Source organism: Zingiber officinale, chromosome 3A (genome assembly GCF_018446385.1).
Source record: "Zingiber officinale cultivar Zhangliang chromosome 3A, Zo_v1.1, whole genome shotgun sequence".
Taxonomy (NCBI): Eukaryota; Viridiplantae; Streptophyta; class Magnoliopsida; order Zingiberales; family Zingiberaceae; genus Zingiber; species Zingiber officinale.
The window spans coordinates 65,805,954-65,878,042 of record NC_055990.1 but is presented as its reverse complement, the minus strand read 5'-3'; the positions used below and the strand labels follow the sequence as shown (position 1 = coordinate 65,878,042).

At 40.2% G+C, this 72,089-nt stretch overlaps 1 long non-coding RNA gene and 1 other non-coding gene across 2 annotated transcripts; both read left to right on the top strand.

Moving 5' to 3' along the window:
* The first annotated feature begins 35,919 nt into the window (after positions 1-35,919).
* On the top strand, positions 35,920-36,025 carry LOC122054487. The gene has a single exon (XR_006132790.1). It is a non-coding gene; the product is annotated as a small nucleolar RNA R71 (small nucleolar RNA).
* Positions 36,026-59,346: 23,321 nt separating this feature from the next.
* LOC122053804 lies at positions 59,347-60,714 on the top strand. The gene is made up of 3 exons (XR_006132370.1): positions 59,347-59,425; positions 59,566-59,667; positions 60,680-60,714. It is a non-coding gene; the product is annotated as an uncharacterized LOC122053804 (long non-coding RNA).
* The last annotated feature ends 11,375 nt before the right edge of the window (positions 60,715-72,089 follow it).

The window sequence follows — 72,089 nt, the reverse complement described above, 5'->3', positions numbered from 1 at the left end:
TTGGTTTTGGTCTCCCGATAAAATTAAGCATCCCGTGTTCGCCCCGAACACACAACTTAATTTTGTCAATAATAATTCATTTCACTAGAGAACTATTATTGAACTACCGCACCAATCCCAAATTACATTTTGGGCTCCTTCTTATTATGAGTGTGTTAGTCTCCCTGTGTTTAAGATGTCAAATATCCACTAATTATGTGAGTTACTGATAACTCATTTAATTAATATCATAGTCCAAGAGTAGTACCACTCAACCTTATCGTCATGTCGGACTAAGTCCACCTGCAGGGTTTAACATGACAATCCTTATGAGCTCCTCTTGGGGACATTATCAACCTAGATCACTAGGACACAGTTTCTTTCTATAATCAACAACACACACTATAAGTGATATCATTTCCCAACTTATCGGGCTTATTGATTTATCGAACTAAATCTCACCCATTGAAAAATTAAAGAAATAAATATCAAATATATGTGTGTAACGCCCGCCCTCCCTGCTAACCCTAAGGGACGGGGGTACGATACTCCATGTACAAATTTTTCTTTTTAAAACAGCGGAAGACTTAAAATAATTTTCTTAGTTTTATAAAAACTTTTCTTTTGTTTTTCTTTTCATCAAATCTGAACTACACTATCATGGAATCAATAACATGATATTAAAATTAGTAGAAACATAACATCAAGTCACACATACGGTACTACAATTCATGATACCAAAGCATAGTTCTTTAAAAGTTTTTAAAGCAGGTTCTTATTTGGTTGCCTAGCCACTGCCACACACATCTCCTTGCCTCTCCTGCTGCTCCTTTAGCTCATCCAACTTTTTCCTTTATCTGTGGTACAAGGAAAGTAAGCTATGAGCACTCATGGCTCAGTAAGTTCATTTCCTACTTACTAAAACCGAAAATCATCACATGATCAAAGAATGTCTCAACATAACATGATCTCAACTAGTCATGGCATAACATATCATACTCTTTAAGCATATCATGCAACATAACAAAATCATAACTAGTCATGGCATATCATCTCTTGAAGCATAGCGTGTAACATAACATAATCATATCTAATCATGGCATATCATAGTATCATCATAAGGTGGCATGGCATATCAAGCTCTTAAAGCATATCATGAAACATAACATAATCATATCTAATCATGGCATATCATAAATCATAGCATCATCACAACATGATCATAAGGTATATGCAATATGATTTAAAAACATGTATCCGAAAAACATGTGTATGTCTCATGATCTTTAAAACCATTTCTTCTTACATATATACTTGAACATAATATCAACATAATCAGGGCCCCGGCTTGTACCACACATAGATAAATCATGTAGATATGCGCGCTTCCTAAGTATATCCAAGGTAGCAAGTCTTGAATCATACTAGGAACTAGGTCCGGATCACACAGCCATAGACCTAGGGGCGTACTAAGGAGCCCATCCCTTTGTTTTTACTAGCCTGGATCATATAGCCAAAGGCCTAGGGGCTGATTAGGAGCCCACCCTTGGTACAAGCCTTACAAAGTAAAGTAGCATGTATAAAAATGCATCATTTAGTCACATAGTATATCATTGAAGTATGCATCACTTAGGCATAAGTTATGTCATAAAAGTATGCATCACTTAGGCATACATCATATCATAAATAGTATGCATCACTTAGGCATACATCATGTCATAAAAAGTATGCATCACTTAGGCATACATCATGTCATAAAAAGTATGCATCACTTAGGCATACATCATGTCATAAAAGCATGCATATTTTCACCACATAGCATATCATGAGAGCATGCATATTTCGGGCACATAGCATATCATCAAAACATGCATATTTCTATCCACATAGCATATCATGAAAGCATGCATATTTTAAGCACATAGCATATCATCCAAGCATGCACATTTCTATCCACCTAGCATATCATGAAAGCATGCATATTTTAAGCACATAGCATATCATCAAAGCATGCATATTTCTATCCACATAGCATATCATGAAAGCATGCATATTTTAAGCACATAGCATATCATCCAAGCATGCATATTTCTATCCACATATCATATCATGAAAGCATGCATATTTTAAGCACATAGCATATCATCAAAGCATGCATATTTCTAAGCACATATCATATCATGGAAAGTATAAATCACAAGCATACATGTTTAAGCATAAGGGTGTATCATGTGATTATACTATCATAAGAAACATGGTAACATAGTTAGCTTGGGTTCTAAGCTTCCTAATCCCTTGGGTTCTTATCATGGCCGAACCCCCCCTTAGATCTCAATTTAGGTAAAAACAACCTCCAAGCATGTGGAACCTAAATTATCATCACATCAATTTCATAGGAAGCATTATAAGCATTATTAACTTGGTTTCTAAGTTCTCCAAGTCCCTAAACTTCATGTGGCCGAACCCTATCAGGTGTGAAACAAGGTCCCAAATGTCATGAAAGCATGGAAACCTTACACCATATTTATAGCATTTTTTTCCAAGTAACATAGTAAGCATATTTGAGCTAGTTCCTAAGTTCTTCAAGCCCTTAACATATGTCATGGCCGAAATTTAACAAGTATTCATTAGGGCTAAAAGCAAGCATACAAGCATGTGAACTTGAACTAACATCATGTATAAATTCATAATAAGGCATCATACAATGGGTATGGCCGAAACTTACCCTAGCCTCATTTTAGGTCATTAAACAACATATAGCATGAGAACTTTGGCTTTCTACTTATCATATTTCAGGTAGAGTGACATGAGCATATTTAATTTTTGTTCTAGGGTTTCTAGGGCATCTATCCCTTCATGGACGAAACATACAATGGTCCATTTAGGTCATGGAAAAATTATACAAGCATGTGACTCAATCAACATATTATCCTATTTCCATAAGAAGCATTTTTAACACAATTGGTTTCAATTCTAAGGCCTCTAGGTCATTTAAACCCTACTTGGCCGAGACTCATCAGTGTTTAATTTTGCTTCAAATAGCCTAAAAGCATAGGAAGTCATACAAGTTTCATAGCATGTATAAAGACAAGCATAATAAACATACATGTGAATTGTGTCTTAGGCTTCCTAGGTTTCTTTCCTTTTTCTTTTATTTTTCCTCATGGCCGAAACCTACCAATCTCTAAACTAGGTTTTAAGTGGCCTAAAGCATGGAAAACCTAAGTAAGTTTCATGGCAAAAATTACTAAGAACATCATATACAAATTTGGTTCATAAACAAGCTAGGACCCTTGTGATCTTACATGTCATATATCATGTAACTAAATTCTCTATACCCTAATTAAGCATGAGAGCATTAAACAACTTTCATATCTTAATATCACAGAGGTCTTGAGCATGTTGAAATTTTGTTTAAGCTTTTCTAAGCTATCCATCTTATCATGGCCGAAAATCTTAATGAAGAGTTCATGAATTTCTAGCAATATTCAACATGCAATTCTTTAAGAGAACTCTATATTCTATCATATAAACATGGTTACTTAAATTTAAAGGTCTTCCTAACCCTAAGCTCTTTTCTTGGCCGAAACATATGAGTGGATTTCTTTTGTTTCCAAGTAACTTTTAAGCAAGAAAAACCAACAAAAGACCCTTAGTAATTCATAGAGGGAATCTTGTACTAGTTTGGTTAAACAATGATTTCCCTAACCTCTTTAAAATATTTTTGGCCGAAATTCTAGGGTTAGGTACTCCTCTGACCAAGCATCATATAGATATAAAAACATGAAGGAAAACCTTCTTACATAGCATAGAAAAATATCATGAAATGAGGACTTGTTTAAACCTTCCTAGATTTGAAAACTCTTCTTTGGCCGAATTTTTCTTAAATTCTATTCTAGGTTTTCTAATCCTCATAAAATCTGAAAAGCACATAAAACGCCTTGTACCACAGGTGAGGGGAAGCTTACTTCCTTTTCGCTTGTGGATCTAAGGTGTGGTGATGGAAGAAGTAGCCTCTTCTTCTAGTTCCCTTCCCTTGATTCCTTGCTAAGTCCTCCTTGTATCTTAGGCTTTCTTAGGAGAAAACCTTGGCTTGGGGCCGAAGATGGAGGAGAGGGGACTGAGGGTTCGGTGAGGGAGAGGGAGGATGAGGGAAAATGAGAGAAAAATAGAATTTTCCCTTTACATCATTTTTTTTTTATATTAAGGGGGAAGAGGTAGCAAAATTGGTTTTTGCTTTCCTTCTCCTTTAACCCATTTTCTATTTTCTTTTATTTATTTTATTTTCTAATTTATTCTCATCATTTATGATGAGAACAAGGGGGAATGAATCCCCTTCATTTTCCATTTAATGTCACGGCAAGAGAGGGAAAAGAGAGAGAAAGGGAGGAAGGCAAATTGCCTTTCTCTTGCTCTTTTCTTGCTTTCTCTTCTTAGATCTTTACTCCTATCTTTATCATGCATTCCCTTTCCTTGCTATCAATATCTTCTCTCTATCCCAATTGGTTTCTACTAATTAATTCTATAAATTATAATATAAGAGGTTCAAGGTTCAATCCTTGACCTTCTCTTCTTTTTATTTCATTTTATTTCTTTTTGCTTCAACTCACTTCTTATTATTTTTCTAAGGCAAAATTCATCATTCTCTTATTTATCTTAAAAGTTTAGTGGGTGTTACAATGTGCTTGTTATTATATTAGGATTAAGAGCACACACTTCCATAATAACTGAGGTCTTTGTTCTTTTATAAAGTCAGTATAAAAGAAACGACCTCAAATGGTCCTACTCAATACACTCTAAGTGTACTAGTGTAATTATATAGTTAAGATAAACTAATACCTAATTACAGTACGACCTTCCAATGGTTTGTTCCTTTCCATCTTGGTTGTGAGCTACTATTTATAATTTATAAGGTACTGATAACATGATCCTCTGTGTGTGACACAACACACCATGTTATCTACAATATAAATTAATTGAACAACTACATTTATCATAAATTTAGACATTTGACCAATGTGATTCTTATTTCTAGATAAATGTTTATACCAAAATCTAGGCTTTTGGTATACATCCTAACAGAATGCTCTGGGAATTACACGCCTGTTGTAGTTCTGCTTCATCCTTTGCCCGTACGCCATCAGCCGGATGACTGCTTTAGCTCGTGCTTCGTCAACTAGGTCCAACTCCGACTGTCTCCGCTCGGCGTTGTCCCCATCGTAGTTTTGGATCCGATCGGACTCGACTGGGACGACAGCCTCGCCACCATATACCAAGTGGAACAGTGTTACCCCCGTTCCCTCCTTTAGGGTTGTGCGAATGGCCCATAGCACGCTGGACAGCTCGTCCACCCAGCTTCCTCCCATGTGATCGAACCGAACCCAAAGCATTCGCATGATCTCCCGATTGGCTACTTCGGCTTGACCATTGCTCTGAGAATATGCCACGGAAGTGAAGTGTTGTTCGATGCTGTATCCCTTGCACCATTCTCTGAGCTCCTGACCAACAAATTGCCGCCCGCTATCCGAAATGAGCTGACGAGGAATGCTAAACCGACAAATTATATGCTGTCAGATGAACTTTTTCACCATCTGCTCGGTTATTTTGGCCAGTGGTTTGGCTTCGGCCCACTTTCAGAAATAATCGACCGCCACTAATAAAAACTTCCGTTGCCCGATCGCCATAAGGAAAGGCCCCACTATATCCATACCCCACTGGTCGAACGGGCAGGACACAGTGGACGCCTTCATATTCTCCGTTGTCCTATGGGAGAAGTTGTGGAACTTCTGACAAGAAAGGCAGGTAGCGACGGTCTGAGCGGCGTCTTCCTGTAGAGTTGGCTAGAAGTATCCGGCCAGCAGGATCTTCCTAGCCAACGATCGCCCGCCCGGATGACCTCCGCAAGATCCTTGATGTACCTATTGGAGAATGTACTCTGCGTTCTCCGAGCTGACACACTTCAGCAGCGGGCGGGAGAACGCCTTTTTGTAAAGTTGGTCCCCAATGAGTGTGAACCGACCGGCTCTCCTCCTCAGTAGCTAGGCTTCCTCCCGATCGGACGGCGTGGCCTCCGAACATAAAAATTCTATTATGGTTGTTCTCCAATCGCTCGGGAATGTGAGGCCTTCCATCCGGTCGATGTGCGCCACTAAGGACACCTGTTCAATTGGCTGTTGGATGACGATCGACGATATTGAGCTAGCGAGCTTGGCTAATTCATCCGCTGCCTGGTTCTCAGCTCGGGGGGTCTTCTGTATGACAACCTTGATGAAGTTAGTTCTGAGATTTTCAAAGGCCTCCGCGTAGAGCCGGAGCCTTGCGCTATTTATCTCGAAGGACCCCAAGAGTTGCTGAGCGGCCAATTGGGAGTCAGAGTACAGTATCACTTGGTGGGATCCCACATGCCGAACGGCCTGTAGGCCGGCTATGAGGGCCTCATATTCTGCCTCGTTATTTGTTGCCCGGTAATCTAGCCGGACGGACAGAAGCATCTGTTCTTCTTGAGGAGAGAGCAGCAAGATGCCGATCCCACTCCCGAGCCGAGTGGACGACCCGTCCACAAATACCTTCCACAAAGCTTCGGGTTCAGGATCTTGTACCTCTATTACGAAATCCGCCAAGGACTGCGCCTTGATCGCCGAGTGGGGTTGATATTGGATGTCGAATTCACTGAGCTCCGTTGTCCACTTAATGAGCCGACCGAACGCCTCAGGGTTCAGGAGTACTCTTCCCAGCGGGCTGTTTGTCATAACGATGATAGTATGCGCCAAGAAATAAGGACAGAGCCTCCATGCGGCCAGGACTAGGGCGAACGTGAGCTTCTCGAGACCAGTATAGCGGGACTTAGCGTCTTTAAAGATGTGGCTCAAGAAATACACAGGCTGCTCTTCTCCGCCTCCCCTCACCAGCGCCGAGCCGACAATATGCTTAGTTGATGACAGGTATATACGGACTGGCTCGCCTACATTCGGTTTAGCCAGTACGGGTAATGAATTCAGAAGCGCATTCAGCTCCTCGAACGCCCAGTCGCACTCCTGATCCCATTGGAATTTGGTTGCTCGGCGCAAGATCTTGAAAAATGGCAAGCTCCGGTAGGCTGTCTTAGAGATGAATCTCGACAATGTCGTTATCCGACCGGTGAGGCGTTGCACTTCCCTCAGATTCCTGGGAGGCAGCATGCCTTGCAGTGCTTTCACCTTGCTAGGGTTCGCCTCTATGCCCCGCTCGGTCACGATATATCCCAAGAAGCACCCGCCTTTTGCTCTGAACAAATATTTTTGGGGGTTCAGCTTGACTCCATACCTCCTCAGTGTTCGGAAGGTTTCCTCTATGTCTATACAAAGATCCGCCGCTCGGAGTGACTTGATTAGTATATCATCCACGTAGACTTCTAGGTTGCGCCCGATCTACTCCCGGAACACTTTGTTCATTAGCCATTGGTATGTGGCTTCGGCATTTTTTAATCCGAACGGCATAACGTTGTAACAGTAAGTGCCGTCCGCGGTAACGAAGCTCACTTTGTCTTGATCTTCCCAGGCAAGTGGCACTTGGTGGTAGCCCTGATATGCATCCAGCATGCATATCAGCTCACATCCAGTAGTAGAGTCTACCAGTTGGTCGATCCAGGGTAGAGGGTAAAAATCCTTCGGGCATGCCTTATTTAGATCTCGGAAATCGATGCAGACTCTCTATTTGTTGCCTGGCTTGGAGACCAACACCACATTGGCGAGCCAGCTCGAGAATTGCACCTCCCGTATGTGGCTGGCCTCCAAAAGTTTCCCAATTTCAGCTCGGATGATGACATTCTATTTGGCGTTGAAGTCCCTCTTCCTCTGCTTCACTGGCCGAGCGTCCAGCCGGACGTGGAGTTCTTGCTGCGCTACGCTCGGCGAGACCCCTGGCAGCTCATGGGCCGACCAGGTGAAGACGTCGCAGTTTTGCTGGAGACATCTGATCAGCTTCTCCTTTTGGCTTGGCTCTAGGTCAGATGCAACGAACGTAGTGGCATCCGATCAGACAGGGTGGATCTTTACCTCCTCCTTTTCTTCGTAAACTAAAGAAGGTGGCTTTTCGGTTATAGCATTTACCTCGATGCGTGGTGCCTTCCGGGCGGCCTTGGCTTCGGATCGGACCATCTCTACATAACAGCGCCGGCCTACTAGCTGATCACCTCGGACTTCTCCCACCTGATCTTCCACGGGGAATTTTACCTTTTGGCAAAAGGTGGAGACGACTGCTCGGAACTCGTTGAGAGCCGGTCGCCCCAAGATCACATTGTACGCAGAGGGAGCGTCGACTACAATGAAGTTAGCAGTCTGCGTTCTTCTGAGCGGCTCCTCTCCCAGCGAGATAACCAGATGGACCTGTCCGACCAGCAAAACTTCATTACCGGTGAACCCTTAGAGGAGGGTTGTCATCGGCAGCAACTCGGCTCGGTCGATTTGCAATTGGTCGAATGTCTTTTGGAAGATTATGTTGACAGAGCTGCCTGTATCAATAAAGATGCGGTGAATAGTGTAGTTAGCTATTACCGCTCGGATAATGAGGGCGTCATCATGCGGGACTTCAACTCCCTCGAGGTCCCTAGGCCCAAAGCTGATCTCGGGCCCGTTCACCCGCTCCTGACTGCAGCCCACCGTATGGATCGTAAGCTGCCTTGCATGCGCCTTCCTTGCCCCGTTGGAGTCGCCTTCGGTCGGCCCTCCGGCGATGATGTTGATTTCACCCCTCGACGCATTGCCTCTATTCTCCTCCTCCCAAGCGGATGGTCGGGGTCGTTCATGTGATGCCCGAGGAATGGCCCTATGCTGCTGGTTATGTTGTCGCTCGGGAGATCTCCTTTCTATACGCCGGGCAGGACTTTGGTGTTGATGTCGTCGATTCGACGAAGGTGATCGACAGCGATAGCTCCTTGGTGTAGGATGAGTGATTGGGGGGAGGCTCCGACAGTCGTGAGTGTTGTGAGTTGCTGACTGATGGAGCGAACAAAACATGGGAGTCCATAACTTCCCTTTCAGTTTAGGCAGATCGACCGCTACTTGTTAGATGACGTACGACCTTTGATGAGGACGGGCTACCTCTGCGCGGGGTCCTCTCGGTGGTTGATAATTGGAAGGCGGCTTCCGCTCGGCATGAGCTGGTGGCTCTGATGGTGCTTCCTTTTTCCTTGCCATTTGAGCTTCCTCCACGTTGATGCACTCGTTGGCCTTGTTCAACATGTGGTCGTAGCTATGAGGCGTCTTTTTGATGAGCGAACGGAAGAAATCACCGTCCACAAGCCCCTGTATGAACACGTTCATCATAGTTTCTGAAGTGACCGTCGGGATATCCATGGCCACCTGGTTGAAACGCTGGATGTAGGCTCGGAGCGACTCCTTCGAGCCTTGTTTGATGGCGAACAGACTGACGCTGGTCTCCTGGTAGCGCCTGCTGCTCACGAAGTGATGGAGAAAGGCCGTGCGAAACTCTTTGAAGGTCGTGATGGTTCCGTTTGGTAGCCTCCGGAACCATCATTGCGCCGATCCAGAAAGGGTGGTGAGGAACACCCAACACTTCACACCATCTGTATATTGATGCAAAGTGGCTGTGTTGTCGAACTTACCCAGATGGTCATCTGGGTCGGTGGTCCCGTTGTATTCCCCGATCGCCGGGGGTGCGTAATGCCTTGGTAGTGGGTCGCATAGGATGGCCTCGGAGAACTGCCTATTGATCCGCTCGGGGGACGAGTCTGTCCGAGGTGCCTTGCCCTTCCTTGCGTCGCGGAGGGGCGCCTCATCCGACGAAGAGCCCCGGTCGAGGTTGGCTTGCGTGAACTCCGAGGGCGTTTGAAACAGAGCCCTATGGAAAGGTATCGGGGCGGGCGGGGCTTCAACCTGAGTGCCGATAGGACCTTTGTTCTAGCCCCATATTGAGAGCTGCTCCGGTCGGTCATCTGGTGCCGCTCGACCGCCTTACGCCGACGTTGCCTGTTGCGCTATCCGATTGGCTTGAGCCTTCTACTGTTGCTCGACTATCTTGGCCGCCCGCACTTGGATGAGCGCATCTAGTTCTTCGGGAGAGAGTGTCACCATGAGTTGGCATCCAGCTTCTTCCATCGTCTCTGCTCGGATTCAGGAACGTTCCCACAGACGACGCCAATTTGATCCTGTCTAAGCGCTGAGTCGATGGACGCTGGGGACGTGGCGCTCTCCGCTATCCTCTTATGATGGTGTAGACCTCCGGCGAACCTGCAAATAAGCCGAGCTGGGAGGGGTTTCCTAGCGACGACCCTCCGACGCTCAAGTCAGGCAGTGAAGAAGAAGAGGAGCAAAGTAACGCTACTGTGGCTACAGTGATGGGAATTGCATCCCTCCGTCGAAGTCCGGGGGTCCTTATATAGGACCTAGGGGAGGTGCGGGCACGCTTCTTGATGCGTGCATGCTTCTCGATGCATGCACGCTTCCCTAAACATACCTCAGTAGGGTTGTGTCAGAAAAGCATGCCTGACACCATTCCGCAATCGTCCGAGCATATCCCTGACGTGACGGTGGAAACTTCCACCGTACGATACTCTGTCCGCTCCGACCGCTGACCATGCTGTTTGTCGGCCGCTGGTGTCTTGAGGATGATGTTACCAGCTGTCCCTTTTGTCCCTTTGCGCCTCTTGCCTGTTCTTGGGCCGGGCGGACCGGTCGCTCGGCGCTCATGGCCTCCGGGAATGCGTATGCCTCGGATCGGGCGGGGAAGCCCTGCTCATGTGCTCGGATGGAATTGTGCCTTATTGTCCTGTGGCTCGGTCGAGCGGCCTGTCCGTTCAGCCCAGAGACTCTTTCACCTTGAGCATCGGAAACCCGACCCCTGGTCGGGCTGTCTTTCGTCCGGCCTGGGAGACTCCTGGCCGGATGTTCGGTCTGCCGGATGCTCGGTCGGCCCGCCAATCCACTCGGCATGACCTCTGTCCGCTCGACACAACCTTGGGGTTGACCCTCTTGACCATTGACCTCCACGTGTCGTTGACCTCCCGCCAACGAGGGTCCCCCATCCTTACCACGGGATCAGTTTGGTTTCATTAAGAATGAAGATGAACCTTGTGTCTATAAGAAGGTTAGTGGGAGCACAGTCGTCTTTCTCATATTGTATATAGATGACATACTTCTCATTGGAAATGATATCCCTACTCTTCAATCAGTGAAGACTTGGCTTGGGAATTATTTTTCAATGAAAGACTTAGGTGAAGTAGCCTATATTTTAGGCCTTAAGATCTATAGAGATAGATCTAAAAGATTGCTTGGCCTAAGCCAGAGTACGTACATTGACAAGGTGCTTAAACATTTTGCCATGGAGAATTCCAAGAAGGGATTCATGCCTATGTCACATGGTGTGAGTCTTTCGAAGACTCAATGTCCTTCTTTTAAGGTAGAAAGGGACCGTATGGATCAGATTCCTTATGCATCTGCTATAGGGTCTATCATGTATGTCATGCTTTATACTCTCCCAGACGTCTCGTATGCGTTGAGCATGATGAGCAGATACCAGTCAGATCTAGGTGAAGGTCACTAGATAGCAGTTAAGAATATTCTTAAGTACTTAAGAAGGACTCAAGATTATTTCTTGATCTTTGGAGGCAATGAAGAACTTGCTGTAAAGGGTTAAAACTATTGCTGTAAAGGGTTACAATTGTTGCTGTAAACGGTTATAGTGGTGCAAGCTTCCAAATTGACATGGACGATTCTAGATAGAAGTTAGGACATGTATTTTACTTAAATTGTGGTCTTAGGTATTGGATACTACAATGATTTGAGGGATCATCGATATATGAGATATGATGATTTGTAGAGTCCCGACCAATGCTAATATTATGGATCCTTTGACCAAGGCTTTGGCACCAAGAAAGCATGATGGTCACACTAGGTCTATGGATATTAGATATCTTAGTGATTGACACTAGTAACATAAGGAGATTGTTAGTGTAAGCCGTAAGAGGCAATCAAGAGTTGATTGACTTAGGACATTTTGTATCATATTTCATTATTTCATTAGAAGGCAAAGGTTATGATTATTATATTTACTTCAGTTCAGTGCCGAATGAATAAATATAATAATGTCCTTAGATAGTAGGTTCTTATCTATAGTATATCAATTGGTTGAATTGATAGTGAGATATTATAGAGAACACTACTCTTAACTATTTCTAGTCGAGCATTAATATACAAGGACAGTATTAATGCATTAAGACTAGCATGTAGGTCAACGGATGACTTGATCTCACAAGTCATGGATATAAGATATCAGGTCAATGATGCATTGCTAGATGTCACTCATTGTTTATGTATCACAAATATTGATTTGGATACATTGCCAACGTTACGAGAGGCTATAGGGTCACACACAAAGAATATATTGGTTTGGAGATGAGTATTTTAGTTTGACTAAAATACTAAGGATATTAAGAATAATGGGTAAATCCAAAGTGTTGGTGTTATCTTAGTAGTGATTGACACTAGTGCTAGTGGGAGATTGTTAGTAATTAGCCCTAAGAGCCAATATGAGATGATTAGGCCTTTTGGTTACTAATTGAGTTAGACTTAAATGAATCCACTCATTGGGTTGAGTCCAGTCCGAATTAGACACATTGGATTAATGGGTTAGACTCAATAGGTTGGACTTATTGGGTTATTGGATTAATGGTTAATCCAATCCATTAGGAGGAATACAAAGAGACAAAAACCCTTGGTATTCATTGGATGAATATAAATAGGTTTTTGTCATTTATTTTTGATAAGATGAATTAGATGAGAAAAAGGTGTCTCTTGAGATTCCATCTTCTTCCTCCTCCTTCCATGGTCGATTCGTGATGTTTAGCCGAATCATACTTCTTGCTAGCACAAGAAGATGGTTCTACTCCAAAGGCTTAGTTTGTGCAACGAACGAACGATATGTTCGTGTGGATACCATAGAGGCGCGGACGCTTGAACGTGCTGAGATCTGGATCCAGAGAAAAAAGGTTGCTGTCGGGATTGCGAAGGGCATGCAACAAAGGTATAATCCAATCATGTAGCTTAGTATAATAGATTATGAATAGAAAATGATTCTTCCCTTCACATAAATCCGCTAGATAAGAGGATCTAATATTTTTCCGCTGCGTTTCCTCGTCTTTAGCTGCGCTAGATCCCAACAGCTCTCTCAAGAGGAGTTCGACGCGCTCATACAGACGCGAGCGGCCAAGATAATAGAGCAGCAACAGAAGGCGCTAGCCGATCGGCTAGCGCAACAAGCAACCTCAGCATTTAGAGGCCGAGTGGCACACGAAAATCGATCGGAATAGCTCTCCATATGGGGGAAAAACAAGGGTCCGACCGGAACGCAAGTAGACCTCTGACCGCCCCAATTCCATTCCATCGGGCCTTGTTCCAGATGCCATCCGAAATTGCGCAAGCGAATCGAGACTGATCTTCATCAGACGAAGCTCCTGTTGGTTGCCACTAGGAATATCATACCGGTTCCCCTGTATACAAATTTTGTACAAGTCCTGAACCTTTCCTAACAACCTATTGTGTTCTTTAGAAATTAAATTTGGAATCGCAAATGGAACTTAACATTATTTATTCCAAATTCAACTTATATGTTCTTAGTGGTTTAGACTTGGATCACAAACGATGCTTAACATTATTGATCCAAATCCACCCATGTTACAAATTCAATTAAATATTAATTTTATAGATCAGCTTCCATGTTAAACATGGTGAGGCACTAGGCCTTCTTGGGTATGGGAGCATCCACCACTTCCTAGACAAAGCCTTTCAATGAAATTCAATATTTAATTTCCTTATAGTAACTCTAGGTTTAACCAAAAAGAACGATCGAATCACAAGTTCGAAAAAACAAAAGAAACACAAACTCGAATCACAAATCCGAAACCTAGAATCATATGCCTCTTGTGTTTGGTATTTCAAAATCCATACAAAGAAAATTAGTATGATGCAGAATAGAATTACTAGTTATATCTTTCTTTGTAAGCAACAACCTCTTGATCTTCTATTGTATTCCTCTTCTTATCTCAGACGTTGTGTGGGCAACGATCTACTGAGATGAGAACCACTAAGATATCTTCCTTCTTGCAAGTTTTGGCCACTAACCTTCAAGCTCCAAGGGATGCTAGAACAAAGCCTCCTTTCTCTCCTTCTTCTCTTAGCAAGAATCGGCCACCACAAGAACTCCAAGAGAGGGATGCACTGGCCACTAAAGAAGAAGATAAAAGGAAGAGTATAGGGCCGGCCACACCAAGGAAGAGAAGAGAGAAACAATAGAAGAGATGTTATGAGGTGAGATACCTCTACCCTCTCTTTTATATTCCTTGGTCTTGGCAAATAAGGAAATTTAATTATTATTAAAATTCTTTTATTTTGCTTGCTAATGGTTAATAAGGAAAATTTAATTAAAAATTCCTTTTAACCATTCTCATGGTCATCCCCTACAAGTGCTCCAAATAAGGCAAGTTTTAAACACAAAATTAAAACTTTCTTATTTGTTTTCGGAAATTTTAAAAATAAAATTTCTCTTTAAAAATTCCCTTCATGGTTGGTTATAAAAGGAAATTTTTATAAATTAAAATCTCTCTATTAAAACATGTGGATGATTACAAAAAGGAAAGTTTTCTCAAAATTAAAATCTTCATTTTTATCTACAAATAAGGAAAGATATCAAATCTTTTCTCTTAATCTTTTGTAGAAACTATAAAAGGAAAGATTTAAATTTAAAATTCTATTTTAAAATCATGAGGATAGTTATATAAAAGGAAAGTTTTTTCAAAAATTAAAATCTTCCTTTTAACTATAAATAAGGAAAGATATCAAACATTTCTCTTAATCTTTTGTAGAAGACTATAAAAGGAAAAATTTAAATTTTATACTCTCTTTTAAAACCATGGCTTCCACATAAGAAAATATTTTTTAAAAAATAAAATCCTTTTATTTTATATGGTCGGCCACTCCAAGCTTGGGCTCCAAACTATGGCCTGCCACCCTACTTAGCTCAAGCCTTTGGCTTGGCCGGCCTAAGCTTGAGCTCTAAGGTTGCTTGGCCGGGCACCTAAGGGTGGGTTGGAAGTGGGTAATTGGTGGATATAATTCTCTATAAATAAGAGGCTACGATAGGGACCGAGAGGAGGAATTGGTTTTGGTCTCCCGATGAAATTAAGCTTCCCGTGTTCGCCCCGAACACCCAACTTAATTTCATCAATAATAATTCATACCACTAAAGAATTATTATTGAACTACCGCACCAATCCCAAAATACATTTTGGGCTCCTTCTTATCATGGGTGTGTTAATCTCCCTGTGTTTAAGATGTTGAATGCCCACTAATTAAATGAGTTACTGATAACTCACTTTAATTAATATCTTAGTCAAAGAGTAGCACCACTCAACCTTATCGTCATGTCGGACTAAGTCCACCTGCAGGGTTTACATGACAATCCTTATTAACTCCTCTTTGAGACATTATCAACCTAGATTACTAAGACACAGTTTCCTTTTATAATCAACAACACACACTATAAATAATATCATTTCCTAACTTATCGGGCCTCTTGATTTATCGAACTAAATCTCAACCATTGATAAGTCAAAGAAATAAATACTAGATATATGTGCTTGTTATTATATCAGGATTAAGAGCACACACTTCTACAATAACAAATGTCTTGTTCTTTTATGCAGTCAGTATAAAAAGAACTTACCTTAAATGGTCCAGCTCAATACACTCTGACTATACTAGTGTAATTTTATAGTCAAGATAAACTAATACCAAATTACACTACGACTATTCCAATGGTTTGTTCCTATCCATCTTAGTCGTGAGCAACTGTTTATAATTTATAAAGAACTGATAACATTATCTTCTATGTTTGACACCACACACCATGTTATCTACAATATAAATTAATTGAACAACTACACTTAGCCTAAATATAGACATTTGACCAATGTGATTCTTTATTTCAAAATAAATGTTTAAAAAAAACTATGATTTTAGTATACACTCTAACACCTCCTGCTCAGGACACGAGGAAAGGCAAAGCATCCCAAGCCGACTCATCCCCGAGCGAATCAACCGCCAATTCTCCGAGGCAATTCTGTAGGATCCTCTGCCGAGGCACTACATACCCTTGGCGATCGGCGAATACAATGGGTCGACTGATCCGGATGACCACCTGGGTAAGTTTGATAATGTTGCAACCCTTCATTAATACACAGATGGAGTTAAGTGCTGAGTCTTCCTCACTATGTTATCCGGCTCGGCAAAACATTGGTTTCAAAGATTGCCAAACGGGTCGATTCAGAGTTTCAAGGACTTCAGGACAACCTTCCTCCACCACTTCACGAGCAACAGACACTATCAGAAGACCAGCGCCAATCTGTCCTCTATGAAGCAAGAGGCGAGAGAGACTCTATGGGCCTGCATTCATCATTTTAACCAGCCAGCCATGGACATCCACACGGTCTCGTCAGAAACTATGATGCATGCCTTCACATAAGGGGGCTCATCGACTGGGATTTCTTCCACTCGCTCATCAGGAAGCCACCCCGTGATTACGACCATATGCTGAAGAAGACCAGCGAGTATATCAATATGGAGGAAGCTCAGGCGGCCTGAAGGAAAGAACCACCATCAGAACCATTGGCGCACGCCGAACGAAGGTCGCAGGTCAACCACCAGCCTCCGAGAGGGACTCGAGCCGATGTGACACGACCACATCAGAAAACTAGGCCATACGCCGTCCAACACGTGTTTGCTGAACGGCCAAGGCCCAAGGGAAAGGTATGGACTCCTATGTTTTGTACCTTCCATCAGTCGGCAACCCGCAACACCCGCGATTGTCACGGTGTCCCTGCGGTCGGTCAGCCAACTCCCAGAAGTTACCGTCGTCGATCGCCTTCCCTTGAACTTCGATATAGGCGGCCGAATGTCAGACGGCGAGAGGAGTCCAGACAATCACTCGAGCGGCAGCATCATCATCAAGCAAGGAGCGATGCCCATGCCCAAGCCTCACACGAGCGAAGTAGGCACTCCGCTCGGGAGGAGGAAAACCGAAGCAACGCCGCTCGAGGTGAAATCAGCATCATAGCTGGTGGACCAACCAGCGGAGACTCCAACCGAGCCCTGAAGTCATATGCTCGGCGATTGGAGATCCATGCTATAGGATGCAGCCAAGAGAGGGCGAACTGGCCTGAAATCAGCTTTGGCCCCAACGATCTTGAGGGGATTGAAGTGCCGCACGATGACACCCTCATCATCCATGCGGTAATTGCCAACTATACTATTCATCGCATATTTATTGACATAGGGAGCTCAATCAACATTATTTTCAAGAAGGCCTTCGACTAGCTCCAGATCGATTGGGCCGAGTTGCAGCCGATGACGACCCCTTTGTATGGGTTCAGCGGCAATGAGGTCCAGCCGATCGGTCAGACAAGATTGCCCATATCACTCAGAGAGGAGCCACTTCGAAGGACTAGGACTACCACTTTCATCGTCGTGGATGCCCCATCAGCCTATAACGTCATTCTGGGTTGACCGACCCTCAATGAATTCGGGGCAGTAGTCTCTACCTATTGCCAGAAGATCAAGTTCTCCATGGAGGATCGGGTCGGAGAAGTCAAAGGAGATTAGCGGCTGCTCGGAGCTGCTATGCCGAGATGGTGGAGGCGGAGGCTAAGTCCGCTCGGAAAGTTCCCCGACTCGAGGTAAACACCATAACCGAGAAACCTTCTACTTTAGTTTATGAAGGTAAAGAAGAGGTGCAGATACACCCTGGCCAGTCAGAAGCAACGACTTTCATAGCGGCCAACCTACAAGCTAAGCAGAAAGCCAAGCTGATTAGATGCCTCCAGCAAAATCATGATGTCTTCGCCTAGTCCACCCATGAACTACCCGACATTTCCCCAAGTGTAGCGTAGCATGAGCTCCACGTTCGACCGGACGCTAGGCCGGTGAAGCAGAAGAAAAGGGACTTCAGCGTTGAGCAGAATCAGATCATCCGAGTTAAAGTACACAAGTTGCTGTAAGCCGGCCACATCTGAGAGATCCAATTCCCGAGCTGGCTCGTGAATGTGGTGTTGGTCTCGAAGCCTGATAATAAGTGGAGGGTCTGCATCGACTTTCAAGACCTCAACAAGGCCTGCCCGAAGGACTTCTACCCACTGCCAAGGATCGACAAGATGGTGGACTTCACAGCAGGGTGCAAGCTGATATGCATGTTGGACGCATATCAGGGGTATCATCAAGTGCCGCTCGCCTGACACAATCAAGAGAAGGTGAGCTTCATCACGACGGACGCCACTTACTGTTACAACGTTATGCCGTTCGGACTAAAGAATGTCGAGGCTACCTACTAGGGGCTCATGAATAAGGTGTTCTGGGAGCAGATCGGACGAAACATGGAGGTATATGTCGACGATATACTCATCAAGTCCCTTCGAGCTGCTGATCTCTATGCAGATATAGAAGAAACTTGTTAGACGCTCCGCCAATACAGAATCAAGCTGAACCCGAGCAAGTGCCTGTTCGGCGCAAAGGGGGGAAAATTCCTCGACTATATAGTCACCGAGCGGGGCATCGAGGTAAACCTTAGTAAGGTGAAGGCGCTACAAGATATGTCGCCGCTAAGGAATTTAAAGGAAGCTCAGCGCCTCACCGGTCTGATAACTACCTTGTCTCGGTTCATCTCCAAGTCGGTCGATCGGGGCCTTCCTATCTTCAAGATACTGCACCAAGCTACCAAGTTCCAATGGGACGAAGAGTGCGATCGGGCGTTTGAAGAGCTAAAAACATATCTGAATTCCTTGCCAGTATTAGCTAAGCCAACTACTGGCAAGCCACTCCGCATTTATTTGTCCTCAACCGAGCACGCTGTCGGCTCGGCGTTAGTGCGGTAGAATGGCGAGGAACAACCAGTGTATTTCCTGAGCCATATTTTAAAAGATGTTGAATTCCGCTACACTTGTCTCGAGAAGCTTGCCCTTGCTTTGGTGCTCGCCGCTCAGAGACTTCGTCCATACTTCCTCGTGTATACAATCGTAGAGATGACCAATAGTCCTTTGGGTAGAGTCCTCCTCAATCCAAAGGCATCCAGGCGGTTGATCAAGTGGATAACGAAGCTTAGCAAACTCGACATATAGTATCAACCCTGAACGACCATCAAAGCACAATCCATGGCGGACTTTGTCACTGAAGTACAGAATCTCGTGCCAGAAGCCACTTGGAGGATATATGTGGATGGATTGTCCACTCGGCAAGGAAGCGGAGTCGGTGTACTATTGATCTCCCCCCAAGAGGAACGGATGCACTTGTCCATTCAGTTAGAATATAGGGCAACCAACAATGAGGTCGAATATGAGACACTCATAGCAGGCCTACAGGCCGCTCAACATGTCGAAGCGATGAAAGTCTTGATTCACTTGGATTCCCAGTTAGCCGCTCAGCAACTCACCGGGACATGCGAGATAAGCAACACTCGACTCAAGCTCTATACTGAGGCCTTTGAAAGGGTAAAGGCCGACTTCCAAGAGGTAGTTATTCAGAAGATACCTCGAGCGGAAAACCAAGTGGTGGATGAGTAGGCTAAGCTAGCCAGCTCTATATCACCGATTGTTATATCGTAGTCGATCGGGCAGGTATCTCTGGTGGCACACACCAAAGGACTCACCTTCCCAAATGATTGGAGGACAGCATTGATAGAGTTCCTGCGATCGGGAATTACGTCGTAAGATTGGGAGGAAGCCCACCTATTGAGAAGAAGGGCAGGAAGACTCACGCTAATTGGAGATCAACTATACAAGAAATCTTTCTCTTGACCCCTACTCAAATGCATCGGGCCAGAGGACATCGACTACATTCTACGGGAAGCGAATCAAGGAACTTGCAAAGGGCACCCTGGCGGTCGATCATTGGCCAGAAAGATACTGCTGGCCGGATATTTTTGGCCAACCCTCCAAGCAGATGCCGCTCGGATAGTGATGTGCGTAGATTGTATACACTTGTTATCATGTTTTGACGCACATTCACATACTTTGAGCATGCTTGATCTATGCATTTTTGTACTTCCAACTTTCCTTTTTAGCATATTTACTCTCTTTGTTCGGAGATATACTTTTGTACATTTTTTGTATACAGGAGTCAAATTTGGTGAAGGATGCGTGTTCGAGGCCAAATCTGCTAGCAAAGCGATGGAGGAAGCCATGATACCTGAACCCCACACGACCCTGCCATGGGGGTTTGCCCAGGCCGTGTTGAGATGAGAGGTCGTGTAGCTGCAGTAGAGAAGGAAGTTGGCTTGGCCGTGTGAACCTCACACGGACGTGCCAAGCTATGGAGCCAAATGAAGCCTAGGTCGTGTACACAACACAGTCATGTCAGCTTTCCAGAGACCAGAGAAGCCTCGGCCGTGTGTGCTAAATGGTCGTGAGAGGTTTCCAGTGAGTAAGAGAGTTCTGGCCGTGTGCACCACACGACCGTGCCGGGTTTCCAGAGGAGAAGGCAATACATGCCATGTAGATCTACACAGCCGTGCAAGGGGATCATTGGTAGAGGCAAGCCACGACCATGTACCTCACACAACCGTGTGAAGTTGGCAGAGAAGAGAATGGAGCAGGTCGTGTGAACCTCACACGACCATGCTTCGGGGTTGTGTGGCGCCCAAACACCTCTTCTATATAAGGCTTCCTTCATGAATTGAAAGGGGATCTTCTCCTCTTTGGGAGAAAGGAAGATTTCGGCAATTCCTTCCATTCTTGGGTGGATTTTTGGGCGATCTAAAGGAAGATCTTCATCGATTCGACTCCGGGAGCGTGGATTGGATCTGAAGGCCGTCTTCATCATAGATAAGCCTTCTTTTTTTCCTTTTCTTGGATTGGAATCAAGAATGCTTGTAATCTTTATGTTTTCAGATTTCTTTCTTCGATTTATGGAGTAGATATCTTGTTTTAGGATGGAGGGAGTATTTGTAAGGATTTCTTGATGTAAACTCTTGTGGATATGCCAATTTTCTATTTCTATGATTTTGTCCTATTTTGTATCTCTTTGATCTTGTGTGGAAGGTTGTAATTGTGCCTAATTACCATGCTTAATTGAGAGTTTGGATATCTTGTGGATCTTGTAGAGGTAATTCTTCATTCGATTTTCTGAGGGATCTTCGTGACAGGAACATGCCCGTGTAAGGATGTTTGAGGGATTATCTTGAAGGGGAAATTAGGTATTTCAAGAAGGTAGGATAGATTTATGCATTAATCTTTATATCTTGATGGGTTGAGGAGTGATGCATTCTTATGTTGATTTTTTGAGGGACGCACATGACAGGCAAACCCGTGTAAGGACAACATAGATTCATTCCTAATTGATCAATCTAGGTATGAATTTTAGTCCTCGGTCGGTTCTCTATTGCAAGAGAGAACTGACGACCCTCTACAAATAATGGACAATTGAGAAAAAGGATTTGGTAGATCATTTACATTGAACAACGTTACAAAGAAACCAAAACTCCTAGAATATCCCTTATCATTGCCTTTATTCTTGTTGCCTATTCTTTCATTCTTTTGTTTACTTTTCATAGTTACACTTAGACTTTTTCAATTCATTGATTTGTTGTCTAGCTAATTCACGTTAAGATATTCTTAGTGCTTATTCGAGTCCCTGTGGATATAATAATCTTTTATATTACTTGCAATATTTCTGTACACTTGCGGAGGTCAACAAGTTTTTGGCGCCGTTGCCGGGGACTGCACTATAACATTAGGAATTATCAATTGAGTTAGTCTAGACATAACTTTTCTTTTCATTTGTATAGTTGTAACTAATTGTTAGAAATCTGTTTTCATAAGTCTTCCTTTCTTGTATAACTTTCTTGACAATTCTTTTTGTTGTAATTCTAATTCTGCATTGTTGATTCTAACATTTTTTTTGTCTAACTTTTCTCTGTTTTATTTTGATTTAGTCTCTTTCTTTCTTTTTCTTTTGTAAACGTATCTTGGTATCTTGTTCTTATGTATGCGATGATCTAACTTTGCAGGAGAACTTCTTCCTCTAGACCCTGAGATAGACAGAACATTTCATAGAAGAAAAATTCTGCAAAGACAACAAGAAGAACAAGAACATTCTATTATGGCAAATAGACCACTAAAGGATTATGCAACACCTTAAGCTAGGGGTTTTCGATCTAGTATTTTAAGGCCTTCAGTTGAAGCAAACAATTTTGAGATCAAACCTGCAATTATATCTATGGTGCAGCAGAATCAGTTTGGTAGAGGACTGCATGAAGACCCGAACCAACACTTAGAGGTCTTCTATGAGATATGCGTGACAATGAAGATGAATGGTGTTCCTTCAAAGGTAGTGCGCCTTCTATTATTTGGGTTCTATTTGAGAGATAGAGCCAAGCAATGGCTTAATTCTTTGGCTCCAAATAGCATCACCACATGGGAGCAATGCGAGCAACAATTCCTTGATAAATTCTATCGTCCAAGTAAATCAGCTCATATGAGGAATCTTATTGCAAGCTTCAAGCAAGCAGACCCTGAATCTTTATTTGAATCTTGGGATAGATATAATAGTATGCTCAGACAATGCCCGCACCATGGTTTGGAAAGGTGGTTAGTGCTACATACATTTTATAACGACATTAATTATCATACAAAAATATCCCTTGATTCAGCTGCTAGAGGGGCACTTATGAACAAGAGTTTGGATGAAGCCGAGGAGATAATTGAGAGCGTAGCACAAAACCACCATCAATGGGCTAATGAAAGAAGTGGTGGCTATTCTTGTATGAACCCAACAGCAAAAGCATCAGGAAAATTTGATGTTGATGCAGTGACTTTATTGGCTGCAAAACTGAATGCTCTTACAAAAAAGTTTGAGAATATGTGAGCTAGCTCAAGTACGGTCAATGCCATTGTTTCTTGTTGTGAAGTATGTGGATGTTCTGAACATTCAAATGACTCATGTCCATTGGGGGCTATCACTGCACAAATCAATCAATTAGAGCAATGTGATGTAATCATGGGTTTCAATCAAAGGCACAACAACCCATACTCAAATACCTAAAACCCTGGATGGAAGAGTCATCCTAATTTCTCTTACAGAAATAGCCAAGATCAAGGACCATCCATGGGGGCAAGGCCTAATTTTCAATCTGGGCAATAAAACTTTCAACAACAATCTTCTCAAGGCTTTCCTACATCTAATATTGAAAAGATGTTTGAAGAAATTATGTCCACTCAGAATGAAATAAAACATGACATTTTAAAGCTCACTCAAAGAATGGATAATTCTGATAGACATCAAAAGATCTTGGAAAGTCAGATTGCCCAACTAGCTTCCTCATCTTCTAAAGCACTAGGACAATTACCTGGCAAGCCTGATGTCAATTCTATGGAGCACTGCAATAGAATTGAGCTTAGGATCGGACGGACCTTGGGAGATCCCCAAGTGACTGCTCCAAAAGGGATGCACACTGAAGAAGAGCTCTCTCCTTCAACACCAAATCAGATTCAAGTTGATGAGGAGAGTACCACTAAGGTTGAAGAGACTATTCCACTCCACCATCAAAGTATAGCAGTCCCTTTTCCTCAAAGACTTATTATGTTAAAGAAGGATGAAGAGTTTGGCAAATTCTTGGAGAAGGTAAAAGAAATATGTGTTGAAGTACCACTCATTGATGCAATCCTTCAAATGCCCAAGTTTGCCAAATTCCTGAAGGACATCATGTCGAATAAGAGAAGGAAAGGAGACATAGAGACTATTGCACTTACAGAGGAATGCAGCGCTCTTTTTGAAAAGAACACTTCCCCAAAGTTGAAAGACCCTGGAAGCTTTTATATTCCTTGCAATATAGGAACTGAATTTATTAAGAAAGCTTTTTGTTATTTGGGGGCAAGTGTTAGCCTCATTCCTTATTCTATTTGTAATAAATTAGGTCTCAAAAACTTTAAACTTACTACCATGGCACTACAACTTGCTGATCACTCTTGCAGGTACCCTATGGGTATCGTTGAGGATGTGACGGTAGAAGTAGGTGGAAGTATAATTCCCACCGATTTTGTTGTGTTAGACATGGAGGAGGACCCAAAAATCCCTATCATATTGGGAAGATCATTCCTTGCTACAGCAGGAGCTATTATTGATGTTAAAAATCATAAACTTTCTTTGGTGATTGGTAAGAAATGGTTGGAATATGATTTATCTAAAGCCTCTAACCATGTCTCTTCTCTCTTAAATGCTTGTAGCAGGGCAAGCATTTACAAACTGGAGGAATGGAATTTCCATTCTCATGGGAGGCCACCAAACGAAGAAAATAATGTGGTGGAAGATGTTGGGAGGAGACCTCCCAACAAAAGTGACAAATATGTATGCCCTCCAAGGGCAAGGAAAAGAGAGGAGTAATCAAGATTGGTCGAGCTAAAGACCTTAAACAAGCGCTTCTTGAGAGGTAACCCAAGGGTTCTTTTTAGTTAGATTCATTCCATGTTGTTGTTGTTCATTAGTAGTGTTTTTACTTTGCTTTTTTGCTTTGTTTTTAGATTGTAATTTCACTTCCATGAGCTGGCCATGACTTCTTTATGGGCATGGAAGTGTTGGAAGAGCTAGAAAAGAGGAGAAGGATCAATTGGAGCAAAATAGAGCATGGTCGTGTGTTGTACACGAGCAAGCTTATGGTGCAGAGAAGGGAGAAGCTTGGGCCGTGTCTACATGACACGACCGTGTGGAGTCTCCAGAGAAGAAAAGGTGCATGGCCGTGTCCCAGACATGGCCGTGTGAAGAATCTAAAGGAGGAAAAATTTTCGGCCGTGTCTCATGCACGGTCGTGTGAAGAATCTAGAGGAGGACAACTTCTTGGTCGTGTCTAACACACGACCGTGTGAAGGAACCAGCGTGGAAGCATGCACTGGCCGTGTCATCTGACACGACCGTGTGCTGATTCCAGAGAAGGTGACTGATAAGGCTGTGTCCCAGACATGGCCGTGCAAAGATACCCGAGAAGGAGAAGGCAGAGGTCGTGTAGATCTACACGGCCCGTGTGGAGAAACTTATTCAGGTCGTGTCTCCTATACACAGCCAGATCCAAGCTGTGTCCCCCACACACCCACCTCATCTCAACACCCTATTCTCTCCAAAATTCCTCTCTTCTTCAACCTTTCTCCTAAACCTTTTCAGATCTAAACCTAAAACCCTTTCTTCTCCACAAACTTCACCTAGATCTAGATTCTACTCTTCTCCTAGATCCAAGATCTCCACTTTCATAACTCTAAGATCTATTTCCTCAAGATCAAGTTCCTCCAACCCTAAATAGTACCCTTCTCCACTCTAGCTTGACAATATATCCAACCTATTGAAGAGACTTCACAAGGGTGGTGGTGGATCTAGTGGTGGAGACAAAGGAAAGGAACCATCCAGAGACAAAGGGAAACAACCAGTGCAAGGCAAAGGAAAGAGGACCTCACACAACGAAGGTAATGACAACGAATTCAATATCATATTTAGAAATGATGATCAAATTACTAGATTTGCAATTCTTGTCAATAGAAAGATTTTTTGTACTAGGTATATGGACCCAACCGTTTTAGATATGATGAGAATTAGGGATGATATAAATTGGATGATTGGGTTCTTAGATTGGAGTGATATGTTGTACACACATCTACCTACTTATCCTCGCCTTGTTTTGGAGTTTCTAAGCTCACTAGATGTCCATTTTACCAATGAAGATGATTTTATTGGCAAGATAACTTTTAGGTTGATGAATCAGGATTTTCAATGGACATTTAGTGACTTTAACACTTGTTTTGGATTGTCTTCCAATAGCTCTCAAAGGTTTGATTCTAGGTTTAATTGGAATCATTTTTAGAATTCAATCACCGGATTAGATCACCCTTATGAGCCCTCTAGAGCCAAGGCTTCTCACATGCAAAACTCTGTTTTTAGATATCTACATAGAATCATGAGCAAAACTATTTTTGGTAGGGGGGAAAGTGATGGAGTCATAAAAAAAGTAGAACTTTATTCTCTATAGGCTATGCTACATAAGGTTGATTTTGATTCCGGTTTTCATTTTTTGCAAACATTAGTGAGAACTACGAGGGCGTCTTCGGGATCAATAGTTCTTGGTGGGTTGATTACTCAAGTAGCAATTAACTTGGAACTTGATTTAGATGGGTTGGAGGTTATTCATGGCAATGATATAATCGACATGGATGCATGTCTTGCCATGAAAATGATTATTTAGGATGAGAACAGTTTCGCATTTCCTAGGAGGAATGGTTTTCCTCTACCTCTTCCTTATCCCGAACGAACTTCCATTCGTAACCCAGCTAATTGGGTAATCACTGATGTAGACCCCGAGAATGTCCCCTCCATATTCGGAGACACAGAGCCACACATTGAGCCCTCGACATCTAGATACCCGCAGCCCTGCGGACATCCGGATCCTGCTAGGCACTCTTTTGCCTATGGTACGGGTTCCTCCAGATTTGACTTTTCTGATTTTCGTACTCTAGAATCGCTTCATGAGAAGCATGATGCCCAACGAAGAATGTTGGAAGGTCGCTTCTCTTTATCAGATAATCAATTTAGAGAAGTACAAGAGCACTTTCAATCCACGAGGAATTTTCAAGGTCAAGTGGCTGAATTTATCCAGAATTATGATACGGATAAAGCTAGAATGAGAGATTTTATGCAAAGCATGAGTGCCACTAGCCAACAAGTAGATGCTTTGTTTGAGTATCATATAATCTTGAGTGAAACTCCAGGTTTCCCTAGTTTTTCCATTGGCCAACCACGTCGTAGGCATCCTTTTCCTCGTCCTCCTCCACCCCCACCTCCTCCACCATATTGATTTCATCGGGACGATGAAAAGTTTAAGTCTGGGGGGTGTCGAGCCTGATTTTTCTTTTTGCATTCTAGTTTTCAGTTTTTGACTTGTTTTCTGCATGTTAGTTGTTTTTGCTCTGCATTTTATTTTGAGTGTCTTGCTTGGATTGTTTGTTTTGATAGTCATTTGACTATCTTTTGAAATTCTGGTGGCATACATCTTGAGAACATCAAAACTTCATTTATATGCTTCCTTGTATTCAAGATTAAATGTTAGCACGTTCATTATCTAGATTCATGATGCTCAAATGATGTTAGTGGTATGCTTAATGTACCTCTTTTCTCTATCTTGGGTAGCATGACATAAGCTAAGTATCATATGAAGATGAGTTTTAGCTTTGGCTTGACCTTAAGAATCTTATCTTCACTTCACTATGCATGATGCTTGAATGGCTGATATCATTGAAATAGTCATGATTCATCTTGTTTGTTTAGTACTTGGTTTCCATGGTGATTTCTCAAACTTCATTTTGGTTACTGGATGAGGCTCAACTCATGTAAGCTGATTTAGAAAAATCAAAATATCCCAACATTTGTGCCAAAAGTACATTTGTGAATAAGATTTGCACAATGCAAATACTTATGAAAAAAAGTGTGGAAAAAAGTGAATAAGGGATATAAAAAATAGTTGTCGTGAGTGGAATCTAGTAAGTCACCCCTTTGAGACCGAGTTAGGTTACTGGGGAAATGACTGCTTAGCTTCTCTTGAGATTGAGCACACCTTTGAGACCTTGGGTTGATTGAGAAATATGAACCAAGTGTGTGGCAAGTAAGTGCCTATCACTGGTTACTTGTGTATAACTGGAAACACTAGGAATTCAAACTTGATGACGACTTGACTAGAACATAGATTGAAACTTGAAGAGTTTTGAGTTGTTTTTGCACTATGCACAGGGTACTTATGCTTGAGCCAAACTTAACTTGTTTTCATGACCAAGCTTACTAATGAAACTTTTTGATAGAGTTAGGAGAATGTATTAGGGATATGAGAGCATTGTAGAGCATATGAATTTAGATTGCAGCATTTTGCTTGAGTACAAGCAAAGGTTTAAGTCTGGGGGTGAGATGCACGTAGATTGTATACACTTGTTAGCATGTTTTGACGCACATTCACATACTTTGAGCATGCTTGATCTATGCATTTTCGTACTTCCATCTTTCCTTTTTAGCATATTTATTCTCTTTGTTCGGAGATCTGCTTTTGTGTATTTTTTGTACGCAGGAGTCGAATTTGGTGAAGGATACGTGTTCGAGGCCAAATCTGCTAGCAAAGCGATGGAGGAAGCCATGATACCTGAATCCCACACGACCCTGCCATGGGGGTTTGCTTAGGTCGTGTGGAGATGAGAGGTCGTGTAGCTGCAGCAGAGAAGGAAGATGGCTTGGCCGTGTGAACCTCACACGGCCGTGCCAAGCTTTGGAGCCCAATGAAGCCTAGGCCGTGTACACCACACAACCATTTCAGTTTTCCAGAGACCAGAGAAGCCTCTCCTATCTGTGCTACATGGTCGTGTGAGGTTTCCAGTGAGCAAGAGAGTTCTGGCCGTGTGCACCACACGGTCGTGCCGGGTTTCCAGATGCGAAGGCAGTACAGGTCATGTAGATCTACATGGCCGTGCAAGGGGATCATTGGTAGAGGTACCTCACACGACCGTGTGAAGTTGGCAAAGAAGAGAATGGAGCAGGTCGTGTGAACCTCACACGGTCATGCTTCATGGCCGTGTGGCGCCCAAACCCCTCTTCTATATAAGGCTTCCTTCATGAATTGAAAGGGGATCTTCTCCCCTTTGGGAGAAAGGAAGATTTGGGTGATTCCTTCCATTCTTGGGAGGATTTCTTGGTGATCTAAGGGAAGATCTTCACCGATTCGACTTCGGGAACGTGGATTAGATCCGAAGACCGTCTTCATCATAGATAAGCATTCTTTCTTTCCTTTTCTTGGATTGGAATCAAGAATGCTTGTAATCTTTATATTTTCGGATTTCTTTCTTTGATTTATGGAGTAGATATCTTGTTCTAAGATGGAGGGAGTATTTGTAAGGATTTCTTGATGTAAACTCTTGTGGATATACTAATTTCCTATTTATATGATTTTGTCCTGTTTTATATCTCTTTGATCATGTGTGGAATGTTGTGATTGTGCCTAATTACCATGCTTGATTGAGAGTTTGGATATCTTATGGATCTTGTAGAGGTAATTCTTCATTCGATTTTTTGAGAGATCTTTATGACAGGAACATGCCTGTGTAAGGACGTTTGAGGGATTATCTTGAAGGGGAAATTAGGTATTTCAAGAGGGTAGGTGTTACGCTCCGCAAGTGTACGGAAATGTCGCAAGTAATATAAAAGATTATCGTATCCACAGGGACTGGAATAAGCACTAGAAATGCCTCAATGCGAATTAGCTAAACAACTATCCAATCATTTCAAAAGCAAAGTAAAGGTAAACAAATCTAGTCTTAAATATCAACAAACAAGAGTCTAGTGTTTTGGGTTATGATAAAGGGAGATTCTAGGAGTTTCGGTTTCTTTGTAAGATTTCTTGAATGTAAATGGTTCACCAATCCTTATTCCTCAATTTTCAACATGTAGAAAGTTGCCGGTTCCCTCTTGCAATAGACAACCGGCTAAGGACTGAGAAATGTATCTAAATAGGACTAATTAGACATGAACTTACGCTGTCCTTACACAGAAGCGCACCTATTACTATGCCTTCCTCGGATATCAACATAGAAGCCCACAACTTATTAACCTATAAAGATACAAGAAGCTAATCATAGAATCCATCCTACTTTCTTGAATATTCCTTTTTCCTCTTCAAGATTATCTCTCAAACGTCCTTACACGGGCTTGCACCTGTCACGTGGATCCCTCGGATGATCGAGTGAGAGTTTATCTTTACCAAGTCCATAAGAAATCCAAACAATCAATCAAGAATGAGAATTAAGCACAAACCACCATCAATCATTCAAGATCTAATTGATACAAGCAAGATAATGTCATTGAAACAAGAAAATAGCAAATCCATTAGAGATTACATCAATCCATCATACAAATACTCCCTTAATCCTAGAATACAAGATCTACTCCATGAATCGAGGAAGAAAACCCGAAGAAATAGAGTTTACAAGCATTCCTTGAATCCCCAATCCAAGAAAACAAGAAGAGGGGGAAAGAGAAAACTTATCTACGAAGAAGCCTTGTCTTCGGATCCAATCCTCGCTCCGGAAGATCTCCCTTAGAATCACCCAGAAATCCTCCCAAGAATGGGAGGAAACCACCAAATCTTGCTTTCTCCCAAAGGGGGAGAGATCCCCTTTCAATTCATGAAGAAGGGTTTAAATAGAGGAGGGAATCGGGCGCCACACGGCCCTGTGACACGGCTGTGTGAGATTCACACGGCCATGTCTAGTTCCCTCTCTGCCAAAACTGCACGGCCGTGTGACTCCACACGGCCAGAACCCTTCTGCTCTCTGGAAATGCTACACGGCCGTGTGGTGCACACGGCCACAGCCTGCTTAGTCTCTGGAAATGCTACACGGCCGCAGCTTGCTTGGTCTCTGGAAATCTCACACGGCCGTGTAGATCCACACGGCCCTGTAAGGCTTCTACTCTGGTTGGCTTCAAATCTTGACACGGCCGTGCGAGGTTCACACGGCCATGTCATCTTCCTCTTCTGTTGGTGCCAAACTCCACAAGGCCCGAGCTCCATACCAGTGAAGGGCCGTGTGAGGTACACGGCCCGGTGCTTTCTCCCTTCGTTTCCTCCAATGCATGCCCAAAGATGTAGATTCTTCACCAAATCGACTCCTGTGTACAGAAAATGCACAAAAAGTAGATTTCCGAACCAAAAGAGTAAATATGCTAAAAGGAAAGCTGGAAGTATAAAAATGCATAGATCAAGCATGCTCAAAGTATGTAAATGTGCGTAAAAACATGCATAAAAGAGTATATAATCTACGCACATCACACCCCCAGACTTAAACCTTTACTTGTCCTCAAGCAAAATGCTGCAGTCTAAATTCATATGTTCTACAACACATTCATAAAACCCAGTGCACTTTTCTAACTCTATCAAAAAGTTTCATTAACAAGCTTGATCATGGAAACAAGTAAAGTATGGTTCAAGCATAAGAATCTTGTGCGCAGTGTAAAAGTAACTCAACACCCTTCAAGTTTCAATCCATGTCCTAGTCAAGTCGTCATCAAATTTGAATTCCTAATGTTTCCAGTGAAAGACAAGTAACCAGTGATAGGCACTTACTCACCATTCACTTGGTTCATATTTCTCAACTAACCCAAGGTCTCAAAGGTGTGCTCAATCTCAAGGGAAGCTAAGCAGTCATTTCCCCAGTAACCTAACTCGGTCTCAAAGGGGTGACTTGCTAGATTCCACTCATGACAACTGTTTTTTATATCCCTTATTTATTTATTTTTTTATAAGTGTTTGCATTGTGCAAAACTTATTCACAAATGTACTTTTAGCACACATGTTGGGATATTTTGATTTTTCCAAATGAGCTTTAATGATTTGAGCCTCATCCAGTAACCAAAATGAAAGTCGAGAAATCACCATGGAAACCAAGTACTAAGCAAACAAGATGAATCATGACTATTTCAATGACATCAACTATTCAAGCATCAAGCACAAGTGTAGTGAAGATAAAATCCTTAAGGTTGAACCAAAACTAAAACTCATCACCATAAGATTCTTAGCTTATTAATGCTTCCCAAGATAGAAAAAAGAACTACACAAAGTTTACTAGTAGCATCATGCAAACATCATGAATCGAGACAATAATCGTGCTAACATTTCACTTGAATCCAAGAAAGCATATAAGTGAAGATTTGATGTTCTCAAAATTTTTTTTTTTTGCCATGATTATTTCAAAAACAAGCAAAATAAAGCAACAAGCAAAGAAAATAAGAACCAACATGAAAAACTACTCAAAAACTAAAAACTGAAAACCAAACTAAACAATACATGACACCCCCCCAGACTTAAACTTTTCATCGTCCCGATGAAATCAGTATGGTGGAGGAGGTGGAGGTGGACGAGGGAAAGGAGGTCTACGACGTGGTTGGCCAATAGGAAAACTAGGAAAACCTGGAATCTCACCCAAGGATCTATGATACTCATATAAAGCATCAACTTGTTGGCTAGTAAGCGTCATACTCTGCATAAAATCTCTCATCCTAGCCTGATCAGTATCATAATCCTGCACAAACTCAGCCACTTGACCTTGAAAATTCCTCGTAAACTGAAAATGATTTTGTACCTCCCTAAACTGATCATCAGATAAAGAGAAGCGCCCCTCCAACATTTTTCGTTGGGAATCTTGCTTCTCATGAAGTGATTCTAGAGACGTACGAAAATCTGAAAAATCAAACCTAGAAGATCCCGTGCCATATGCAAAAGAATGCCTAGCAGGCTCCATAAAACTAGAAGGCTGCGTATGTCCAGATGACGAGGGTTCATTATGTGGCTCAGTGTCTCCAGGTATAGAAGGGTTATCCTCAAAATCTAACTCAGAAATTACCCAATTAGCCCGGTTACGAATAGTAGTTCGTTCAGGAAAAGGAAGGGGTAAAGGAGAACCATTCCTCCTAGGAAACGCGAAACCATTCTCATCCCGAACGATCATTTTCATAGCAAGACATGTATCAATGTCAATCATGTCATTACCATGAATTATTTCCAACCCATCAACATCAAGATTTAAATTACAAGCTATTCGGGTAATCAAACCACCAAAAACAATTGATCCCGATGATGCCCTAGCTGATCTCAATAAGGTTTGAACAAAATGAAAACCAGAGTCAAATTCAACCTTATAAAGCATAGCCCATAAAGCATAAAGCTCTATCTTCTTAACCACCCCATCACTCTCTCCCCTACCAAAAATAGTTTTACTCATGACTCTATGTAGATACCTAAAGATGGGGTTTTGCATATGGGAGGCCTTAGCTCTTGAAGGCTCATAAGGTTGATCTAACCCAGTTATTGCATTCCAAAAATGATTCCAATTAAACCTTGGATCAAACCTACGAGGGCTACCGGTGGTTATTCCAAAACAAGAATTAAAGTCACTAAATGCCCATAGAAATTCTTGATTCATTAATCTAAAAGAGATTTTTCCAAAATAATCATCTTCATTAGTAAAATGGGCATCCAATGAACTTAAAAATTCCAAAACAAGACGAGGATATGTAGGCAAATGTGTGTACATAATATCACTCCAATCTAAAAACCCAATCATCAAATCTACATCTTCCCTAATTCCAAGCATATCAAGAACAGTTGGGTCCATATATCTAGTACACACTATCTTTCTATTGACAAGAATTGCAAATCTAGTTACTTGATCATCATTTCTGAACACAATATTGAATTCAATGTCATTACCTTCGTTGCGTGAAGTCCTTTTGCCTTTGCCCTTCACTGGTTGTTTTCCTTTGTCTCTTGATGGCTCCTTCTCTTTGTCTCCACTAGATCCTCCACCCCCTTTGCAAAGTCTCTTCAAAATATTGGACATCTTGATGAGTTTAGATAGGGGAAGAATTATCTAGAGTTGTGGAACTTCAAAGAACAAAACTTCAAAGAACAAAAGATCTTAGGTTAGGAGAACAAAAGTCCAAGTCTTAGAGAGGAGGAGAATCGGATCTAAAAGATCTTGAGAGATTAGAGAGGAGTTTTTAAGAAATTGGGAGAGAAAGATATGTTTTGGAGAGTTGGGGGTGTGCGGAACACGGCCAAGATCTGGCCGTGTGAGGTAGGAGGTAGACTTTAATAGTTCTCCTGCACGGGCCGTGTAGATCCACACGGCCTCCCCATCTTTCCTCTCGGGATTCTTTGCACGGGCCGTGTAGATCCACACGGCCTCCCCCTCTTCCTTCTCTGGATTCCTCGCACGGCCGTGTCTGGGACACGGCCTCTCCATCTTTCCTCTCGGGATTCTTTGCACGGTCGTGTCTATGACACGGCCTATACCTTTTTCTCCTCGGGAGATCCCACACGGCCGTGTCTGGATGACACGGCCCAAACACCTCCCTTCTCTGCACCCTCTGCCTGGCCGTGTCTAGCACACGACCTGACTCCGTTTTGCACCCAACCTGAAAACAAAATCAAAAGAATGCATCAAACTAAAAGAAATTACAATACAAATCAAAACTAACTAAAAGAACCCTTGGGTTGCCTCCCAAGAAGCGCTTGTTTAAGGTCTTTAGCTCGACCAAACTTAATCATTCGCTCCTTTTCCTCGCCCTTGGAGGACAGATATACTTTTCATTTCTGTTGGGAGATCTTCTCCCAACATCTTCCACCACATTGTCTTCTTCATTTGGTGGCCTTCTATGAGGATGGAAATTCCATTCCTCAAGTTTATAAATGCTTGTCCTGCTATAAGCATTTAAAAGAGACGAGACATGGTTAGAGATATTAGATAAATCATATTCCAACTTTTCCTTACCAATTACCAAAGAAAGCTTATGATTTTTGACATCAATTATAGCTCCAGCTGTAGCAAGGAAAGGTCTTCCTAATATGATAGGAATCCTAGGGTCCTCTTCCATGTCCAACACAACAAAATCTGTGGGAATAACATTCCCATCCACCTCTACCGGCACATCCTCTATAATACCCAAAGGGTACATGCAGGAATGATCGGCAAGTTGAAGTGCCATAGTAGTAAGTTTAATGTTTTTGAGACCTAATTTATTACAAATTGAATAGGGAATGAGGCTAACACTCGCCCCCAAATCACAAAAAGCTTTTTCAAAAAATTCTTTTCCTATGTTGCAAGGAATATAAAAGCTCCCTGGGTCCTTCAGTTTTGGAGAAGTGTTCCTCTCAAAAATAGCACTACATTCCTCACTAAGCGCAATGGTCTCGACCTCTCCTCTTCTTCTCTTATTTCACATGAGATCCTTCAGAAATTTGGCAAATCTAGGCATTTGTAGAATAGCATCAATAAGAGGTACCTCTACACAAATCTCCTTAACCTTTTCTAGAAACTTGCCAAATTCTTCATCCTTCTTAAGCATTGTAAGTCTCTGAGGAAAAGGGACAGCTTTGCTCTGATGGTTTAGTGGAAGAGTCTCTTCAACCTCAATGGTACTCTCCTCATTAGCTTGAATCTGATTTGGTATAGGAGGAGGGAGCTCTTCTTCTTTTTGTGTCCCTTTTGAAGCAGTCACTTGGGAGTCTCCCAAGGTCCGTCCGCTCCTAAGCTCAATCCTATTGCAATGCTCCATAGGATTCACATCAGGTTTTCCTGGAAGTTGTCCTGGTGCTCTGGATGATGAGGAAGCTAGTTGGGCAATTTGACTATCCTGAATCTTTTGATGCTTTTCAGAATTATCCATTCTCTGAATGAGCTTTGCTATATCTTGCTTCATTTCATTCTGAGTTGAGATAATTTCTTCAAGCATCTTTTCAACATTTGACTTTGGTAAGCCTTGAGAAGGTAGATGTTGAAAATTTTGTTGCCCAGCTTGAAAATTTGGTCTTGCCCCCATAGATGGTCCTTGATCTTGATTATTTCTGTAAGAAAAATTTGGATGACTCTTCCATCCAGGGTTATAAGTATTTGAGTATGGGTTGTTCTGCCTTTGATTGTAACTCATGATTGCATCACATTGTTCAAGTTGATTGATTTGTGCAGTGATAGCTCCCAATGGACATGAGTCATTTGAATGCTCTGAACTCCCACATACTTCACAAGATGTACTCATAGCATTGACCATATTAACACTAGTCCCCATATTCTCAAATTTCTTTGTAAGAGCGTCCAATTTTGAAGACAAAAGAGTGACTGCATCTACATCAAACTTCCCTGATGCTTTAATTGTTGGGTTTACAGAGGAATGGCCACCACTTCTTTCATTTGCCCATTGATGATGATTTTGTGCTACACTTTCAATGATTTCTTCGGCTTCATCTAAGCTTTTATTCATAAGTGCCCCTCCAGCAGCTGAATCAAGGGACACTTTGGTATGATAATTGATACCATTGTAAAAAATGTGCAACACTAACCATCTTTCCAACCCATGATGTGGGCATTGTCTTAGCATACTATTATATCTATCCCATGCTTCAAAAAGAGATTCTGAGTCAGTTTGCTTGAAGCTTGCAATTAAATTCCTCATATGAGCTGTTTTGCTTGGTGGATAGAACTTATCAAGAAACTATTGCTCACACTGCTCCCAAGTGGTGATGCTATTAGGGGCCAAAGAATTCAGCCATTGCTTTGCCCTATCCCTTAAAGAAAACCCAAATAATAATAATCTAACTGCATCTGAAGGAACTCCATTCATTTTCATGGTACCACATATTTCATAAAAGACCTCTAAGTGTTGATTAGGGTCCTCATGAGGTCCTCCACCAAATTGGTTCTGCTGCACCATAGATATAATTGCGGGTTTGATCTCAAAGTTATTAGCTTCCACTGAAGGTCTTGAAATACTAGATCGAAAACCTCTCGCATAGGGTGCTGCATAATCCTTAAGTGGTCTATTTGCCATATTCAAATGTTCCTGTTCTTCAATTTGCCTTTGCAGAATTCTTCTTTTATGGAAAGTTCTATCAATCTCAAGGTCAAAAGGAAAGAATTCCCCTGCAAAGTTAGATCTTCGCATACACAAGAACAAGATAGCAAATAGCAATTCGACACAAAAAGAAAAATAGAAGAATCAAAAATGCAGAATTGAATTTGTATAAAAAAAAATTAACAAGAAGTGAAAGTTATACAAGAAACTAAAAAAAAACAGAAATCTAATGATTAGTTACAACTATGCAATATGAAAGGAAAACAAATGTTATGTTTAGTCTAACTCAATTGATAATTCCTAATGTTATAGCGTAGTCCCCGGCAACGGCGCCAAAAACTTGTTACGCTCCGCAAGTGTACGGAAATGTCGCAAGTAATATAAAAGATTATCGTATCCACAGGGACTGGAATAAGCACTAGAAATGCCTCAATGCGAATTAGCTAAACAACTATCCAATCATTTCAAAAGCAAAGTAACGGTAAACAAATTTAGTCTTAAAGATCAACAAACAAGAGTCTAGTGTTTTGGGTTATGATAAAGGGAGATTCTAGGAGTTTCGGTTTCTTTGTAAGATTTCTTGAATGTAAATGGTTCACCAATCCTTATTCCTCAATTTCCAAACATGTGGAAAGTTGCCGGTTCCCTCTTGCAATAGACAACCGGCTAAGGACTGAGAAATGTATCTAAATAGGACTAATTAGACATGAACTTACACTGTCCTTACACAGAAGCGCACCTATTACTATGCCTTCCTCGGATATCAACATAGAAGCCCACAACTTATTAACCTATAAAGATACAAGAAGCTAATCATAGAATCCATCCTACTTTCTTGAATATTCCTATTTCCTCTTCAAGATTATCTCACAAACGTCCTTACACGGGCTTGCACCTGTCACGTGGATCCCTCGGATGATCGAGTGAGAGCTTATCTTTACCAAGTCCATAAGAAATCCAAACAATCAATCAAGAATGAGAATTAAGCACAAACCACCATCAATCATTCAAGATCTAATTGATACAAGCAAGATAATGTCATTGAAACAAGAAAATGGAAAATCCATTAGAGATTACATCAATCCATCATACAAATACTCCCTTAATCCTAGAATACAAGATCTACTCCATGAATCGAGGAAGAAAACCTGAAGAAATAGAGTTTACAAGCATTCCTTGAATCCCCAATCCAAGAAAACAAGAAGAGGGGGAAAGAGAAAACTTATCAACGAAGAAGCCTTGTCTTCGGATCCAATCCTCGCTCCGGAGTCGAAATCATCGAGATCTCCCTTAGAATCGCCCAGAAATCCTCCCAAGAATGGGAGGAAACCACCAAATCTTGCTTTCTCCCAAAGGGGGAGAGATCCCCTTTCAATTCATGAAGAAGGGTTTAAATAGAGGAGGGAATCGGGCGCCACACGGCCTCGTGACACGGCCGTGTGAGATTCACACGGCCATGTCCAGTTCCCTCTCTCAAGCGCAGTAGACTCCACACGGCCGAACCCTTCGCCTCGAATGCTACACGGTGTGGTGCACACGCCACACCGCTTAGTCTCTGGAAATGCTACGGCCGTGTGGTGCACCGCAGCCTGCTTGGTCTCGAAATCTCACCGCCCTGTAAGGCTTCTGCTCTGGTTGGCTTCAAATCTTGACACGGCCGTGCGAGATTCACACGGCCATGTCATCTTCCTCTTCTGTTGGTGCCAAACTCCACACGGCCCGAGCTCCATACCAGTGCAGGGCCGTGTGAGGTACACGGCCCGGTGCTTTCTCCCTTCGTTTCCTCCAATGCATGCCCAAAGATGTAGATTCTTCACCAAATCGACTCCTGTGTACAGAAAATGCACAAAAAGCAGATCTCCGAACCAAAAGAGTAAATATGCTAAAAGGAAAGCTGGAAGTATAAAAATGCATAGATCAAGCATGCTCAAAGTATGTAAATGTGCGTAAAAACATGCATAAAAGAGTATATAATCTACGCACATCAGTAGGATAGATTTATGCATTAATCTTTGTATCTTGATGGGTTAAGGAGCGATGGATTCTTATGTTGATTTTCTGAGGGACGCACGTGACAGGCAAGCCCATGTTTGGACAACATAGATTCATTCCTAATTGATCAATCTAGGTATGGATTTCAGTCCTCGTTCGGTTCTCTATTGCAAGAGAGAACCGACAACTCTCTACAAATGATGGACAATTAAGAAAAAGGATTTGGTAGATCATTTACATTGAACAACCTTAGAAAGAAACCAAAACTCCTAGAATATCCCTTATCATTGCCTTTATTCTTGTTGCCTATTCTTTCATTCTTTTATTTACTTTTCATAATTACACTTAGACTTTTGCAATTCATTGATTTATTGTCTAGCTAATTCGCGTTGAGATATTCTTAGTGCTTATTCGAGTCCCTATGGATACGATAATCTTTTATATTACTTGCGATATTTTCGTACACTTGCGGAGGTCAACAGATATTATCCACCTACTTGTCTGGCCAGAAGTACCATAGCCTCTCACACCGACCCGCAGAGGAGATGAGACCGACTGCAGTATCCTGCCCGTTCGACCAGTGGGGCATGGATATAGTGGGTCCCTTCTCCATGGAAAACAAAAATTCCTGCTCATCGCAGTAGACTACTCCAAATGGGTCAAGGCCAAGCCGCTCGTGAGAATAACTGAGCAGATGGTTAAGAAATTCATCTGGCAACACATCATATGTCAGTTCGAAATCCTGCGTCGGCTAGTCTCTGACAACGGAAGACAGTTCGCCGGACAACATCTTAGAGAATGGTGCGAGGGGTATGGGATTCAGCAGGCCTTCACCTTTTGGTTGATACTTCGAATATCATACCGGTTCCCTTGTACAAAAATTTTGAACAAGTCTTGAACCATTCCTAACAACCTATTATGTTCTTTAGAAATTAAATTAGGAATAGCAAATGGAACTTAACATTGTTGATTTCAAATTTAACTTATCTGTTCTTAGAGGTTTAGACTTGGATCACAAATGATACTTAACATTATTGATACAAATCCACCCAAGTTACAAATTCAATTAAATATTAATTTCAGAGATATCCTTCCACGTTAAACATGGCGAGGCACTAGGCCTTCTTAGGTATGGGAGCATCCACAACTTCCAAGACAAAGCCTTTCAACGAAATTTAATATTTAATTACGTTATAGTAACTCTAGGTTTAACCAAAAGGAACAATCAAAACACAAGATCGGGAAAAAAACAAAAGAACACAAACTTGAATCACAAATTCAAAACCTAGAATCATATGCCTCTTGTGTTTGGTATTTCAATGTAACGACCCAAATTTCCTCATTAGGAGTTCTAAAAGTTTTTAAAAATATTTAGAAATGCTATAGAAAAATTCTAGAGATTTTTAGAAATTTTTAGAGTATTTTTATGCAATTTTTGGAGTTCATTTGGTATTCTTACCAAGAGGAAGAAGTTTAAGATAAAATAAAAATAAAAATTTGTTGAAGCCGGGTTTTGAACCCAAGACCCCGGACCCGAATCCGGACTTAGCCAACCAACTGGCCTGGAAACGTTTTGTTAATCATATATGGAACAAATAGTATTTAAAGAATAGTTGGTAACAGAAAATAATTAGAAGAGGAGAAAAAAGGGTGTTCGGCAGGATTCGAACCCGTGACTTCAATCACGAGCCAAGCCGTGGCTAACCAAGTGTGCTGCGGATGTTTTGTAAACAAATTTACAATGACTAGGTCTTAAGCCATAACTGAATTAGAAAATACCTAAGTTATAAGAAGGGATTATTTTCCTCTCTCGTGACCTAACCTTTCCACTCTCCTCCTCCCTTCTGCGCGCGACGGCGTTTCGGCTCGAGGAAGACGAAGCCGACGGAGCTAGGGCTCAACTCCGGCAGTCAGCCAAGGCGAGGCTCCGTGGGTTCTTCACAGATTCGAGCTCCCCTCGGCGAGGAGAGCGCGTGGACAGAGGAGTTGTTGGGATTTCGAGCTCGCCGAAAGCCCTAGAAGCCTCCTTCTCGGTTGTAAGTCCAAGAAACCCAAGATATAGGAAAGGAAAAGATATAGAAAGGAAGGCGACAAGGTGGCGTGGATGGTGTGTGATGTTTGGACTATGGAGTACACTAAGAGATTGAACCAGAATTTATTTAGAATGTTTTGGTTTAAGTGTTTAACGTATTTAGAACTTGTGCATGTTATTATTTGGTTTGTTTTGTTGTGTATTCGTTAGAGTTGATTTTTCCTTGGTATTGTGCTTCTTTTTGATATATAAACTGCATGGTTGATTGATATGTGTCCCAGCCGCTTGTGGCTGTGTATATTATGTCATGTATTGTTGAATAAGGTCACCGGTACAGGGGAGACTCTGCCGAAATTTTTCGGTAGGGTTTCCATGTGCTTTTTAATCATACCGGTTAAGTAGAGTTAGTAGATAGGTAACGGTCATCCTTAGAGAGTAGTAGTAGTAAGAAGGGTGGTTGTTACAGTTGGTATCAGAGCAGTTCCCATTCTCCAGCATCACACATCAGCACCATCCTTGCCGTCTTCAGGTAAGAAAGTATTTAATTTTTTTTTATGCTTTCTTTATTATTTGCAGTATAGAGTATCTGCTTATATGTGCTTAGAAAAGAATAAAATTCATGTTTTAATTTTCTATGTTTTGATACATATGCTTAGAAAGAATAGAGACAATTTTAGTTTTGTTTCTCTTATATTCATATATATATAAGTATGTTTAGAAAGGATAGAGAAGATGTCAAGTCTTCCAAAGACCACTAATGGTTACGATGCGAAATGAATACTAGAGGACCGAGAAGTTATGAGATTAAGAAACAAAGATGTACCACTAGTAAAGGATAGTATAAGACAGAAATATCCAGAATTATGCTAAGTTCGAGAACGAACTTTTTATAAGGTATGGGGGATTCTAACGACCCAAATTTCCTCATTAGGAGTTCTAAAAGTTCTTAAAAATATTTAGAAATACTATAGAAAAATTTTAGAGATTTTTAGAAATTTTTAGAGTATTTTTATGTAATTTTTGGAGTTCATTTGGTATTCTTACCAAGAGGAAGAAGTTTAAGATAAAAAAAAATAAAAATTTGTTGAAGCCGGGTTTTGAACCCAAGACCTCGGACCCGAATCCGGACTTAGCCAACCAACTGGCCTGGAAACGTTTTGTTAATCATATATGGAACAAATAGTATTTAAAGAATAGTTGGTAACAGAAAATAATTAGAAGAGGAGAAAAAAGGGTGTTCGGCAGGATTCGAACCCGTGACTTCAATCACGAGCCAAGCCGTGGCTAACCAAGTGTGCTGCGGATGTTTTGTAAACAAATTTACAATGACTAGGTCTTAAGCCATAACTGAATTAGAAAATACCTAAGTTATAAGAAGGGATTATTTTCCTCTCCCGTGACCTAACCTTTCCCCTCTCCTCCTCCCTTCTGCGTGTGACGACGTTTCGGCTCGAGGAAGATGAAGCCGACGGAGCTAGGGCTCGACTCCGACGGTCGGCCAAGGCGAGGCTCCGTGGGTTCTTCACAGATTCGTGCTCCCCTCAGCGAGGAGAGCACGTGGACAGAGGAGTTGTCGGGATTTCGAGCGCTCCAAAAGCCCTAGAAGCCTCCTTCTCGGTTGTAAGTCCAAGAAACCCAAGATATAGGAAAGGAAAAGATATAGCAAGGAAGGCGACAAGGTGGCGCGGATGGTGTGTGATGTTTGGACTATGGAGTAGACTAAGAGATTGAACCATAATTTATTTAGAATGTTTTGGTTTAAGTGTTTAACGTATTTAGAACTTGTGCATGTTATTATTTGGTTTGTTTTGTCGTGTATTCGTTAGAGTTGATTTTTCCTTGGTATTGTACTTCTTTTTGATATATAAACTGCGTGGTTGATTGATATGTGTCCCAGCCACTTGTGGCTGTGTATATTATGTCATGTATTGTTGAATAAGGTCACCGGTACAGGGAAGACTCTGCCGAAATTTTTCGGTAGGGTTTCCATGTGATTTTTAATCATACCGGTTAAGTAGAGTTAGTAGATAAGTAACGGTTATCCTTAGAGAGTAGTAGTAGTAAGAAGGGTGGTTGTTACATTCAAAATCTATACAAAGAAAACTAGTATGATGCGGAATAAAATTACTAGTTATACCTTTCTTTGTAAGCAACAACCTCTTGATCTTCTATCGTATTCCTCTTTTTATCTCGGATGTCGTATCGGTGACGATCTACCGAGATGAGAACCACCCAAGCTTCCTTCTTCTCCAAACTAGTTTCGGCCACCACAAGAACTCCAAGAGAAGATGAGGTTCGGCAACCACCAAGCTCCAAGGGATGCTAAGAAACAAGACCTCCTATCTCTCTTTCTTCCTTTAGCAAGATCCGACCACCAACCAAGCTCCTTGAGATGAAGATGCCGCCGGCCAAAGAAGAATAAGAAGAGAGGGAGAGGAAGAGAGGACCAACCACACCACCAAGGAATAGAAGAGAGGAATATTAAAATATGTGTTGTGAGGTGAGGCACCTCTACCCTCTCTTTTATATTCCTTGATCTTGGCAAATAAGGAAAGTTTAATAAATAAAATTTCCTTATATTCCTTGCTAATGTTTAAGAAGGAAAATTTAATTAAAATTTCCTTCTCAAACCTCTAATGGTCGACCACCTTTAATCCTCTAAACAAGGAAAGTTTTAATCACAAAATTAAAACTTCCTAATTTGTTTCCAGAAATTTTAAAATGAAAATTTCCTTTTTGAAAATTCCCTTTATGGTTGGTCATAAAAGGAAACTTTTATAAATTAAAATCTCTCTATTAAAACCTGTGGATCATTTACAAAACGGAGAGTTTTCTCTAAAATTAAAATCTTCCTTTCAATTTACAAATAAGGAAAGATATCAAATCTTTTATTAATCTTTTGTAGAAACTATAAAAGGAAAGATTTAATTTTAAAACTCTGTTTTAAATCATGAGGATGGTTACAAAAAAAGAAAGTTTTATCAAAAATTAAAATCTTCCATTTAACTACAAATAAGGAAAGATATCAAACCTTTCACTTAATCTTTTGTAGAAAACTATAAAAGGAAAGATTTAAATTTTAAACTCTCTTTTAAAACCATGGCTTCCACATAAGAAAGATTTTAAAAAATAAAATCCCTTTAATTTTATTGTGGCCGGCCACCTAAGCTTGGGTTCAAGCTAGGGTCGACCACCTAATGAAACCAATTCACCTTGGTTTGGCCGACCCTAGCTTGGGTTCCAAGTTAGGCTTAGCCGACCACCTTAAGGTGGGTAAGAAAGTGGGTATGAGTGGGTATAATACTTTATAAATAGGAGGTTACGATAGGGGCCGAGAGGAGGAATTGGTTTTGGTCTCCCAATGAAATTAAGCTTCCCGTGTTCGCCCCGAACACCCAACTTAATTTCATCAATAATAATTCATACCACTAAAGAATTATTATTGAACTACCACACCAATCCCAAATTATATTTTGGGCTCATACTTATCATGAGTGTGTTAGTCTCCCTGTGTTTAAGATATAGAATGTCCACTAATTAAATAAGTAACTGACAACTCAATTAATATCTAGCTCCAAGAGTAGTACCACTCAACCTTATCGTCATGTCAGACTAAATCCACCTGCAGGGTTTACATGGCAATCCTTTTGAGCTCCTCTTGGAGACACCATTGTAACACCCACGAATTTCTTAAGCTAAGTATGTGAAGATTTTCTCTTAGAATAAAGGAAGATAAGATGGAACCAAAAATATATATATAAAAAAAAGAGTTGGTCAAGGATTGAACCTTGAACCTTCTTAAGCTAAGGATTATGGAATTACCACTAGACCATCATGAGTAATTGTTGAATAGAGAATGGGAATTGTAGATAAATATAAAACCATGATTAAGAGAAGGAAGGAAGAAAACATCAAGTAGCTTTCTTCCTTTTCTCTTGATTAAGAAACAAGACAAATTGTCTTTTCCTTCCTCACTCTTTTCCATTTTCATGGAGATTCAAGAGGGAATGAGAGGAGAGGAAGTAAGGGGATGAATGAAGACATTTTCTTCATCATTAAGGGGATAAAGGATGAGTTAAGAAGAGGGGAAAGCAAGTTTCTTTTTGCTTCTTACTCCCACCTAGCATAAAAGGAAAAACAAAGAAGGGATTTCATTTTTTCTTCCCTTCCCTCACCATTGCCGTGACCTAGAGTATCCCCTCTCTTTTCTGAAAAATCCAACTAGGTTTTCTCCCTAAGAAAACCAAACAACAAGAAGGAATCCTCAAAGATCTACCTCTCACAAGCAAGAGAAGCAAAAGGAGCACTAGGAGGAGAAACTCTCTTCTTTCTCTTCACAAGGGGTATCTTCTTTTAGGGAAAAGACCAAACAAAAGGAGGTGAGTATCCCCTCACCTGTGGTACAAGTTGTTATATGATTTTTGTTCAAGTTTAGATGGATCAACAACCTAAAATTTCCTTTAGAAATTTCGGCCATGACACTTGTAAGGTTTATGGAAGTTCAAAACCAAAACCAACATGTTTAAGTTTTTTTTTCTCGTGATATACTATGAATATGACTTTGATATTTCATGCTTGTATGTGGCTTGGAGTTAGGTAATACCCTACCTTAGGGTTCGGACATGAAAAGATTTAAAACCCTAGGGAAGCTAAATTTAAAAACTAATATGTCTATGATCTCTTCTATGATGTTATATGAACATTGTCTTGATGTTTCTACTTGTATGTTGCTTAGAACTAGTAGGACCCTACCACAAGGTTTCGGCCATGAAGGGATTAAATACCTTAAGGAGGCTCAACCTCAAATCTAGCTTGCTTATGTTTTACCTTATGAAAAGATATGAAAATAACATAGAGCACTTAAGATTAATGTTGCTTAGGGTTAGGTATTCACATGATAAACTTTCGGCCAACATGAAATGTAAGGCTTAGGCAAGCCTAAATTCAACCCTAACATGTTTATGTTTCTCTCCATGATATGCTATGAAATTCATAAGGTACTCACATGTTTGTAAATTATAGAAGAGGTATCAAGTATGAAGTTTCCCATAATATGTTATGAATGTTCTCTTGATGTTTTATACTTGTATGTTGCTTAGAACTAGTAGGACCCTACCACAAGGTTTCGGCCATGAAGGGATTAAATACCTTAAGGAGGCTCAACCTCAAATCTAGCTTGCTTATGTTTTACCTTATGAAAAGATATGAAGATAACATAATGCACTTGAGATTTCATGTTGCTTAGGGTTATGTTTTCACATGATGAACATTCGGCCAACATGAAATGTAGGGCTTAGGCAAGCCTAAATTCAACCCTAACATGTTTATGTTCCTCTCCATGATATGCTATGAAATTTGTAGGGTACTCACATGCTTAGAACCTATGTTTTGTGGCATTCGGCCACCTATATTTTGTGGACTTAGGAAGCTTGAACTTTAACCTAATATGCTCATGTGATTGCCTATGATAAATGCATGAAAAATTGATTAGGGTTCACATGTTTACATGCTATTTGTAACCAAGTTTGGACCTTGTATGTTTCGGCCAAGGTGGGTTTAAAAACCTAGGAAGCATAGAACCTAAATCAAATATGCTTATGATGTTCCTTATGTTAAATGTTATAGAATTGAATGTGGGTTCATATGCTTGTATGATTTCATGAAACCTAAATGAGCCTATGCATGTTTCGGCCACCCTTAGTGGGTTGAGAATTTAGACTAAGTTATGACTCAATATGTACTTCCCTTGCCATGATGTGAATTAGGAGAAGTTAACTTGTGATCCATGCATGATTATGTTTTCTTTTTTCCTTCCATGATATATTATATTGCTCGTTTAAGTATGCTTATGAACCATGCATGAGAATGATACCTAAAATGGCTATGTGCCCAAATATGATGGCTATGTGCCAAAGACAAGTATGATGGCTATGTGCCCATTTATGCATACCTTATAAATGACATGAATGTGATATGCTATAAATGACATGAATAAGATATGCTATGAATGACACGAATATGTTATGAAATGATAGAGATATGATATGACATGTATTTTACTTTGAATGACTTGTACCAAAAGGGTGGGCTCCTTATGCGCCCCTAGGTCGAATTACGGGCCTAGTAAAGGGTGGGCTCCTTACGTGCCCCTAGGCCGAGCTACGGGCCTAGTTTCCTAGTAGGTTCAAGACTAGCTACCTTGGGTCTACTTAGGATGCGCGCATTATGTATGTATGTGGTACTAAGCCGGGCCCCTTTCATGTTGAGATTATTTTCAAGTACTATATGATATTATTTTAAGACATCTCACACATGACATAACCCATGTTTTGAAAGGCATATTGCACATGACATTACTCATGTTTTAAAGGCCATCTTGCATCCATGCTTACGATATGATATGAAACAATGCTTACAGATATGCTATGATATGATGCTTTGATGTTATGAAAAGAAATGTCATGATGATTTCACTTATGCTCTGATGTACCTCTTATGCTATGATATGATCTATACCATGATATGATGAGTTCTTATGCTATGATATGATCTATACCATGATATAATGATTTCTTATGCTATGATATGATCTCTACCATGATGTGATGATTACCTAAGCTATGATATGATTTATGCCATGATATGAGGTTACTTATACTATGATAAGATTTATGCCATAATATGTTGTTTACTTTACATTATGATATTATTGAGATTCATGCCATGATATGATATGTTTCTAATTATGTGGTGATATGAGCGTCATTTATTCTAGAATGTATGATATGATGATGTTGCATGATATGCCGATTTTTGTAAGTAGGAAAGGATCTCACTAAGCCTTGAGTGCTTACAGATACTTTTCCTTGTACCACAGATAAAGGTAAAGAATGGATAAACTAGAGGAGCAGCAGGAAGGGGCAAGAGATGTGTGATGGTGACTTGGCTAAAGAAATAAAATTACCTGCTTAAGTGAACTTATGAATAATATGTTATGTTATGTTGATGTCTTTCATGATTCCGTATGCATGTGTTAGAAATGAAGAATATGACTAATTAAGTTGAACTATGTTATTTCATGCTCATATGCTTAGTATGATTTTATAAAAAATATATATATGCTTCCGCTGTATGTATGTTTATGTACGCTAAGTCCAAAAAAAAAAATAGAGAAGTAACCCTGCCCTCACTAGGCAGGAGTGAGTGGAAAAAGGGGCGGGCGTCACAACCATCAACCTAGATTACTAGGACACAGTTTCCTTCTATAATCAACAACACACACTATAAATAATATTATTTCCCAACTTATCGGGCCTATTGATTTATCGAACTAAATCACACCCTTTGATAAGTCAAAGAAATAAATACTTGATATATGTGCTTGTTATTATATTAGGATTAAGAGCACACACTTCCATAATAACAAAGGTCTTGTTCTTTTATGCAGTCAGTATAAAAAGAACTTACCTTAAATGGTCTTGCTCAATACACTCAGAGTGTACTAGTGTAATTTTATAGTTAAGATAAACTAATACCAAATTACACTATGACTATTCCAATGGTTTGTTCCTTTCCATCTTAGTCGTGAGCTACTATTTATAATTTATAAGGAATTGATAACATGATCTTTTGTGTGTGACACTACGCACCATGTTATCTATAATATAAATTAATTGAACAACTATACTTAGTATATAAATGTAGACATTTGACCAATGTGATTATTTATTTCAAAAATAAATATTTACAAAAAACTAGGCTTTTAGTATATACTCTAACAATCTCCCACTTATACTAAAAGACTATGCTATCTTAAATGCTGTCATACATCTGATTCCCATTCCATCAATATGCCGATCAAAAATTTTCGCCAGAAGGGTCTTAGTGAAAGGTTCTACTAGGGGTTCCGCTGATGCAATCTTGGCGACAATAACTTCTCCACACTTTACGATGTCTTATATCAGGTAGTACTTGCGCTCTATGTGTTTACTCACCTTATGGGCCCGTGGTTCCTTCGAGTTTGCTACTGCACCACTATTATCACAATAAATTGTGATGATTTTGGGCAAACCAGGAATCACATCTAAGTCCATTAGGAAGTTCCTAAGTCATACAGCTTATTTGGCTGCCTCAGAGGCTGCCACATACAAAGCTTCCATGGTTGAGTCTGAAACACATTTATGCTTAACACTCCTCCATGCAATGGCTCCACCTCCTAAAGTAAACACATAGCCTGATGTAGACTTACTATTGTCCCTATCTGATTGGAAGTCAGAATCCGTGTAACTCACAGGGAGCAAATCATCTGCTTGGTAAACCAGCATATAATCCCTAGAGCCAATCATTTGATGATTGTATTTTGGACTTATTGTATCATATTCTATATAAATAAAGGCATTTGGTTTTTAGTTATTATACTTACTTGTATTTATGCCAAATAAACTAAGTATAATAACGTCCTTGAGTAGAAGGTACTTACCTATATCAATCGATTGGTTGAATCGATAGTGAGATGATATAGGAAACACTACTCTAAATCATTCCTAGTCGAGTATTAACATTCAGGGACAATGTTAATGCAATAAGACTAGCATGTAGGTCAACTCGATGACTTGATCTCACAAGTCATGGATATGGAGATATCAAGTTAACACATGGGTATGTATTGGAGAATGTATACTGAATGACCCGCCATGAGAAAGTATCATGGATCGTTATATGAGTGTCATATACTTTCTCATGTGACTATTAGTATGACTATTGGTCCTTAGACCTGAAGTCACCATGGTTCCCTACATAAGGAGTTATGTACTTTGGTTTCGTCAAACGTCACCCGTAACTGGGTGGACTATAAAAGCGATTACTAGGCATATAACGAATTATGCAGAGGGATGTGAGTGATGTAGATGAGATCTATCCCTCCCATATGATGAGAGCGACATCAGTATTCTTGATAGAGTTAGACCATGAATTGCATGGCCATGCCCAAATGAGTCAACATGAGATGTTGAGCTCATTTGATCGAGTGAGTCTACTTGGAGTTCAAGATTTAGATTGATTAGAGGATGACACGGTCTATGCCTCACATTGATCAATCTAGATGTCTAGGATAGAAGGACAATGTCATATATTGTGAGGAGTCAAAATTAGTAGTCACAAGGTGATGTTGGATCTCAACATTCTTGTAACTTGGGTAGTAATGATGTATTGCTAGATACCGCTCATTACTTATGCTTCTAATTGAGTTTAGGGGCATTGCCAACGTTACAAGAACCTATTGGGTCACACACAAAGAACAAGTGGATGGAGATTAGGTTCATATGATGAACCAAGAGGATTAGATTCATTTGATGAATCAAATTGGATTAAGAGTAATCCTAATTGGGATAATTGAGTTGGACTTAAGTTGATTCATGTATTCAATGAGTCTAATTTAGTTTATGACTGATTAAATCAACTTAATTTAATGAATTAGATTCATTATATTAAGTTGGCTTGAATCAAATGGTTAGATTAGATAAACCATGGAAGAGATTTGGTCAAGTTTGACTTGACTTGAGAGGAAGAGGAAGAGTCAAGTTTGACTTGACTAATTGCCACATCATTAGTGAGATGGCAAGATGTGGACCAATGATGATGCTCCACATCATCATGGTATGCTACATCATGGAGGTTACAAGCCTCCATTCCCATTAATGTGGCCCGCCACATTAAATGAGTGGGAGTTACTCATGTGGCAGGCCACACAAGTGAATGAAGGGGAATGAATTTTCATTCATGAGTCTCATTCATTTCATCTCCTTCCTCTAGCCATTCTCTTCTCCCTCTCCTCTTTCTTGTCCATGAGTTTCAAGGAAGAAACAAGGTGAGTGGTTTTGAGTTTCATGAAAGAAAATAGAGTGATTGTCACATAGAAGAAGAAGAAGAGTGTTCTTGTATTTCATCTTCTCTATTTTTCTTTCCAATCCAATCCGAGAGCCCTAGAAAGTGCTAGCACACTTGGGGTGATCTCTTCTCCATCCTTGAGTGTTAGGGAACACTTCTTGTTCGTGTGGATATCACTAGAGAGTTGTCTACATTGACAACTTCGAGCTCCGACGTACCTTGGACTTGCGGGATTTGCGAGGGCATGCATCGAAGGTATAAAATGGTTTTCCTTTGTAGATCAACTGTAGATCGTTGTTTGAAACTCGTACTCATATTTTCGAAAGTTTTCCTTCTCACGAGATCCAGTGGCATAGGTGATTCGGGGTTTTCGCAACGCGAAAAAGCGGTTTTCGCGGCCCGAAAAATCCAACAATGGTATCAGTGCCACGTGCGAAGGGAGTACGAGTTTAGATTCGTATTTTTATGAAAAATATAGATCTGTAAACTTTCTGTAAATTCATGTTTTTATAGTTTTAATGGGTATTTTTCTCGTAGAAGCGAAGCACAAGTGTTTAGACACTTGTAGGCTTCGACTACCGAGAAGAATTTTCCGAAACGACAATGTTTCGCCCCAAAATTTTTGGGACAGCGGGCTTAGGCGCTGTTAGATCACAAAGGAACCCTTGCGATGGTTAGATCGTGGGTAGGGGTGCTGCCCTTGGCCCCACAAGGGGATTCGTTCCGCGATTGCGCCCGAAAACGCTAAACGGGACCGCCGAAAAAAATTTACTCATAAAATTATAAAAAAAAAAATTATGAAAATTACAGAAAATTATGAAAAATATATAATTTAGAATTATATATTAATTTTGTGATAGTCATGGCCCAAATGACCCAAATTGGATTTGGAAATGTGTTGTAATTCATAATACGGTCTGCGTGCCGTTATGTGATGTGCGTGCTGTATTTATTTTATTTTATTTTATTTTCACGACCTGCGTGTCGTGCCTTTCTCTTATATTCTGGTTGTAAATTAGATTTAGACTCGAATGTAACTCGAGTTTCAAAATTGTAATGTAAATTTTGAAGCGGTGGAAGGTCCACTCGAGACGGAGTTACGAGGAGGGCGCGAGCAACACGAGGTGGTCAAAGGAAGGAGCTTGAGAAGCTGTTGACCTTAGGTTGACCATCCGATCTTCTCATTGGCTTGAGAAGATCATAGTAGGGCCATGACACAATCACAAAATAATTTAATTAATTGCTTATATGTATGTGATGCATGTTTAATTAAGTAGTTAATTAGTGCCTAGCGATTAGATTAGATCTAAATCATACACATGATGCACACCCACGATTAGATTAGATCTAAATCAAGTATTTGATACGCATCATCATTTAGATTAGATCTAAATCACGTCAACTCGTAATGCCTACCATGTCGTGATACCTACCACCACCTCGATCGCATGTTGTTGTTGAATCTGCCAAAGCAGAGCAACACATACTATCTTGGTAGGGTACGGAGGGACAATCTTTGTCCCGCCTATCAATGCATGGGTGAGTACAACTCAATTAGATTGAGTATTCCTAGTTAACTCGGTTGGACCGAGTATAACTATAGGCATTCTTCCAACGGTTGGAAAGATAGGTCAAAATCACATATATATTAACTCTCGGGCGTATTAGCCAAAGCTAACTCGAGTTTTAATATAAATGCGGGTTTTGATCCTATAAACAAGAGTTGTATAGAGATGTAATTGGTAATCGTTACCTACCGATCATACTAAATCTTGGGCGTATTAGCCAAAGCTAACTCAAGGGTTAGTATGATGTGGATCTTGTCCCACATGAATTATAGAATTCAGTGGGAGCATCATTTAGTTAAAGGCCTAATTAAATGATTAAGAATATGATACTTATTTCTGCATTTATTTCTGTTGTAGAATTGTCATGACGTCAAATACGAATACTTTCTCTCTGCGATCTGTCCTTAAGAAGGACAAGCTCAACGGAGCAAATTTCCTGGACTGGTATAGGAACCTGAGAATAGTTCTCACCCAAGAACGTAAACTGTACATTTTGGAGCAGCCCATTCCGGAGGCTCCTCCTGCCACTGCCATGCGAGCAGACCGAGATGCTTACAAGAAGCATCAAGATGACGCATTAGATGTGTCCTGTCTTATGCTTGCAACCATGAACTCTGAGCTTCAGAAGCAACATGAGTTGATGGGCGCTTACGATATGGTTGAACATCTTTGTAACCTATATCAAGGACAAGCAAGGCACTGGAAGAGGAACTCCAAAGAATACCTGGAAGATCTTAAGAAGAAGAGAAATAAGATTTCTACTTCAGGTATACATGTTTTAGAAGTCAACCTCTCTATTTCTTCATCGTGGGTATTAGATACCGGATGTGCTTCTCACATTTGTACTAATGTACAAGCGCTGAGAAATAGCAGGGCATTGACGAAGGGTGAGATAGACCTATGAGTAGGCAATGGAGCAAGGGTTGTTGCTATTGCTGTAGGAACTTACCATCTATCTCTGCCCTCTGAGCTTATACTAGAATTAGATGATTGTTGTTATGTGCCTGTCTTGACTAAGAACATAATTTCAGTTTCTTGTTTGGACAAGAAAGGATTTTCGTTTATAATAAAGAACAAATGTTGTTCCATCTATTTAAACGATATGTTCTATTGTAGTGCACCTCTGATAAACGGACTCTATATTCTAGACCTTGAGAGCCCTATCTATAACATAAATACCAAGAGGTTCAAGTCAAATGACATGAACCAAACCTACCTCTGGCACTGTCGCTTAGGTCATATATATGACAAGCGCTTATCCCAGCTCCATAAGGATGGTTTGCTGGACTCATTTGATTTTGAATCATATGAGATATGCGAGTCATGCCTACGAGGCAAGATGACCAAGACTCCCTTTAGTGGGCACAGCGAAAGAGCGACTGATTTGTTAGGACTCATACATAGTGATGTATGTGGCCCTTTCAATGTCGCTGCTAGAGGTGGTTATAGGTACTTCATCACATTTACTGATGACTTCAGTAGATATGGTTATGTGTACTTGATGACACATAAGTCTGAATCTTTTGAAAAGTTCAAAGAATTCAAGAACGAAGTATAGAACCAGCTTGGCAAGAGTATTAAGATACTTCAATCCAATCGAGGTGGAGAATACCTTAGCCATGAGTTCCGTGACTATCTAGCTGAGTGTGGGATTTTATCCCAACTCACTCCTCCTGGAACACCACAGTGGAATGGTGTATCCGAAAGGAGGAATCGTACCCTATTAGATATGGTACGATCTATGATGAGTCACACAGATCTTCCGACATACCTTTGGGGCTATACTTTAGACACAGCAGCTTTTATACTCAACCGAGTTCCATCCAAGGCCGTGATAAAGACACCATATAGGATATGGACTGGGAGAGATGCCCAGGTGTCTTTCATGAGGATTTGGGGTTGTGAGGCTTACGTTCGACGTCAAGTCTCAGACAAGTTAGGACCCAAATCCGACAAGTGTTATTTTATAGAATATCCCAAGGAAACTAAGGGATATTACTTCTACATTCCCAGTTAGCACAAGGTAGTTGTGGAAAAGACTGGGGTCTTTCTAGAAAGGGACTTTGTTTCTAAAAAGACTAGTGGGAGTACATTCGATCTTGAAGAAGGTCAAGATGCGAACAATAGCACTGATGCCTCAATGGAAATTGAACTAGAACCACAAAGTGTTGTGGATGATGTTGTTCCAGAAAGAGTTGAGGAACAACAATCAGTTCAAGTAGACATACCTCTTCGCAGGTCTGATAGGGTACGTCGTCAGCCTGAGAGATACGCATTTCTCTTGTCTGACCATGATGACCTTGTGCTCATAGAGGATGAGCCTACCACCTATCAGGAAGCTATGATGAGAACAGATTCTGAGAAATGGCTAGAAGCCATGAGATCCGAGATGGAATCCATGTACACCAACCAAGTATGGACTTTGGTTGATCCACCTGAAGGGGTAAAACCCATTGGGTGTAAGTGGGTCTTTAAGAGAAAGACTGACATGGATGGACTTATCTATAAGGGTCGCTATGTAGCTAAAGGTTTCAAGCAGACTCATGGTATTGACTATGATGAAACCTTTTCTCCAGTAGCGTTATTTAAGTCCATTCGGATCATGCTTGCTATTGCAGCTTACTACGATTACGAGATCTGGCAGATTGACGTCAAAACCGCATTTCTGAATGGAAACCTACTCGAGGATGTGTACATGACACAACCTGAGGGTTTTGTAGATCCACAGCATACTAGCAGAGTATGCAAGCTGCATAGGTCCATTTATGGACTAAAGCAAGCTTCTCAGAGTTGGAATCTTCGATTCGATGATGTAATCAAACAGTTTAGTTTCATCAAGAACGAAGATGAACCTTGTGTCTACAAGAAGGTTGTAGGGGACATAGTTGTCTTCCTCATATTGTATGTGGATGACATACTACTCATTGGGAAGGGCATCCCTATGCTTCAGTCTATCAAGACTTGGCTAAGGAGTTGCTTCATAATGAAGAACTTAGGTGAGGCATCCCGCATTTTAGGGATACAGATCTATAGAGATAGATCTAAGAGATTGCTTGGCCTAATTCAGAATACATATATTGACAAGGTACTCCTTCGGTTTGCCATGCAGAACTCCAAGAAGGGATTTCTGTCGATGTCACATGGCGTGAGTCTTTCGAAGACTCAAGGTCCCTCTTCTAGAGAGGAGATAGACCGCATGGATCAGATCCCTTATGCCTCAGCCATAGGATCGATCATGTACGCCATGCTATGTACTCGACCTGATGTCTCGTATGCTTTGAACATGACGAGCAGATACCAGTCAGATCCAGGTGAAAGTCACTGGATAGCGGTCAAGAGTATTCTTAAGTACTTAAGAAGGACTAAAGAATATTTCTTGATATATGGAGGCGATGATGAGCTAAATGTAAAGGGTTACAGTGATGCTAGCTTCCAGACCGACCAGGATGACTATAGATCGTAGTCGGGGTTCGTGTTTTGCATTAATGGTACTGCTGTGAGCTGGAAGAGTTTGAAGCAGGATACAGTAGCTGATTCTACGACAGAGGCCGAGTATATTGCTGCATCTGAGACAGCAAAGGAGGCAGTTTGGATTCGCAAGTTCATCACTGAACTTGGGGTGGTTCCTAGCATTGCTGACCCTATTGAGCTCTATTGTGACAACAATGGAGCTATAGCACAGGCGAAGGAACCTCGCTCACACCAGCGGACAAAACACATACTACGGCGCTTCCATCTCATTCGAAAGATCATCGAGAGAGGAGATGTGAAGATTGGCAGAGTACCTACAAATGCTAACATCGCAGATCCCTTGACCAAGGCTTTGGCACAAAGGAAGCATGATGGTCACACTAGGTCATTTGGCTTAGAGCCTACACTGATTGGCACTAGTGCTAGTGGGAGATTGTTAGCTAGAGCCCTAGAGCCAATCATTTGATGATTGTATTTTGGACTTATTGTATCATATTCTATATAAATAAAGGCATTTGGTTTTTGGTTATTATACTTACTTGTATTGATGCCAAATAAACTAAGTATAATAACGTCCTTGAGTAGAAGGTTCTTACCTATATCAATCGATTGGTTGAATCGATAGTGAGATGATATAGGGAACACTACTCTAAATCATTCCTAGTCAAGTATTAACATTCAGGGACAATGTTAATGCAATAAGACTAGCATGTAGGTCAACTCGATGACTTGATCTCACAAGTCATGGATATGGAGATATCAAGTTGACACATGGGTATGCATTGGAGAATGTATACTGAATGACCCGCCATGAGAAAGTATCATGGATCGTTATATGAGTGTCGTATACTTTCTCATGTGACTATTAGTATGACTATTGGTCCTTAGACCTGAAGTCACCATGGTTCCCTACATAAGGAGTGATGTACTTTGGTTTCGTCAAATGTCACCCGTAATTGGGTGGACTATAATGGCGATTACTAGGTATATAACGAATTATGCAGAGGGATGTGAGTGATGTAGATGGGATCTATCCCTACCATATGACGAGAGCGACATCTGTATTTTTGATAGAGTTAGACCAGGAAGTGCATGACCATGCCCAAATGAGTCAACATGAGATGTTGAGCTCATTTGATCGAGTGAGTCTACTTGGAGTTCAAGATTTAGATTGATTAGAGGATGACACGATCTATGCCTCACATTGATCAATCTAGATGTCTAGGATAGAAGGACAATGTCATATATTGTGAGGAGTCACAATTAGTAGTCACAAGGTGATGTTGGATCTCAACATTCTTGTAATTTGGGTAGTAATAATGTATTGCTAGATACCGCTCATTACTTTTGCTTCTAAATGAGTTTAGGGGCATTGCCAACGTTACAAGAACCTATTGGGTCGCACACAAAGAACAAGTGGATGGAGATTAGGTTCATATGATGAACCAAGAGGATTAGATTCATTTGATGAATCAAATTGGATTAAGAGTAATCCTAATTGGGATAATTGAGTTGGACTTAAGTTTATTCATGTATTGAATGAGTCTAATTTAGATTATGACTCATTAAATCAACTTAATTTAATGAATTAGATTCATTATATTAAGTTGGCTTGAATCAAATGGTTAGATTAGATCAACCATGGAAGAGATTTGGTCAAGTTTGACTTGACTTGAGAGGAAGAGGAAGAGTCAAGTTTGACTTGACTAATTGCCACATCATTAGTGAGATGGCAAGATGTGGACCAATGATGATGCTCCACATCATCATGGTATGCCACATCATGGAGGTTACAAGCCTCCATTCCCATTAATGTGGCCGGCCACATTAAATGAGTGGGAGTTACTCATGTGGCCGACCACACAAGTGAATGAAGGGGAATGAATTTTCATTCATGAGTCTCATTCATTTCATCTCCTTCCTCTAGCCATTCTCTTCTCCCTCTCCTCTTTCTTGGCCATGAGTTTCAAGGAAGAAACAAGGTGAGTGGTTTTGAGTTTCATGAAAGAAAATAGAGTGATTGTCACATAGAAGAAGAAGAAGAGTGTTCTTGTATTTCATCTTCTCTATTTTTCTTTCCAATCCCATCCAAGAGCCCTAGAAAGTGCTAGCACACTTGGGGTGCTCTCTTCTCCATCCTTGAGTGTTATGGAACACTTCTTGTTCGTGTGGATATCACTAGAGAGTTGTCTACATTGACAACTTCGAGATCCGGCGTACCTTGGACTTGCGGGATTTGCGAGGGCACGCATCGAAGGTATAAAATGGTTTTCCTTTGTAGATCTACTATAGATCGTTGTTTGAAACTCGTACTCGTATTTTTGAATGTTTTCCTTCACACAAGATCCAGTGGCAAGGGTGATTCGGGGTTTCCGCGACGCGAAAAAACGGTTTTCGCGGCCCGAAAAACCCAACACTCTAGTCCTTCTCAGGTAATTCAATATATTATTTACAGTAGTCCAATATCCTTTTCCAGGGTTACTTCGATATCTGCTAACCATGCCCATGGCAAAATAGATATCTGGTCTCGTAGACATCCTAGCATACATTAGGCTTCCCACAGCCGAAGCATAAGGAACTGGATTCATGTCCTCTATCTCCTTTGATGTCTTCGGAGACATCTCTTTAGATAAAGCTACTCCAAGCCTAAAAGGTAGAAAACCTTTCTTGGAGTCTTGCATGCTAAAACGAGCAAGGATTGTATTGATATATGAAGCTTGGGAGAAGCACAACATCCATTTCTTGCGACCCCTTATTATTTTGATCCCAAGAATATGTGTGCATTCACCTAAGTCCTTCATATCGAATTGCTTGGACAACCATACCTTTACTTCCGACAATACTTTGATATTTTTTCTAACTAACAAAATATCACTACAAGAAAAACCCTCATAGACATCGGTGGAACAACAACAGTTTTAAGCAAAAACCGATGTCTTTGAGTATTTTACACTAGTTTTTCCAAAAACCGGTGTCTATAAGCGCAGATTTTCACTCATAGACATCGGTTTTTAAGCCGATGTCTATGAGCGCATTTTTTTTCGTTAATAGACACCGATTTTAACAACGGTTTTTAAAACCCGGTGTCTATGATAAAATAAAATAATATAATCTTCCCACCAATACTTCGCCGAAATTTGCAACACTTCACCCTTCCCTCTAAACCTAAACCTATATCGCGCCGTCCACCGTATACCGTCGCCTCATCTCCCTCTTCCCCTTCCTAGAACGACGCCCCTTCCTCTTCCGATCAGGATCAACACAGGACGTCCTTGCTTCTTCATCCAACCACACCGCATCTCCTCCAACTCCTCCCTTTGGGTGAGAAGAGGCTACCTGTGGGGCTTGGAGTCGTCGTCGAGTCGCTAGAAGTCGCCCTCCTCCACTCTTTCTCGATCCCATATCTGGTAACCTCAATTCCTCATCTCCTTCTTCTGATTAGATCCCTCCACTCATCACCCTCCTCCCTCTCCCTCCTCCACTCCTCGTCAATCCACCGCCCACCTCCCTCTCCCTCCTCCGTTTCACTCGCCTCTGCTACTTCTCCTCCTTTTTATCGAGCCTCCTCTTGTTTTCTGTTTGAGATCCTCTCCTCCTCCACCCCTTCCTCCTTCGAGCCTCCGCTTGTTTTCTCATCACCCTCCTCCCTCTCCCTTCTCCACTCCTCGTCAATATTGCATCTGCCACTCGTAGTTACGGATCTGTGGTTGTTCATCCCTTGCTGGTCATGCCCACCACAAGTGCCCTGGGGACCGGCCCTTTGGAGGTTCGGCTCAACAAGGTGATTTTCTCGCTGTCATTGAACCCTGGGCTTGTTTCTTTCGTGTGCTTTCCTGTCTTTGTTTATTTTTAGTTGAGGTTCTTAAAGATTGTGTGGCTTAGGTAATTGAGTCACTCGTGGATCAAATTGATCTATCGAAAGAAGAGGCAGATGTGTGCCTCAAGCTTCTACTCAATGATGCCAACCAGGCTTTAATTAGCGCCTTCTCCAAGAGAGGAAATGTGGACAATAGTGTTAAATGCAATTGTGCAGATCTTTTCCAGAGACTGTTTAGGTAAGACCTGTTAGTTGCAAGTCTCTTTCGCAATTTCTTACTTGCTAAGCGGATTATGAGAGCTGCTAACTGCTCTCTTATTTCATATCCATTGTTTACCTGAGACTCTTCACTAATATTTTTTACTTTGTTTAAATTAGCCAAGCCCATTCTTTACAAAGCAACTGACAGCTTTTGAGGTGTGGCTAGCCCATGGCACCGAACATAAGAAACCACCAGAACAGCTACCAGTAGTTCTTCAGGTAGGCACTTAAGACAGTGGTAAATTTCCAACTCCTTAATTTTTTGCCTTTTATGGTAAAGTATAGTATTTTCTTAAGTACCATTGATTTTCCTAATTTAGGGAATTGTTCCTTAGTGAAGTAGACCGTCAAATATAGTAATAATTGGCTACATCCATGGTGTCTTCACACTTGGACCATCTTCATAGAATTGATATTCTACACAACCACTAATGCATATTTGGACAAGGCCTTCTACCAACCACTCCTCTTGCTAAAGGATTGTGATCTTGTTATGACGTGCATTGGACTCAGATACTTAGAATCTTTAGTCTTTATCTACCCAATTCATACTTGTGTCTTTGATCCCAACACTTCGAGTGGAATTTCAAAGATCTCTATTGATCATGTATAAAAACAATTGGAAACATTTATGTCACACTTGGATACACATCTGTGTCATATAAGTTTTGAGTATGATGCGTGTCGAATCATGGAGTTGGAACTAGATCGCATCTATGCTAGTTTGGCATTGTGCCAGATTGTTAATTCTAGTTGTGTTGTTCTCTAGTGATCGGGAGGGGGATTATGGTGTGGAAGATGAAGTGGAAGGATATTGATAAGAGGAGGAGAATAACCTACATGGTACCATGTTTTTTGTTTGTTTGAGAAGACTACTCATTGACCCTTGTCCACATGAGCTTAGTAGCTCATGCATAGGACCTTCTTGTTGGGATAGCCATTGACAAATGCCATGTGACATGATTTTGGTTGTGTTGATGCTCTTTGCTGGCATTCCCTTATTTTGTCAGTGTTACGTACACACATAACCATTCATCTCTATTCCATACTGATTGAAAAGTATACTCCTACATACTTTACCTGATGTAATTACAACCATCCTCCATGCTAATCTACTTTTGTCCTTTATCTTTTGCTAGACTGCTGACCTTGATCTAGGTGTTCCTTCATCTTTTTGCTAGCTTCTAGAGAATGACTAATTTATTGTTTACTTTTTTTTTAATGATATCAGTCTTGTCAGGTAGATCTGGTGAAAGATGGTGGTCATACATATTTTATCAGGTTTCATGATAGCATGGATGCCTATGCTGAGCAGCGAGCAATGGCTACTTTTGTCTTGGCAGTTGTAGTGGATGGACATCGGCGGAGAAAAGAAGCATGTATTCAAGCAAATTTTTTAAATGTGTCCCTGAAGCATTTACAAATTGCTAATCCAAGTGATGGGCAAACTGAACCTTTACTTCTCCATGGCTTTGTTTATGTCTGGGCCGGGAAAGCTCTGGGAAGATTTTCCATAAGTACAAATCATAGGTTCTCATGCAGATGGAGTAGCAACTATTTTACCTTAATTGCTGGAACCATAGCCCGAGGTAGAATTTATACATCTTTGTAGTCTATGTTTTACTAGGAAAATTCTTGTAGTTCAACATTTGTTTGGCAGGTTAGAGCTTCTGCTATTTTTGCTTTGGGGACTCTTATTGATGTTGCATCTGTCACATTTGATGATGGACATAGAGTCGATGAGGACTTTGAGGATAATGAAAAGTTAAAGTCTAAGTTGAATATCATTAAATATCTTGTCGTTGTCCCTCCACGCTGTGTCAAGGGACCTGGAGACCTACCCCTTTCCTTGCATCTATACTCAGGTATTTGATCTATGACTGAGTTTGGGGCGGTTCTACCTGAACTTCTATCGAATCTAAAGGATCAAAATTACAAAATGTAACTTTTTTTTCTTTTCTGTTTATCTTGAACATTATAAAGCTTTCTGTGTTTTTTTGGAGAATTCATTGTGGTGCTCGATAATGCGCTATTTTCCCTCACTGATTGGTAAACTTGAACTTTTGTTGCCTCTGACTTGAATTTTCTAAGCATGAATTAAGGGTGTACTGGTAAGCTATTTCTTGGATGGCTACATGTTGGTGCTTGAGGTTGCCTATTTGAGTTGATGATTACTACCTGAGAATGGTCCTTTATAGTAATAATGTCCTGAAGGATTTGAATTATTTGAGGGGCAAATTTGAGTTACACCATTGATGATAGTCAAATTGGTTGATGGCTCCTGTGTTGTTTTTTGCTTTATTGCTTATGTACTATTTGCTGGATTCTTCATCAGATCGAGATAGGCGATGAAGATGAAGAGTCTGAAAGCTCAGATTCAGAAAGTAATGATGATTTGGAATTGTCAAAAGTCACTGAAATGAGACTTCTTCCTTCAAATGCTGGAAAGTGTATCCTCGCTATCATGCATGCCTCATATTGTTTTCATTTGTGGCAAGTTCATTGATTGATGCATTTTCATGTATAAAGTGGGCATTGCTGAATCTTCTGTGGTCAACTTTCTATTTAATGCTATTATGAGTGTGTTTGTCAAAGTAGGAAAGAATCTGATGCAGTTGGCATTGCTTCATCATGGATTTTAGTTATGGCATAATAATACAATTATGAATGTCATCTTATCTTATTGTTCTGATTATCCTGCAATTTCATTGCATCGATCTTTAACTCATTGATTGCATATTCTGGGATTGTGTTTGTCTTCTTATCAAGTCCCATCTTTCACTAAGAGAAAAATCTCTATGCTTTTTATATGGTTGTTAAGTTCAGATCATCCTTGCATGTTGCTTTTTTTTTCTTTTCTTGATACTGAAAAAACCTTAGAATTTGGGTTTGGTCAATTGTTTCTTTCATATTCTGTATCTTGGTAATATAAAAATATTACATACTCGGTAATCATATGTTGTACAATGCTGATCTACAATGCTAGTAGCAGTTATGTTTGTGAATCATATTGTTAGTGTGTAGAGTGTACCAAGCAGTGATTTAGCTCTCTTCCGGTTGATTTGCAACATCATGGTAATTAGTATATTCGATCCTTAAAACATTTTACTGTGCTCAAGACCAAAGGAGGCAGTAAATTTTTGTACTTGTTAATGTTAATTTGAAGAAAATATTAATAGTAACCCATTTGGAAATTATGAATGGAAAAACGTTAGAATAGTTTATAATGCATTTTTAGAAAATGAGAATATCATATACAATAAAACATTGGTATCATATACAATTAAACATTGGTCCTTGCGTATTCCCAGGATATGTTAATGTCATAGACAACATTCCATAGCTTTCTACCTATATTTCCTTCTAACAACTCAAAAAAAAACCTTTTAACAGATTCTGTTGATTCAATTGTTCATGTTCCTTGAACAATGCTTGATGTATATTTATTTATCAAGTGATGAAGAAGCTTATGACTAGTCTGTTTCACTTTTTTTTTGTTTCCCAAGCAAAAGGTATGTTATTATTATTATTAAAGTTATAAACCGTGTTCTTTCTGTCTGTTGTTCTTCATCAAGCAGGATGGACTGCAAGCACATTTATGAGAAGGAACCAGTAATCCACTACATAAACACAAAGAAACCACATCCTCGATGCCCAGTTGCAGGTAAGTGCCCTATCTATTGCAGTTGATCTTTCGTTGTTGATCTTTTTGCTCATTACAACTACATCCTATCAGGTTGCCTAAAAATTCTCCAAGTTAGACGGGTTGTATGCTACGCCTTGCTTAGAATAGAAATTGATGAAATGTATTTGGCATCAGCTACAAACATAAAGTCAACAATGGTAGAAGATTTTTACAGAAGTTGACTGAAAATGGCAACACTGATCCCTGCAACTATTAGCTTGATATAATTTTTCAAGGTGATTTAGCCCCTGTCGGTGATTTGTCATCAGCCAATGTGATTTAGGCATCATAGTTAATTATCTTTTGATGTTGTAAGAAGAATATTTGTGTAATTTATGGATACGGACTTGATGTGTACAATATCTATTATCTTTTTATATTGTAAGAATAATATTTATGTGTTGGTTATATGGATATTGACTTGGTGTGTTTAGATACACCGATGTATAATAATATTAACTAAATTTTTTACTATTAAAATGTTGTATAATATCAGTTTTTCACTATTTCAGAAATCGAATCGGTGTCGTTAAACAATATTGATATTACATCGGTTTTCCACTGCTGCCAAAACTGGTGTTATTAATATATAATATTACATCGGTTTTACATCGTTGATGAAATGGTGTCGTTAAGTGATACTACACCAGTTAATAACCGATTTGAACACCGGTGTTGTTAAGTGATACTACACCGATTTTAACCCGATGTCTAAAATGGCAGACCTTTTACATCGCCTTCATAGACATCGGTCGAAAATGTAATAGAGACCGGTGGAAAACCGATGTCTATGAAGGTTTTTGTTATAGTGTATCATCTATGTATAGTACAAGAAATACCACCACATTTCCATCACACTTCTTGTATACACAAGACTTATCCTGACATTGAATAAATCCATATGACTGGATTACTTCATTAAACCGGATGTTCCAAGATCTTGAAACTTGCTTCAGTCCATAAATAGACCTTATTAGCTTGCACACTAGATGCTCTTTTCCTTTTTCAATGAACCTCTCTGATTGCGTCATATGGATGTTCTCTTCAAGACTTTCGTTAAGGAAAGATGTCTTGACATCCATTTGCCAAAGCTCATAATCCATATGAGTGATAATAGATAAGAGTATCCGGATAGACTTAAGCATGGCCACCGGCGAAAAAGTTTCCTCATAATTGATTCCCTCTTTCTGAGTGTACCCTTTCGCAACAAGCCTTACTTTGAAGGTTTCCACCTTCCCATCTGCCCCTCTTTTCCTTTTGTAGATCCACTTACATCCAACGAATTTTACACCATTTGGTGGTTCTACAAGCTCCCAGACCTTATTAGAATACATAGATTCTATTTCAGAATTCATCGCTCTTTACCACGATGCTGCATCTATATCTTGGAGTGCTTCGTCATATGTCTGGGGATTAGGTTCATGTTTACCTGGTATCAAGTCCGACGATTCTCCCAAAAACATGAATCTCTCGGGTTGGCTCACAACCCTCCCACTACGACGAGGCACTATCTGTGGTTGTGTATTATTTGTGATACATGTTACAGTTTCTTGTGATATTTCATCTTATATTGTTGGTAATAAAGTAGGCATGTCCTCTCGCATTTCTCCTAGATCAATTTCACTCATGGGTTTGTGGTTTATTACATAATCTTCCTCTAAAAATCAAGAATTGGTGCTAACAATGATCTTCTGATTTTTAGGATTATAAAACAAATCACCTTTCGTTCCCTTAGGATATCCTACAAACAGACAAACTTTTGTACGTGATTCTAACTTATCAGTATCTCTCTTCAGTACATGTGTTGGACTACCCCATATCCGAATATGACTCAGACTAGGATTACACCCATTCTACAATTCCATGGGAGTAAAGGGTACTGATTTAGAAGGTACCATATTCAGAATGTACACCGCTGTTTCTAGAGCATATCCCCAAAATGAATTTGGTAATTCTGAATAACTCATCATCGGTCTAACAATTTCCATAAGAGTCATATTCCTTCATTCTGCCACACCATTCTGTTGGGGTGTACTAGGTGCAGAGAATTGGAATTGAATCCCGACCTCTGATAAATAATTCCCAAACTCTCCAAAGAGGTATTCGCCACCACGATCAGACCTTAGTGTCTTGATACTTTTACCATGATGTTTCTCCACATCAGCCTTGTATTCTTTGAACTTATCAAAGCATTTAGACTTGCGGTGCATCAAGTAAATGTACCCATATCTTGAATAGTAGTCTATGAAAGAGATAAAATATTCGAAACCACCTCTTGCCTGGATAGACATAGGACCACACAAATCAGAACGAACCAGTTCTAATACATCTTTGGCTCTATACCCCTTGGCCTTAAAAGGTCTCTTGGTCATTTTACCTTCCAAGCAAGATTCACAAGTTGGACAGTTTTCCAATACTAATGAACCCAAGAGTCCATCGACTATAAGCCTTTGAATCCTACTCAAGTTAATATGACCAAGCCTTAGATCCCAAAGATATGTTTGGTTCATTTCCGAAGGTTCCTTTCTCTTATTAGAGTTAGAAGATGTGTTATTAATTTTCATTTATTGCTTTATGGGTGAAATTGGATTTAAATTATATAAATTGCCTACTAATGTACCAGAACAGATAATAATCCTATTCTTCTTGATAACTACTTTGTCATCAAAAGAAACAGAATATCCATCCACAAATTATTTAGAAACTGAAATTAAATTCTTTCTAAAACTTGGTACATAAAGATAATTTCTCAAAATCAAATTTCTATTCCTATCGGATGATAAGTAGATGTCTCCCACTGCAACAGCCGCCACTTTCGTAGCATTGCCCATGTAAATGGTTATCTCTCCCTCATATAGTCGTCGGGTTTCCTGAAACCCCTGCAATGTATTATAGACATGATCAGTGGCTCTTGTATCTACACACCAGGTGATGGTAGATAACACCGCTAAACATGTTTCAACAACTAGAGAATAAGATATACCTTTATTGTTCTCTCTCTTACGAGGACAACCAGCCTTCTAATGTCCAGTCTGCTTGCATGTGAAGCACTTGCCCTTTGGCTTCTTCACTCCAGCTTTAGGTCCAGACCTAGAGATCTTTTCACCTTCTTTGCTGAGCCAGTCTATTTCTTCTTCTTCTTGCCTTTCGACTTAGAAGTAGAAATATTTTCAGCAAAGTGTATCTGAGAACTATGAAGAAATATTCCTTCTGCTGCCTGAAGTTCTGCTAGAAGTTCCGCCAACATATAAGCCCTTTTGTTCATGTTATAGTTTAGGCGGAACTGCTCAAAACTTCTGGGTAGCGTTTGGAGAATAATATCGATCTGGGTTTCCCCATCGATTTCAGCTTCAAGGATCTGTATTTCGTTCAAATAAGTCATCATCTTGAGGATATGATCCCTTATGGGTGTCCCCTCTGACATGATGGATGTCATTAACTTTCTCATTGCCTCTTGCCTAGCAACCCGATTCTGGTGTCCGAAGAGTTCCTTGACATTGTTCATCATGTCATAAGCAGTTGGTAAGTCCTGATACTGATGTTGCAGCACATTGACATTGAAGCCAAAATGTAACACCGCACCATCTCATCTGCCTTTACCCATTTCTTATGAGACTCAATCTCCTCTTCACTAGAATCACTATTAGGCACATTAGGGAAGACCTCTAACAGTACAAACTTATAGCCTTCAGTAGTTAGGACAATGTTCAGGTTTCTTTTCCAATCTATGTAATTGGGACCAGTAGTTTGTTCTCTTTCAGTATAATGGCCAGTGGGTTGAAAGTCATCATAAGAATCACAAAATAAAAGTTGGTCAAGACTCTAAATTTAAAATAATATTGATTCCTCAAACAATACTATTTAAATTTACCAACACCTCAAAACACCATGAATTTTACATGCCATGTTAGTGTGGACGTATACAAATTCAACATTTGTAAGAGGAGGGACTTACCCATTAATTTTATTATCTTGTCATCCTAACTTTATGACAAATAAAATTAATAGTTGGTATCCCTTTGGTCATACAAATAATAGCAGTGACTCCATTGGGGAGAATACTATTAAATGTGTAACACCCCTAGAAAGCCTAGATAAAGTAAGGGCAATGAGAGTACGAATGTAATGAAAAGAATGTGTAGATAGTCTACGTTGAATGTTACGATGGGAAGGATTTAGATGATTAAAAACTTAATGAAAGAAAATAAAGTTGAGAATATAAAGTTCTATACATGATTTATAATGCAAGGAATTAATGTAAACAAAAGAAATATGAGATATTATATATGCATGTATGAAATATTTATGCATAATGCATATACATGAATTATTTTGTACAAAAATATGTTAGGAGAAGGATTTGATCCTTGGTTCTCTTGTGGATGCATGCATGTGTTAACCAAGTGTGATAGGAGTGAATATTGTAAGAGGAGAGATGGGAATTATAATTAAAGGAAAGAAAGGAGAGAAATTAAGAGAAAGAAAAGAGAGAAACTCAAGAAGCATTTCTCTAGCATATTCTTTCTCATTAAGAGGAGAAGTAAATGAGGAGGATGAATCAAGTCAAGTTTTCCTCCCCTCACTTTAGTATAAATAGGCATGGAAGGGGGCTTCATCCTCAACTCACTCTCCTCTCCTCCATTTGTGCCGAGCACTCTCCCTCCCTCTTTCCTCTTGTTGCCGAGAGCAACAACTCTCCCCCTTCTTTCTTTCTTTTTGTTTCCGAGCAACACAAGAGGAAGAAGCCTCCTCTTCTTCCTCCTCCCCTCCACCAAAAGACCTAGCCACTTCTTCCTCCATTGGTGCCGAGCAAAGCAAGCAAGGAAGAAAGGTCCACAAGCAAGTTCTCAACTCTAGGAAACTTAAGCAAAGAAAGTAAGCTTCCCCTCACCTGCGGTACAAGGCTTTCATGTGATTTTCGGATTCTTTTTCTATGCCTTGAAAGAAAGTTTTCCCCTATGTTTTTATACATATATGATGCATGATCAGAGGTGTAAGTAACCCTAGAATTTCAATCAAAAATATTGTAAATAGGTTAGGAAAATTATTGTCTAACCAATCTAGTGCAAGGTTCCCTCTATGAAATGCTAAGGACCTTCCTATGGTTTTCTTGCTTGGAAGTTGATTGGAACCAAAAGAACCCCACTCTAATGTTTCGTCCAAGAAAGAATTTAGGGTTAGGAGGACCTTGAATTTAAAATAACTATGCTTATATGACATGATATAAAGTTCTTAAGAGTTGTATACTTGTATGTTGAAAGAAACTCATAAACCTTACTCTTAATATTTCGGCCATGGTAAGGTGATGGTTTAGAGAAGCTTAAACAAAATTCTAATATGCTCAATGACCTCTGTGATATTATGTTATGAAAGATGATTAATGCTCTCATGTTTAATTGGAATGTAGAAAATTAGTTACATGATTTATAACATGTAAGATCACAAGAGTCCTAGCTTGTTTATGATCCAACTTTGTGTATGATGTTCTTAGTAAATCTTGCTATGAAATTTACTTAGGTTTCCCATGCTTTAGGCCACTTAAAGGAAGTTTATATTCTATGAATTTCGGCCAAGTAAGGTTTAAAGGACCTAGAGGCCTTGGAAATGAAACCTAAGGGGTTAAAAGTACTTCTTATGAAAACTTGATAATGTGTGAAGGTGATACATGTTTGTATGACCTAAATGAATCATTATGTGTTCGGCCATGAAGGGATAGATGCCCTAGAAACCCTAGAACAAAAATTAAATATGTCTATGCCATGCTGTATGAAAATGATATGATAATAAGTTAGAATGCATGATTGCTTTAGTTACGAAATGATATGCATAATGAAGTTATATTATGAAATATGCCATGATGTGTTATAGCATAGAAAATGCTATACATAATGAAAAGAAATGAAGTTATGTTATGATATGTGATAGCATAGAAAATGCTATACATAATGAAAGGAAATGAAAAGAATAAATGCATGAAAGATGGTTAAGGACATGATATGATAGTTATGCATGATAAGTTATTTTTATGGTTTGTACCAAGGGTGGGCTCGGTCGATGGAGTAAGACTCAGGCCTCATCAGTAATGGGCCTTTGAGTGCCCTAGGTCGATGGAGTAAGACTCGGGCCTAGTATGTATGCATGGTAGGGCTCAAGACTTGCTACCTTGGACCTACGCATTAAGTATGTGGTACAAACCGGGATCCCAAATGATGATGATATTAATTTCAAGTACTTATAAGTATAAGTTTTCAAATTCATGATGCATTGCCTACATATGTGCTTGAATTATCTGATGATTAGATATAATGTCATGAGATATTATGATATGAATATTAATATGATACCCTTGTATGTCGTATGCTTATGATACCTCGCATGATATTGATATGCAATGATATGAATTCGGTTTTAGTGAGTATGAAAGGAACTTACTGAGCCATGAGTGCTCATAGCTTACTTTCCTTGTACCGCAGATATGGGGGACAGATATTCGGAACGACGGAGCAGCAGGAGGAGCAGATAGTGATGTGTGTGGTGGTGGCTCGGCAAGAACGATTCGGACAAATTAATATTTTTAGTTATATGATCAATATATGCACATTCGAACTAATCGGAATATGTGATATCATGCTTATTTAAATAAAAGGAATGATTTAAAATTTTCCGCTGTTATAGTATAACTAAAGCATGTACGTAAGTAGTATAAGATCGTAGCACCGCCCTTGGGTAAGAAGGGTGGGCGTTACAAAATGTGTCTAAGTGTATACCATTACTTGATACTAAGTCCATTAAATAGAATTGTACCCCTTCAGTTGGAGAAGATCACACACATCCTAAATAATTTCCAATAACCATCCATAAAGGAAGTTTGATCTAGTGATCCGCAAACAAACTCATCCGATGGGGAGGGAGACACTCAGAGCCAACACACAAGTTTGTCGCATGACTTACAAACCAGTAATGGAGACCGTGGAATTTATTTACTAATCCCTCTCCCACTTAGTTATTTAAGGTGAGGAATTTTAAACTATGCAAGCACACATCACAACAAATAAAGCAACAAATATGGAAAAATAATTTTCCAACTATTATGGCATTTTCCATCACTGTCCTCCGTGTGCTGCCAACCCTAGTTGTTGTCATCTTTAGCCATCGCAATAAGGTCCAGTCGTCGCATCCATCTTGCTTCTTTTTCTGCTGTGCCTCTGGTCCACAAATAGTACACGCCTCGCAAGGATACGATCCACGACAAAAATAGAATTTTACATATATCGATCCTATATTCCGCAAAGGAATGTACATGTAATCTAGATCGAAACAAAAATGTAAAATCCTAAAACTAATACAACTCCTGCTGTATTTAATACATATAATCATGCACACACAAAAATGCCCTTGACATGTCCAAGGGTCCAATCACACACAATATCTATAAGTCATAATAGTTGGAGCCTATAACCACAGAGTTAGCACATCCTACTATTATCGTGCCTAAATTATGTATGACATGTTCATAATTAAACTGAAAACCAAACACACAGAGACAAACCCTATCTCTGATACCAATTGTTGGTTGATACTCGGAATATCGTATCGGTTCCCCTGTACAAAAATTTTGTACAAGTCCTGAACCATTCCTAACAACCTATTGTGTTCTTTAGAAATTAAATTAGGAATCGCAAACGGAACATAACATTGTTGATTCCAAATTTAACTTATCTATTCTTAGAGGTTTAGACTTGGATCACAAACGATACTTAACATTATTGATTCAAATCCACCCATATTACAAATTCAATTAAATATTAATTTCAGAGATTAGCTTCCAAGTTAAACATGGAGAGGCACTAGGCCTTCTTGGGTATGGGAGCATCCACCAATTGCTAGACAAAGCCGTTCAATGAAATTTAATATTTAATTTCCTTATAGTAACCCTAGGTTTAACCAAAAGGAACAATCGAATCACAAGATCGAAAAAAAACAAAAGAACATAAACTCGAATCACAAATTCAAAACCTAGAATCATATTCCTCTTGTGTTTGGTATTTCAAAATCTATACAAAGAAAACTAGTCTGATGCGGAATAGAATTACTAGTTATACCTTTCTTTGTAAACAACAACCTCTTGATCTTCTATCGTATTCCTCTTCTTATCTCGAACGTCGTGTGGGTGATGATCTACTGAGATGAGAACCACCCAAGCTTCCTTCTTCTCCTAGCAAGTTTCGGCCACCACAAGAACTCCAAGAGAAGATGAGGTTCGACCACCACCAAGCTCTAAGGGATGCTAAGAAACAAGACCTCCTATCTCTCCTTCTTCCTTTAGCAAGATCAGGCCACCAACCAAGCTCCTTGAGATGAAGATACCGGCGGCCAAGGAAGAAGAATAGGAGAGGGAGAGGAAGAGAGGACCGACCACACCACCAAGGAATAGAAGAGAGGAATACTATAATATGTGTTGTGTGGTGAGGCACCTCTACCCTCTCTTTTATATTCCTTGGTCTTGGCAAATAAGGAAAGTTTAATAAATAAAATTTCCTTATATTCCTTTCCAATGTTTAAGAAGGAAAATATAATTAAAATTTCCTTATCAAACCTCTAATGGCTGACCACCTTTAATCCTCCAAACAAGGAAAGTTTTAATCACAAAATTAAAACTTCCTAATTTGTTTCTGGAAATTTTTAAATGAAAATTTCCCTTTTGAAAATTCCCTTTATGGTTGGTCATAAAAGGAAACTTTTATAAATTAAAATCTCTCTATTAAAACCTGTGGATCATTTACAAAAAAGAGAGTTTTCTCTAAAATTAAAATCTTCCTTTCAATCTTCAAATAAGGAAAGATATCAAATCTTTTCTTAATATTTTGTAGAAACTATAAAAGGAAAGATTAAACTTAAAAACACTCTTTTAAATCATGAGGATGGTTACAAAAAAGGAAAGTTTTATCAAAAATTA